Source organism: Macaca fascicularis, chromosome 1 (assembly GCF_037993035.2).
Source record: "Macaca fascicularis isolate 582-1 chromosome 1, T2T-MFA8v1.1".
Classification (NCBI taxonomy): Eukaryota; Metazoa; Chordata; class Mammalia; order Primates; family Cercopithecidae; genus Macaca; species Macaca fascicularis.
Window position 1 is genome coordinate 139,811,679 of NC_088375.1, and position 72,089 is coordinate 139,883,767.

The window sequence follows — 72,089 nt, forward strand, 5'->3', positions numbered from 1 at the left end:
AAGGATTTGCTCTATGAAGCCAGAAAAAACAAAATTCTTACATACAAGTTTCCATTAGCAGTTCCATATCAGTATCTATCTTCTCATATGATATGCTTTCAAGACTACAGACTTCTCAAAATAATCAAAAGACTCTAGTGTACACAAAAGGCTGACAAGGCTCTGATCTAAAATAATATTTTGGTCTTATCATTTGGAGGGCGTTTTGTGACATTTTGACTCTAAATTTCACATGTACAAAATTACACAGAAAAAAAAATTTAATTCTTAGACATTCTGAAATTGTTTTAAAAACCCAAACTATTTATTATGGTCAAACATGCCAAAGGTAACTCGCCCTAAACACATTTTCTTCAACTGCAAAAGAAATGAATAAATTATGGAAGAATAGCAGATTTTATAATTTTAACAAGATTCTGCGTTTTCTGAACATTGATGTATATATATACACCTAAAGACACCCTATTCTATGTTCCAGAGTGAATTCTTATGCTGTGAGTTCTACCTTCAACAGCACTAGTGCTAAGTAGGATAAGAGTTACGCAGATCTCTCTGCTAACTCCTCCTCCCCAACCCCATATGTCTGTTCCATGGCTCAGTTCCATTCCTCTGCATTCCTTTCCTTGCATATGTTACAGGAAAGTGGTCCCGATCCAGACCCCAAGAGAGGGTTCTTGGATCTCACACAAGAAATAATTCAGGGTGAGTCTGCAGTGCAAAATGAAAGCAAGTCTGTTACAAAAGTAAAGGAATAAAAGAATGGCTACTCCATAGACAGAGCAGCCCCAAGGGCTGCTGGTTGCCCATTTTTATGGTTATTTTTTGATGATATGCTAAACAAGGGATGGATTATTTACACCTCCCCTTTTTAGACCATATAGGAGTACCCTCCTGATGTTGCCATGGCATTTGCAAACTGTCATGGTGCTGGTGGGAGAACAGCAGTGAGGACAACCAGAGGTCACTCTCATCACCATTTCGGTTTTGATGGGTTTTGGCCGGCTCCTTTACCGTGACCTGTTTTAACAGCAAGGTCTTTATGACCTCTATTTTGCGCTGACCTCCTATCTCATCCTGTGACTTAAAATGCCTTAACCATCTGGGAATGCAATCCAGTAGGTTTCAGCCTCATTTTACCCAGCTCCTATTTAAGATAGAGTTGCTCTGGTTCACATGCCTCTGACACGTAGACTACTGAAACTTGACCTTTCACCTCTCACCTTTATCTAGGTTGTCTAAAACTGCATTTTCATTTCTGACCTCTCAACACATGCCTAGAGTCACATTTAATATTGCCTAATGTGCATTTCACATGCAGGTTATGTCTCCCTTCCAACAGTGTCCCCAAACACCACCTCTCCCCTCTTCTTCCTAATTCTTTCAGTTTCTCCGGCTGTCTCACACCCTTTCAAATGAAAGCAAAATTGAGAAGACAGGGAAAGTGAAAGTGGATTTCAACTTTAGCTCATAATACCTTGTGTTAGCAGCAACCCACTCCACCATTCTATGACAAAATAAGAAACATCTCTGGGGCTAGATGCTTCTTGTATCCCCAGAATCCACAATTCATATATGGCTAAGAAGGTTGGGAAGGATGAAACTATAAACTAAAAATAAAATCCTAAGCTCCCCAGCTGATGGAATGGACTCCCTCTTGTCCAAGGAGGCCTCAGAAAATGTTAAAAACCGAGCCTTGACAGGAGATCAGATACGCCTCATTATGCCCCCTCCCTTTTATGGGTTAGAAGGAATCGAGCAGCATTAATGTTAAAATTGAGCTCATAAGACTGACAGAACAGACTCTTCATGGCAATAAAATATCAAATTACAAACAGGACCTAGGGCCATGCCAGACAAGGGTTGAGTCACTCACCTCTACACTTAAAGAATAAACTGTGTTCTCTGCCACAAGGTTTACCTTTTTCTCTAGCAGCTAAACAAGCACTGGCCTCGAGATAAACAATAGTAAAATAATTTGCAGCCATTGCCATGCACTAACTGACCTCCCGTTCCACAAGCCATCACTACAGCTTTGATTGGACAAGAGACTGATTTCAGTAACTTTCTCCTGATAAGAAGACCACCAACCATGGACTGACTCTGGCCAGTTTACAGAGGATGCACACTTGAGTGCCTTCACATTCTAAAAAGACCTTTTGACATTTAGGGCCTAATTGTAACACATTTAAATGTTAAGTCTTCACCCCTAGGTGAACACAGGTTGTATGTTACATGCGTGTTTGTTCAATATGCATGTGTCAGGACCACCTTCGTGAATATTCACAGTTCCTCTTACAACCTGTTGAATATGTGTACTTGACCAACCCATTCAGCGTAAATTCCTGCCCAGACCCTCCTCCTTCAAAGTGCCTGTCTTTGGTCTTTGCCAGAGGCTACGCTTCCCAGCCTGCAGATGGCCACTTTGCAGGCTGTAACCCTTTATAAGAAATAAAGTCTCCTTTCCAAATTTATACATTTGTGATGTTTTAGTTAAGAAAAACAGTGATCTCAACCAAATTTCCTTTGCCGGTAGAGGGCAATAATTTGAATAGCATATAACAAAGTGACAGAAATTCAACTCTAACCAGCTTAAACAAAGGCAAATTTTCTTAGTTTAATGAACTAAGAAGTCCAGGAGAGCCTGGACTTGGAGCACTGCTGGATTTGGGTGCCAGACAATGTCATCGGGGACCTGTCTCCTCCCTCTCTTTAGCTCAGCTCTCCTCTGGATTACCTCCATTCTCAGACTGGCTCTCCCCAAGTTAGGCAAAGACAATGACCAGCACTTCCTGCCAGCTTTGCACCACCACCAGGAGGAAAGCTCCATGTCCTATTGTTTCTGCAAAAGGTTGGGGGCTGATGCTCATTTCCTCTGATTGGTCAACATGGCCATGCTCACCCCTAAACCAATCAGAGATCAGTGCCCTCGCTGGCCAGGTTTGGGTCTAGACTCCTAGAGCCAGTCACTGGGATCAGCCCTAGGCAAGTCACATGGACTGAGGATGGAGGAAGAGTGATCCTCTAAGGGTGGTGATCTGTTGGTGCCAGAAGAAAAGGAAGTGGATGCTGGGCTGGTAAAAATAGCAGATGCTCCCTGTAATCCCTAATAATGATACCTACACTGTAGGATTGTGGTAAGAAATAAATAATATGGATTCAAGAAGTTTGAAAACCATAATGCAATTTTATCTAAAAGGTATTTTATTGTTAAGCAGATATTTCTACTTTTCCACAGAAAAACTTAGATAGATTGGGCCAGGCATGGTGGCTCACACCTGTAATCCCAGCACTTTGGGAGGCTGAGGTGGGCAGATCACGAGGTCAGGAGTTTGACACCAGCCTGGTCAACATGGTGAAACTTCGTCTCCACTAAAAAATAGAAAAAAAAATTAGCTGGATGTGGTGGCACACAACTGTAGTCCCAGCTTCTGCAGAGGCTGAGGCAGGAAAATTTCTTGAACCTGGGAGGTGGAGGTTGCAGTGAGCCAAGATCGCACCACTGCACTCCAGCCTGGGCAACAGAGTGAGACTCTGTCTCAAAAACAAACAAACAAACAAACAAACAGACTTAGATATATTGCATTGATGCTATAACCAAAAGCAATAGCCATTGCCTGTGCTGCTGGTTGGTCCAGCGGACTCCAGTGGCAGAGGAAGGCATCCTGGTTTTGTGGTGGGAAGAACCTTGGCTTTGAAGTCCTGCAAATGTGGCTTCTGGTCCTGACTGCGTTTTTTTATTGGCTGTGTGAACTTGCACATGCCACTTAGCTGCATTTCCTTCAGCTGAAATGTGAGTAAATCACACTTTCTTGACACCCCATTTCTAGGTGGATTAAGATGTCATGTGCAAAGCACTCATGAGGCCCGGCAGCGCAGATGAATGGTCAACAAACATTAGAGATATTAGCCCTTTCTCACTCCCGTGCCTCCAGGACTTATTTTATTGCTTTATTACCATTGAAATTTCAATAACTTAAGGCATCTTAATACTGAAATGTGAAACCTGGATAATACTATTTTTTAAAATAAAGAAACAGAAGTAAATCGAGTTAATCATTGCTGTGTTGCCATTTAAATATTTCCTAAATATCCTAATTGGTGGGGGAGGGCGATCTGAAAATGGAACTGGGGCCTTTGCCCTAAATATCCATTAACCCGGGCCATGAACTTTGGCTTCAAATGTTGTTGGTATCTCTGTCATAGACACACCAATTCAAACAGCACACAGGCCAGACCTAGACAGCAGGTAGAGGGTTACAAAATTATCTTCCCAAGGTGCAAAAACTACAGTTTTTGAGACAAACCTGTGAGTCAGCAATGGGAGTGAAATGTGAGCAAGGAGACCGTCAGCGATAAGGAAGGGGTGACTAAACGAATCGGCCTTCCTGGCGGGATTTGATTTTCGGTGTGTATTTTGGGCCAGGTCAGATGGGAGCAAAGACAGGAGTCAACAAGACTGTAAGATGAGAGCTTGCCTCCTGAAGGAACTTGGGAGATGCCCAGTACGCACTCCCACGCCCCTTTCTGCTAATCGCTTCCTTCCTCCCTCAAATCCTTTTTCGCTCCAAGAATCATCCTCTGGGGAGAACATTTACTCAGTTTACTCATTACTGCCACCTCCCCCACCACATTTATAAATGAGCCAAGAAAATATGCATTCCCTTCTCTGCCCCCCCAGAGTCATAGCACCACAAAGAGCCACCTTAGGGCCATACGACGCTCCCAGCTTTTCCCAGGAAGTTTCAGGCCCCTCTGTTTATAAAAGCAGCAACTAAAGGAATGCCAAGTGCCCTTCAGCTCTGTGTCAGTATAAACAAGTTTCACACTGGATGGATTGCCATCAGCCCGGAGTTTCCACAACCAGCACGAAGTCACTCCCCTCTGTTTTCTGCTCTCAGCTCAACTTGGCCGCCCACCCCCCAGCGTGTCTCAGAGCTGTACTTCCTTGTGGGCAACTTTTTGAGCCTGCAGAGGACAAGGCATCAGCCATACTGCAGGGTTTATTCATCACGATTTTCAGACAGTTTCCTAGTATCTCAATCAATTCAGCGGATAGCTATTGAGAAACTAGAGAGTTCACTCCAGATGCACTGAGATGCAGTCTCCACGTGAAGAAACTCAGAGCAGGCCTGCCGCTGCAGGACGCAACTGCTGGTGCCCCTCGGTGCAGCCACGCCTGGCTGCCCAGCTCATCAGCTCTAACTCTGTGTTCTGAGGAAATCTCCATTCACTGAGTCCTGCACCTTAACTCAGTCTGATGATGGGATGAGAAGGACACAGTGTGGGGCCTTGATAAGAGAGGAGCCCCCTGAGGCAAGCTTGGGGCACAGTGGCCGAAGGAGTTACCGACAGGACACTGCAACTCACTGATCCTCACTTCTTGCTTTCCTGTCTGCGGTCGAACCCCTGATCCCTGCTTCATCATTCACACATAGACCACTTGTCTCAAAGTTCCAAAGTTAGCAATGGCCAATCCTTTCCAGACCCCATTGGTTTACACAGCCTACACCCCGAATTCTACCTGTCTTTGTTCTCTGTTTCCTGTAGGACTGTGTGTGGGCCTCACATCCTTGGCTAACTAGACTGGAAGCTCCTGGAAGGCAGGGGCCTCACCTGGGTTCTGTTTTCCTTCTCAGCACTCAGCAATCTGCTTGGAGCAAGGCTTATAGATCACTTTGTTGATTGTTACCAAAACATGGACTTGGCCAGTTCTGGGTAAATCTTTAACTTTCAAGCAGCCTGTGAGCAGACGAATGTCCGAAGCTGCTAAAGTTGTATGACTCAACAGACACAAACACAGACGTGGTTGGGTCATTCCTTATTCCACAGCTGGTGCTCTGTCACCTGGGTCCATATCCTCCCAATAAACAATCTGGCTGAAAAGTAGGAGCTGAAGGGCTACGAGAGAACAGTAGGCCCAACGCCCAAGGAGGAGAGAGGGGAAAGCAAGAAGGGAGGGATTAAGAAAGAGATCCACAAAGAGGAAGACAGAGAGAGATTAGAGCAAAAGAGACAGAGAGGGGCATGGAGAAAGAGGGAGAGAAACAGTAGAGAGCAAGAAAGGTCAGAGGTGCCGAGGGAGGGTGGTAGAAAGCTCAGATGGTCTGGGATCAGGTCACCGAGCCATGATTTGTCCTAATAATTGACGACCTGCTACGTGCCAGGAGTTGTGCTGGGCCCTGGACATACAGTGGTCAGGAAGACAAGCCTGTTTCTCAGGGAGTTTATATTCTAATGGAGGACTGATGATAACTAATATGCAATAAGATATGTTGAAGAAAAATAAAGCAGAGGCTAAGGATGTTGGGGGTCACACCTGTAATCCCAGCACTTTGGGAGGATAAGACGGGCAAATTGCTTGAGCCCAAGAGTTCAAGATCAGCCTGGGCAACATAGCGAGACCCTGTCTCTATGAAAATTTTTTAAAAAAAATTATTAGCCAGGCATGGTGGTACGTGCCTGTAGTCCCAGCTACTCAGGAGGCTGAGGTGGGAGGATCACCTGAGCCTGAGGCTTCAGTGAGTCATGATCACGAAACTGCACTCCAGCCTGGGTGACAGAGCAAGACCTTGTCCCAAAAAGAACAAAGCTAAATAAAGCAAGGTGGAAGTCTACTCTCAAGTAGAAGCAGAGCTTCACTTAGAAGATTTGACTCCTCATCCAGTGCTCATGTGAAAGACAAAATGCACCAGGCCATCAAGGAGATGGTTTTGTTCAGGGTATTGCAATAGGGAGAATGTTCATGAAAGGGGAATGTCTCAAAGAAAATGAAGGGGCCCTGGGGCTTTATACAGGCAGGTAAACCAGGGAGTCTCACAGGAATCTCTAGAAAGGATGGAGGCAGGTCTTACTTGACATATTGGAGGGCAGGATGGTCCTTTGCGATTTTGCCATGGAACAAAAAAGGATGGGGGTGTTTTGGAAAACAAAAAGGTAGGGGACTTCTTAAGCTCAGGTAAAGTTTAGCCTTGTCCCTAATATCCTGCCACCTCCATTTTTCTAAACACTGAGTATGGTCACTTTGCTATGTTCGTTTGCTTCTTACCTGCACTGTAATATGGAGTTCCTTCAGGCAGCACACAAGCCCTTTGTGATCTGATTTCTATCTGTTCCCAATTACCTGAGGTAGGGAAGCACATGGAGAACACATGAGAGGATCCTGTGGGCCAGAACACCCAGCATCTCTGCACACCTCCCATTGGCCAGAACGCAGTCTCGTAGCATCCTCAACCGAAAGGGAGGTTGGGAGGTATCATCTAGCTATTTGACCAGGAAGGAGGAAATGGATGTTAGTGGTAACAGCTAGCCAGCTTTGTTGCATGTGCTGTTCCTTCTCTCTTTAGAAATGTCCCTCTGCTTCCTTCCTCGCCCTTCTCTGATTAGAGGGTGCTGGTGCATCCTTTGGGTCATGTAAGTGTGTTTTCCTTTAGGAAATCTTTCTTGACCACCAGTGTGATCAGTACTCCTTGAATCCCTCTGTAGCTCCCACAATATTTTATAGCACTAATCAAACTACTCACATTGTTCATTTTCTCATCAGTCCCCTACACGACACCTTGAGGTCACTGACACTAGGAGCTGTGCCTTTTGTCTCTCTGTCCTCAATACCTAGTGCTGTTTAGCACTAGGTGGACGATCAATAATGTCTGTCAAATAAATGAATAGCTCCTGCATGGCTTCTAAATGGCCAGGATCTCCAGATGTACTCCAGAAGGATAATTTCAACCAAGAAAAAGACACAGAAGCTCCCACAGTCACCCTAATAGCTTTTGTTTGCCATCTGGGCCTGGGTCAGTTCTCACACTGGGACCCCCAGGAAGAAGCTTAGTGATATGGATGTTAGAGATGCAAAGCGAGCTCAGGTGCCCTATTTTGAGCTCAGCCCACTAACCATCTTTACAGCTTGATTAGCCTTTAGAGAGAAAAGAGAACTTTGGCCTCAACTTCCTGGCAGGTAAGGAAAGAGATTAGCAGATACCCATTGTGAGAACCGGCCTAAGAATACAGCCAACTCGGAAGGAAGGCGATGGGCTGGAATGGCTCCTGTCTACATGGTATTTGGGTAAGTTAAGAAAAGTTACATAGTGACACACTCTGGTACAACTTTATTGCTCTCAGCCAGTTTGTGTCAGGACCAAAGACAGTAAAATCTTATTAACATAGGAGAGAAAGACTGAGTCATTTCCATAATGACTGGTTCACAGCAGGAATCATTACCAAGCCTGAGGCTGAGAAAATGGCGCTCTCTTTTTATGTGGAGTTATTTGCTGGAGTCTCACCTTCACGACTTTTGAAGAAGGAATTATATGACTCATACATCCAAGAACAAATAAAACAGGGATGCTACCTCGTGGTGTTGTGAGTAGTCAGACAGCAATGTGACCAGTACCTATGGCTTCGGGGGGGCAGAGCAGAGAGGGGTGGTGTTGAGGAAGGCCTGGGAGGAGTTGGGTGTCTGCATCTCTTGGGCCTGCCAGGGTCCCCTTACCACCTCCAGTACTCGTGTTTGAGGTTCATTAGGGCCAAGCGAGTAAGGAAAAGGAACAGAACATAAATTTCATAACTTTAAATGGTTGACTTGGGCTCTATATGTGGTAAACCCAATGAAATAAAGGTGAATCATGCCTTTTAAATCTTATGCCTTCATTTAGGTTCCAGTGCTTCTCTTCCTGGTTGGGCTCGTTCTTATCCAAGCCTTTTGAGGGCCATGGAGGGTGTCTGAGGGCACAACAATGGGCCTCCTTAGGGACACTGTGGCCTCAGGACCTTCATTCCCAAATGCTTCTGTTCTCTTTAGCTCTCCTCACAAGGGGAAACTGCTGCGATCTCTCTTCTGTGGAGTTGTAGGTATGTGCCTGCATTAAGCAGAAATGTTGAGCTGCTCAGATGATGATGATGATGATAGCTAACTGTCACTGAAACTTATGACGTCCTAGGCACTAAGTAGGGTGTTTACATGTAAGATCTTGTTTAACTCTCATAATCACTCTATAACATATGTACTACATACATCCACTCATCGTTTTAGGTGGAAAACATCCTGGTAAGGAAGATTCTGAGAAATTCAGCTCCAAAATAGAATCATACTAGGAAACCCACCTAGAAGTCCTGGCAAGGATGTGTTTCTGAGTTCGTGGTTGCGCCCTGGGAAGCAGCACAAGCTCCTTCAAATTTCATTTCAAATTTTATCAGTTTTCACCACCCCCACTGTAACAATTTTAATCCACTTACCATCATCTCTCACCTCAGCTACAAACAATAACAAATATTTTTGAGCTATTCTTGGGTACCAGGCATTGTTCTAAACACTTTACATGTGTGTTATGCCTTAATCTTCACGGTAACACAAGGTAGGGCTCATGATGGAGACCGCTGCATTGCACAGCTCTGAGTGGCACTGTTCATGCTGTACTCGTTGGACTGCAGGGGGAGATTCTGGAGTTGTACAGTGTGGTAACCCTGTTATCATCTCCATTTTATAGATGAGAGAAGTAAAGTGCAGGGGAGTTATTTAACTTGTCCATGCTCATGCTGCTCATCAATGGCAGAGACATGCTTCAAACCCTGGCAGTCTGGCCCTGGAGCCTTCCCCACTGTTACACTGCTTCTCCATCGCTATACTAGCCTTCTGGTTGGGGCCTCTGCTCTTGCCCTTCTGTATTCTCCAGTGGCTAAAGTGATCCTTTCAAAGCACATAAACAATGTAATGACTCAAAACCCTCCAATAGCTTCCCATCAATCCTAGAATACAATCTGAACAAATTTCACAGCATGCCCCATGAGGCTCTATGTGATCTTCCCCGACCCCATGCCTCCAGGCTCCTGTGTGATAACCTTCTCCCAGCTCAGTATCTTTTTGTTTTCCTGAGACCATACCCTCCTGATCTTTTTGTTTTCCTGAGACCATACCCTCCTGATCTTTTTGTTTTCCTGAGACCACACCCTCCTGATCTTTTTGTTTTCCTGAGACCATGCCAAGCTTGCGCTCACCTCAGGGCCTTTGCACATGCTGTTTCCTCTGTTCCTGCCCCATCCTCTGCCTGAATCCTCCCGTGGGCCTCCTCCTCACCTCATACAGGACTCTGCCCAAATGCCACCTTCTCCAGAGAGGCTTTCTTGATGTTTCCATATGAAATAGCCTCCAACTCACTCCCACCATTCTCCATCCCTTTAGGCTTCTTTGTCTTTCTTTGAAGCACTTAATAGTACTCAAAGTTACACTATGGATTGATTAATGTATTGGTGTATTAACCCTTGGATGTAAACAGGGAGTTTTTCATCCTCATCACTGAGTCTTCAAGGCTGGAAGACAGTCTGGTACAAGTTGGAGTTCAATAAATACTGGTTGAGTAAGTGAATAAGCAAAGCTCCTGGAGAGCCAGGCCACCTCTGCGCCAGTCCAGGGGACACAGTCAGTTCTCAGTAAACACCAAGAAAGCAGGCAAGGATGGGGAAAGGATAAGGAAGACAGGGAGAAGAAGAAAAGCATTATTCAGATTTTAACTTGACACTACTTATTTAGTGTTTCTTTGGTGCTAAACACAGTGACACATATCTCATTTAATTCTCACATCCTGTGAAGTAGGTAATTTTAGCAAGAAAGGGGAAATATAAGGATGGTGGGCAGAAATGTGTTTGCATTAATTCCTTGACACAGTCTTTACTTATGACAGAAAAAAGGCTATCATTAAAGATATGGACTTTGAATTGCTTATCTTTATGCAACTCAAGCCACAAGAATTTTGTGTTTATTTTTTATGATTCAAAAGCATTAATCTTACAGGCTATATAATTTGTATTTACTTTTGCTATATCTTCAAGATAAAGGATTCATTCTACCATCCGCTGTTCCCTCAATCCAGCTTTTAAAAATCCCCCACGTAGTGATTCAGTTCATGAAACACCTGTGACTGCCCTCTACAAATTGCTGTGTCAGTTTTTCTGCGGAAGGAGTCTGAGTTTTTCTAAGAATGTGTCCAAACTAAAATACCGTTTTATAATAGCATTAAAACAGCATTTTAATCACTTGATCATTTTAATCACACAGCTTGCAAGACTCAAAATCTTCAAAGTGTCCTCGTCTGAAATTTTGGGCACTCCGAAAAACAATTTTTTTGAAGTTGTCTCTCCTTATTGAAAGAAAGTACTCTTCAGTGGTCTAAGCTCCTCCTCATCTAACAAGGCATACGCTGGTTGTTCTGTGGTTAAACCTGAATTTACACAGTAAGGATGTGGCTACTACCACAGGGCGGTGCAAAACAGGGGAATCTTGCAAAGTCTCGACTTTGGGCAGGGTCCCAGTCGATGCGACAAACCCCAATCCAACAGCTCCTTATACCACTGGGCCAGCTGACGAACCTGACTGGCCCCTCCGGTCCTCCCTCTGCGTGCCAGCAGGACCTCATAAATTCAGGTTGAGGTTAGAATTAGGATTAGCGGTCACCCTCTTGTAGCTCAGACCTACTCGGCGCTGAAGCAGCTCCATGGGCTGCTTTCCAGAGGTGTCGGGGCTCTTAAAGGGCTAGTAATACTCAAATAATAACATGCCCCAGCCAGAGACATTTAACCCCTGAAAAATGTCAAGGATAATGGAAATGATAAACCTGTGTTTATCACTTCTGAGAGATATTTTGGGGGCTCATTTCTTTCTTTGTGTCCTGATGAAGAGAAAGGCAATTTGCGTATTCTGCTGAACCCTGATTCTCAACCGCCACAGTGTCCTGGGCACCAAGTTTCATAATAGGACATTTAGGGGAGACCCTTTCCCCTTAGAGCCTGGCTGCTGCATCTGCCACAGTCATCCCTTCACATAAACAGCCCCCTCCGTGTCATTTAAAACTTAGAAGTGCTCTCCACAACTCACTCCTGATCAACTATATGCCTAAGGTGAGGCTGGGCACGAGCAGGTATTTTGCAGTGAAATGAACTACCATTTGTATAACACATTGTATTTATGGTACGGCTTCATCCTCAGCCCTGGGCTAGGCATTATTATGACCATGTTGGTTAGTGGGCAAACCCAGGTACAGAGGAGCTGATAACTTGTCCAAGATCATACAAGGAGAAGAGAAAGAAATGGAACTTGAATTCTGATCTTTGGACTTCACATTACAAGCAAGCAAGACTCATGAAAGCAAGCCTAAGCAAACCCAGCTCTCAGTGGGATGGAGGCCCTCTAATGCCAACACCAGACAGAAATACCACACTTTACAGAACATTCTTGCCCAGGAAAATATACCGGAGTTCTTACGGCTAACAGAATTATAGGATGATGACAAATGGGTCCGCTGAGGACAGGGGTAAACACCCGACAAGCTTTGGGAGCCTCAGAGGGCAGTGCGTCGGCATGATCTGATAACTGGCTTTCATAAAAATGCTCTTACATCAGCAGGGCGAATGGGATCTGATACGGCATTCTTGTTTCACAAGGCAGTGAGTTAGCTGGAGATTTGGGAAACTCTTACATCAAAGAATGTATGACACAAACATTAAGACCCTCAAGAGATATGATTTAAATACTGGAATATTTTATTTCTCTGAAATGCCTCATGCCCTCATGATCCCTGACAAATGGGATGCTACTGTATGGATCTGCTCATCTCTCAAATCTAAGTTTCAGCACAATGTTTAAAGTCCCAGCTTTAAACAATGGAAAAAATTTATAGTTAAACTTCTCACAACCCTACATTGTTTCAGTCTAAGAAAATGAAAATAAAGTCTTCTTTTACCCAGTGAGCCTCTAAAATTCCTAAATCCTTGGTAACAGACGAAATAACTGACATAACTTGCTGCTTTCATGTGCATAAAACATCACTTTCTTTTTTTCAGTCTCCCATGCACCAGGTTTTCAGTGAGTACCAAAAAACTAAACGTATTTTCCAGAGTAAAATGTAGCATATTCCCAATTCTTAAGGCTCCTCAGAGGATTAAATGTGATTTAATGGACAGGAGAACTTGTTCTGGTAAGTTTCTCAGATACTGGAACAGTGTAGGTGGAAATGGCAGAGAACATGAGGGATGCAGTTGTCCGCCACCCAGGGCCACCCTCTCGCCTCTCAACCTCCTCATTTCCTCCAGGAGAGGAGGCTGGTTTTCCACTGCCCTGGGCTTGGGCAAAGGAAGCTCTTGTCCCTCCCTGCTCACTGCCCTGCTCAGCTACCATTCAGGTGAGGCTGCCCTGCTCCTGGGGAGCCAGGCTAAGTCTAACCCACAGAGAGAGAAGCTGTATCTGGACAAGTCTCTAGAGACTCCTCCCCAGTGACCTTGGCTGGTGACAACCTATTCAGACGGGAACAGAACTGTGCTCATTCCACACTTTGAGCTTTTCCCATGGAAATTTGTCATCATCTAACTATAGAATGTCTGTAAATGGAAAACTGAAAATGCTAATAGTAAGCCCTCTCTATTGTGACTTGTATTGGTATTGGTGTTCGGCCCTCTTAGAGAATGCCTGCTGCTTTATATATATATATATATATATATATACACACACACACATATGGGACAGAAAGGGAAGCCTATTATGTCACCTCCTTCTAAAATTTTTTGATGACTTTCTCCTTTCTACATAATAAAGCCTGGGGTTCTTATTCTAATAGGTAAAGCCTGCTGCGAGCTACTTCAAACTACTTTCCCAGTTTTTTCTCTCATCTCATTCCACTCCATCTCCATGCCCACGTCCATCCTAAAGACATGCACATACACACCACACACACACACCACACAGCCTCCAGAAACTCCAATGGTTCTACATTAATTACTTTTTCTCAGGCCCTTTCTGCTCTTCTTTTCTTTCTTTGGGGTACCCTTTGACCATTTCCCTAAGTTACTCTAAGCACTGTTCCAACTGCTCCTCCAAGCCAAGCTCAAATGCCTTCTGTTTCCTGAATGTTCCCTCAACCCCCTATGCTGAATGCCCACCTCAGTTTACCTTTTCCAGGGCCTTGCCTTAGAGTTATCTGTGTACACATCTGTGCTGCGGAAAGGTAGGACCCTGTCCACTCAAGTCTGTATCCCCCGGGCCTGTCTGGGGTCTTCCATGAAGTAGATACACACTAAATAGCTGAACTTGCACAAGTCCACCATTCTCAAAGAGAAACTGGGGTCAGGGACCCGGGAAGAAACAAAAATGGCTCTACTTTTTACTCCTCCTGATGATTTCAACACTGACTTTGAAATTCTTCCTCTCTGCTCTGGCTTGCAGGCTGCGACAGGCTTCACTACCAGTGACCACTGGCTAAAGCCAGGTGGCAGTGAAGATTCAGACAGTTAGCTGAGTCCTCCAGGCTCCTGGCAAAGTAACTGGAATTGCGGTAAAGCCAGCAGGGAACCCTAGAGCCGCCTCCCAAATTTGAGGGTGGACGTTCTGCTGAGATCCCACCCTTCCGGCCCACCACCCTGTGCTTACTGCTTCCCTCGGGGGTAGGCAGTGCCTTCTGCAGACAGGGCACAACTGAGAAACTCTGGGCACACTATTTCACGCCTAAAGCAGAAAGTGCTGGTTGTGGCCGGGCGCGGTGGCTCAAGCCTGTAATCCCAGCACTTTGGGAGGCCGAGAAGGGCGGATCACGAGGTCAGGAGATCGAGACCATCCTGGCCGACACGGTGAAACCCCGTCTCTACTAAAAAATACAGAAAACTAGCCGGGCGAGGTGGCGGGCGCCTGTAGTCCCAGCTACTCGGGAGGCTGAGGCAGGAGAATGGCGTAAACCCGGGAGGCGGAGCTTGCAGTGAGCCGAGATCCGGCCACTGCACTCCAGCCCGGGCGACAGAGCGAGACTCCGTCTCAAAAAAAAAATAAAAAAAAAAGAAAGTGCTGGTTGTTTGGTCCCAAAGCCATTCTTTACTTCCTTGATATCAAAAGCCCTGATTTTTAGTGGGGTAAATGGCCTCCCACAATAAACACTACATTTTCCAACCTCCCTTGCAACTAGGTCTAGCCATGTGACTAAGTTTTAGCTGATGAGTTATAAGTGAAAGCAATGTATGTGACTTTCAGGAATTGTTCTTGAAAAAAGCGAGTGCACTCTTTTTTGCCCCTTCCTCTTGCCGGCTGGCTGGAACGTGGAGGGGATTGCAGAAATTGGACCATAAAGTAGAAGCTAAAGGCCGGGCATGGTGGCTCACGCTTGTAATCCCAGCACTTTGGGAGGCTGAGGCTGGCGGATCACGAGGTCAGGAGATCAAGACCATCCTGGCCAACATGGTGAAATCCCATCTCTACTAAAATTACAAAAAAATTAGCTGGGTGTAGTGGCATGTGCCTGTAGTACCAGCTACTCAGGAGGCTGAGGCAGGAGAATCGCTTGAACCTGAGAGGCAGAAGTTGCAGTGAGCCGAGATCATGCCACTGCACTCCAGCCTGGTGACAGAGCACGACCCAGTCTCAAAAAAAAAAAAAAAAAAAAAAAAAAAAAAAAAAAAAAGATAGAAGCTAAAGCTGAGATCGACAAAGCAAAAAGGGCTCGGGTCCTTCCACTACATAAAATTGTGTAAGCTCTGAATTGTTTATTCATAAACTTCTTTCACATGAAAGAGAAATATAGTTCTATCCTATTTTAGTTATTATTACCTTAGGTTTTTCTGCCATAGGCATCCAAACCTAAACCAAACGGAAACATTCCTGTGCTCTGATTTCTTCCTGTGAAATTTCCAGTGTCATAGAGTTACTCCAAATGTTAAATGAAAAATCTCTTTTAAAGTGCTCTTTAAACAGACTCCTAAAATTTTAGCTTGACACACAGGCATGGTGGCTCAAGCCTGTAATTCCAGCACTTTGGGAGGGCAAAGTGGGTGAATCACTTGAGCCTAGGAGTTTGAGACCAGCCTGGGCAACGTGGAAAAACCATACAAAAAATACAATAATTAGCCAGGCATGGTGGCACACACCTGTGGTTCCAGCTTCTCAAGATGCTGAAGTGGGAAGATCACCGGAGCCTGGGAATTCGAGGCTGCAGTGAGCCAAGACTGCCACTGTACTCCAGCCTGGGTGACAGAGTGAGAACTTGTCTCAATAAAAAATAAAAGCAAACATAAATAAATAAATAAATAAATAAATAAATAAATAAATAAATAAAAGACTTGTAAAGTTGCAGCTTGACACCTGGGATGTGATCAGTAAGTATCTTTTATCTAACTCTTTTCTTTTCCAGCTCAGGCTTGAGAGATTTTGCTGTGACTTTTTCCAGGGGGGTTTAACATGCATGTTCTCTCCAAAATTCTTCTCCTGGTTGACTATAAGACACAGCATCTGGTGGAGCTGAAATAGCAACAGCCGTTACTCACGGAGAGCTTGCCACACGCTGGACCATACAGTCACTTTACACGGAAGATCTTACCTCGTTACTGTGACTGCGCAGTGTGAGGTGAACAACACCGTCATTTTGCTGAAGCAGAACCTGAGATTCCAGGGAGTGAAATACTTGCCCAAGGTTACACAGCTCATCATCAGCAGTGCTGGGATTCAAATCTAGGTCTGGTCAGCCCTGGAATCCATGCCTTTGACCACATGGCTGCCTCTGCTGAAGGGCAGAAGACTTGGGGAAGCAGGAAGATTTCCCTGCTGCTCACCCCGCTTCCACCTCTGCAATCACCTAAACTGACCTCAGGACCCTCTTCCAGCCCCTCCTTCTCCCCCTTTCTCCACAGAGGGCAGAGGTGTGTTCATGAATCTGCTCTCCTCAGGCCCTTGAATTTTGTAAGAAGTGTTGCAGAAAAATGCTTTCACTCGTGGCTGAGTCTGAGGCTTTGTCCTTTTCCTAGTGATTTTGATGCCACTGCGCCACTGCGTGAACATACCTGTGAGATGTGTTAATTTTGTTATAAATAATTTGAAATTATTGGAATGTAAGAATCAGCATTTGGATATAGCCGTTTGAGGGAAGAAGGAGGAAAATTACCCGGTATTGTTAGAGCTGCACCAAAATTGCATTGAGTCAAACTTGCCACCAAGAGCCCAACAGTCACCATGATGCTGAGCACGGAAGGCAGGGAGGGGTTCGTGGTGAAGGTCAGTGCCCTACCCTGGTCCTGCTCAGCCGATGAAGTGATGCGCTTCTTCTCTGATCGCAAGATCCAAAATGGCACATCAGGTATTCGTTTCATCTACGCCAGAGGAGGCAGACCGAGTGGTGAAGCATTTGTTGAACTTGAATCTGAAGAGGAAGTGAACTTGGCTTTGAAGAAGGACAGAGAAACCATGGGACACAGATACGCTGAAGTATTCAAGTCTAACAGTGTTGAAATGGACTAGGTGTTAAAGCATACAGGTCTGAATAGCCCTGATATTGCCAACAATGGCTTCGTCCGGCTTAGAGGACTCCCATTTGGCTGTAGCAATGAAGAGATTGTTCAGTTCTTTTCAGGGTTGGAAATTGTGCCAAATGGGATGACACTGCCAGTGGACTTTCAGGGGCGAAGCACAGGGGAAGCCTTTGTGCAGTTTGCTTCGCAGGAGATAGCTGAGAAGGCCTTAAAGAAACACAAGGAAAGAATAGGGCACAGGTACATTGAGATCTTCAAGAGTAGCCGAGCTGAAGTTCAAACCCACTATGATCCCCCTCGAAAGTTCATGGCTATGCAGCGGCCAGGTCCCTATGATAGGCCGGGGGCTGGCAGAGGGTATAATAGCATTGGCAGGGGAGCTGGTTTTGAAAGATGAGGTGTGGTGCCTATGGTGGAGGGCGTGGAGGCTATGATGACTATGGTGGCTATAATTATGGATATGGCTTTGGGTCTGATAGATTTGGAAGAGACCTCAATTTTTTTTTGAGGAATGTCTGATCATAGATATGGAGATGGTGGGTCCAGTTTCCAGAGCACCACAGGGCACTGTGTACACATGAGGGGGTTACCTTACAGAGCCACTGAGAATGATATTTATAATTTCTTCTCACCTCTTCATCCCATGAGAGTACATATTGAAATTGGACCCGATGGCAGAGTTACTGGTGAGGCAGATGTTGAATTTGCTACTCATGAAGATGCTGTGGCAGCTATGGCAAAAGACAAAGCTAATATGCAACATAGATATGTGGAACTCTTCTTAAATTCTACTGCAGGAACAAGTGGGGGTGCTTACGATCACAGCTATGTAGAACTTGTTTTAAATTCTACAGCAGAGGCAAGTGGTAGAGCTTATGGTAGCCAAATGATGGGAGGGATGCGCTTATCCAACCAGTCTAGTTATGGAGGTCCTGCTAGCCAGCAGTTGAGTGGTGGTTATGGAGGTGGTTATGGTGGTCAGAGCAGTATGAGTGGAAATGACCAAGTTCTGCAGGAAAACTCCAGTGACTATCAGTCAAACCTTGCTTAGGTAGAGAAGGAGCACCAAACAGCTACTCCATATATAAAAGCTGTACATTTGTGGGAGCTGAATAGAATGGGAGGGATGTCTAGTATATCCAGTATGATTGGTAAATGGGAAAGATAATTGATTCTGATCACTCTTGGTCAGCTTCTCTTTCTTTATCTTTCTCCTTTTTTTAAGAAAACAAGAGTTAAGTTTAACAGTTTTGCATTACAGGCTTATGATTCATGCTTAATGTAAAGTGGAAGTTGAGATTATTGTAAAACTTCAAGCTCAGCAATTTTGAACACTGAAACATTCATCTGGGACATAATAACAAAGTTCAGTATTGACCATAACTGTTAAAACAATTTTTAGCTTTCCTCAAGTTAGTTATGTTGTAGGAGTGTACCTAAGCAGTAAGCATATTTAGGTTAATGCAGTTTCACTTATGTTAAATGTTGCTGTTATACCCCAAATACACTGAAAACTTCAGATGCATGTTGAGAAACATGCTTTTCTGTAAAACTCAAATATAGGAGCTGTGTCTACGATTCAAAGTGAAAACATTTGGCATGTTTGTTAATTCTAGCTTTTTGGTTTAATATCCTGTAAGGCACGTGAGTGTACACTTTTTTTTTCTTTTTTTTTTAAGGATATGGGACAATTTTAAGATGTAATACCAATACTTCAGAAGTGTGGTCATGTAGTTTATATGAAATTCTGAGGCTTTGGTTTAAATCTTTCCTTGTATTGTGATTTCCATTTAGATGCGTTGTACTAAGTGAAACTTGTTAAATAAATCTTCCTTTTAAAAACTGGAAAAAAATAAAGAATCAGCATTTGGAAAGTTTATGTAACAGGATATTAAATTGAAGCTTTGATGAGGCACAAAACACAGTATGTTTATAATCCCAGACTAAGGAGTCAAATCTCCATGTTTGCTTCAAAGGAAAATTCAGACAACCTGCTCCATAACTGTTCAATCTTCTCACCACTCAGAGAATAAAAAAGGGCCAAGAGCGCCAGGTGTGGTGGCTCACACCTGTAATCCCAGCAATTTGGGTGGCCAGGGTGGGTGGATCACTTGAGGTCAGGAGTTCGAGACCAGCTGGGCCAACATGGCAAAGTCCTAGCTCTACTAAAAACACAAAAATTAGCTGGGCATCGTCGCATATGCCAGTAATCCCAACTACTTGGGAGGCTGAGGCACAAGAATCACTTGAACCCAGGAGGCAGAGGTTGCAGTGAGCTGAGCTCACACCACTGCACTCCAGCCTGCGTGATGAAGTGAGACTCTGTCTCAAAAAAAAAAAAAAAAAAAAAAAAGGCCAAGAGGGTGGCAAGGAGAGAGGATTCCATGAAGAGGATTTATCTGGAGAACGCTGTGCTATGGGCCCATCCCCTCTATTCCCTGAGGCACAGAAGATTGCCTGCTTCCTTGGCCCCCAAAGAGCTTCATATACTACCCCTATAATGGGGGAGAAAGGCCTGACTCCCACCTGGGATCCCACAGGATGAGAGCTGGACCGACCTCCCGCTTTGGAAGCCGGGTCAGCAGATTGCTGTTTTGGCAGGGCCAGCCAGCACCCCTGGTTTGTTGGGGTGAGGGCTGTGCAGTGTTGTAAAGATGGACTATAAGGAAAGATACCCTGGCTTGGGTCATCATAGATGTTGTCCTAAGGGCCTCCTGCAGTGGCTGAGAGATCCCCACAGCAAGAAGTTGGAGGTAAATGCTTGGGACTAAAGAAGGAATGCCAGCAACCCCTCAAAACAGAGATGCCCTGACTTGGGTCCAACAGCGCTGCTGAGGGCGGTTCTGTTCCCCTGGTGGGGAACCTGAGAATTGCTCATGAAAGTGCCCCAAGAGATGGAGGACCAGAGGCAGTAAAAGGTGAGGCCAGCTAATGACAATCCCCGTTGAAGTGAGACTTTTCCCCTCTTCCCTCCCCACAGTCCAGCCCCACTTGGGAGAAGCCAATCAGACCACCACCCAGTCCTCCACAGTCAGCTCCCAGCCCTCTGCAGGCCCTCTGCAGGGTTTGACATCTTATCGGGATCCGAGTTTTGATTGCTCTCTTAGGCTGGACTTTCTAATTGCTGAATTAAGTCAGTATTTGCTGCTTTAAAAAGCCCTGGAATTGTCCCTTACCTAAGAGTAAGCAAAACATCTTGGGGCCTGCTTGGAGTTCTCATCCAACAGCAGGGAGAGATCACCAATAGTAAACACGACATTAAGGAACATGAAGGCATGGTGGGAGACTGCAAATAAAGACAGGAGTTGATGACTTTAGGACTCTGCTTGTGCAACATGCCGGCAACTCTTGTTTATATGTGGATTCTTGCACAAACACAGCAGCATGGCAGTAAATCAGGAGAGCCTCCAGTGTCACATCAGAGGGAGCCACTTTGAGTTTGAGATGACAGGAGGAATGTGCCTGCCCAAGTCAGGAGAGGAGGTAGATCCTCTGTAAGGGGAGAGTATCCTCTTTTGTCCATTTTTCCTTTGGGCCAAGTTTGTTCCAAGACACAAGGAGGTCCGGCAAGGAGCCTCTGTAGCTGCTGGTGGCTATACCCAGGCTCCTTCAGAAGCAGACCTGGGGGCGGAGGTTCACACCTTGTAATCCCAGCACTTTGGGAGGCAGAGGCGGGTGGATCAGTAGAGATCAGGAGTTTGAGACCAGCCTGGCCAACATGGTGAAACCCCGTCTCTACCCAAAACATAAAACATTAGCCAGGCAAGGTGGCACTCACCGGTAATCCCAGCTACTCGGAGGCTGAGGCAGGATAATCGCTTGAACCCAGAATCCAGAGGTTGCAGTGAGCCGAGATTGCACCACTGCACTCCAGCCTGGGCGACGCAGCGAGAGTCTGTCTCAAAAAAAGAAAAAAGAAGCAGACCTGGGCCAATAATCTTGAAGTCACTGACATAATAGTCCTGAGAGCATTCGAGGTTATGACCTGGGAACTTCAAAGTGTTCACTGAGGTCCCTCCTGTAGCGCTTACCAGAGTTTCCCCCCTTGGAGGACTGCATATTCCTTCTTTCTCTGTCGGGGATAAATCCATCCTTTCCTTGGAGAGAGGAACCCTATGCCTCTGAATTGCATTCAGGGAAGGATCATAAAAGGAATCATTGTTCTTCCCAAATGCCTTGACTTGTAGCTGTCTCGCTGTCTCTGTTATACATGAAACACTTCCATCTGGGCTGCCACTATGACTCCCACCATCAGGTGGCTCCTGGGACTCATTTGGACAGGGCATCTGGACAGGTGTGAGCAACACATTTATCTCACCTGAAACAGAGAATCTTCTAAATGTTAGGTTAAAATAAAATGGAAATAAACTGGGAGAAAACAATCTACCCACGGAAGGAGCTTCAGAGCACAGGGCTGCTATGCGGCAATCACCAGCCTCTGGTCATACATTGACTGCACTGCAGCCACAGCTCCTGGACCTGGCTCCTCACTGTATTTCAATAATCCTGAAGGACCCCACCCCAAGCCCAGTTTTTAGTCCAGCAGGACAGAGTTTGGGAAAGGAGGAACGAGTCCACGCTCCTCCCAGTTTAGATAATAGAGTTGCTTGCATACTCTTCTGGGAAGGCAGTATTTTTAAAGTAGAGAAAAGACTCTAACTGAGATGTCCATCCACAAGTATCAGTCTTTCAGTCTGTCTCATCATTTTAAGTGACTACGTTTATTCATTCAACAGACATCTACCGAGCACCTGCTGGCCAGGCTGGGTTAGGCACTGTAGGTCTGGAAATAAATAAGGCACAGCTTTTGCCTCTAAGGCAGTGGTCCCCAAACTTTTTGGCACCAGGGACGGGTTTTGTGAAAGATAATTTTCCAAATTTTTTCACGGATAGCAAGGTGGGATGGGGGGATGTTTTGGGATGAAAACTGTTCCACCTCAGATCATTACGCGTGAGTTAGATTCTCACAAGGAGCGGGCAACCCAGATCCCCCGCATGCGCAGTTCACAGTAGGGTTTGCTCCTGTGAGAATCTACTGTCACTGTTGATTTGACAGAAGGTGGAGCTCAGGTGGTAATGCTTGCTGTCTTGCCTGCCACTCACTGCCTGCTGTGTGTTCCAGTTCCTAACAGGCCACGGACCGGACCCCTGCACTGAGTTGCTCACAATCTAATGGGCTAGACGGTTGTGTACAGAGAAGGTCTGCAAGAGAATGTAGCACACTGGACTCCCCAGAAAACTGTCTCTGAGACAGAATTGGGCATCCAGCCTGCCCTTGGGGTCAACATCTGTGGAAGGAAGGAGGAGGAAGCAGGGTGGGTAGAAATGCTAAGCTGTGATACAGGCTTGATGAAGGCAACCCCACAGGAGCTCCGTCCCTTCAGGATTGTGCTGGGTTAGACACAGATAGCCTTCTCATGCTACACTGATTCATCACTGGACGTGTGCCACCGGACAGGAGCCTGACGTGGGCAGCTGGGGGCATCCTTGAGGAGCTGACAGCCAAAGGCCATCTACCAACAGCACTTCTAGCAACGGGGGCAACAAGTTCTGCAATGAAGGAGGATTCAGGTGGTGCAGTGCAGGGCCCACCTGCCAGGCGAAGTGCCCTAGAGAAGGAGGAGCAATCAGCTGCTGCGAAGACTCATGAAGCATCTTAGAGGATGAGAAGAGCTTTCCAGGCAGGAAAAGAGGGAAGTAAATTTGAGCTAAGGTGCATATGGACTACCGTCGCCTGGTGGGCGAAGAGTGGCATCCTGAGGGGCAAGTAAAAGAACACAATTCATTCCTCACCCCGCCATACACTGGCTGCACTGCAGACACAGCGGTGTCCACCATGAAGACTTGACTCCATCCCCTTTCCTGAATCCAGGAAGCCTCGGCATGTTCCCGAAATACTCGATGAGCATAACGGTGTGGATAAACATTTAGTCAACTGATGTGGCCAGAAAGAAATCCAATCATGATCAGCTGGTGAGCAACTCAATAGGAGTTTTAAATTGGCAAATATTTAGTTGTTAATAAACACCAGCACCTGCCTGTCTGGCTCCCTGACTTCCTTCCCAGAAGTCTGGAGGCTGCAGTGCGTGTGGAGGAAAGGGCAAGTGCTTTAAATTAAACAGACCCAGAACCCAGGCCTGACTCAGCTGCTCATTTTCTGTGTGATCTTGGCCCAGTCACTTCAGCTGTCTTCAAACTTCAGTCTCTCAAACGTAAAACAGCTGACACTTCCCAGGGTGCTTGTGAGACTCAAATGAAAGAGCATATATACAACTCCACTGTATATACTGGGTCCCTGCTACCAATTTGCTGCCTTGGGCAACTCACTAGAACTGTAGGAAATGACTTCAACCTGCTTTAAGGTCACTGTTGCTCTCTGCCACTCTTTCTTGAAATATATCATTACAGTCAGTGTGAGCCTGAGGACACTTTTCTGTTCTCATAGTCTTTCCAGACAAAGCCATGAGCCAGTAATGAGCGGAGACTGGGAAATAAGTGGCCTCATTCTTTCTCTTCTTGCTAGCTCTAGACTGGGGTTAGAGATGGTTGCTTAGCGACAGTATTCATTCATCTGAGGGATGGACAGGCCCAGGACTGCCCCTTCCCATCAGGGAGGAAATGCTACCAAGCCAATCAGAGCTCTTGTTTCTGAAGAGTATTTGGGTCATTTTTCCTGAAAGGGATTTTATTCTAAAGGAGGTAAATTGGAGACCTTTCTCGGATGGTAATTTTTGCCGAGATGAAAGAAGAGCTATGAGACGTGGGGCTGGGGGCGGGGTGGATGGGAGCTACAATCTGGGGCTCCTGCCCAATCTTTTCATGAAGCTGATTATTCAGAACAGAGGCAGGATGACCAAAGAGGGGCTGCACAAATGGGGCCTCTGTTTTATGCTTGGCAGGGAGAGCTGTGACCTCTTTTCTCCTTTTAAGTCTTTCTAAGCCCAAGCCATTGTACTGACACCATAATGGGAACTAGGCTCCCGAGCCTCTCAGAACTGAAGGTGAAAGAGGTGAGTCAGAGCACCCTAAATTACAATGGCATTGCAGTGCCCTGGGAGGTCGGAATTTCTGGACTGTTCCCAGTGAGCTGGCTGCTCTGGCCTCCCAAAGATGGATGGGCTCCCGCACTCTCCGAAGGGGACATACTGCTTATTTCTTCAGCCTACAACCTAGATTCCAATTGCTTTTGCAGGTGGAAAGCACTGAGCAGTGAGGCCCTGATGGTCAGATTTTCCATTAAAAGATGGAAAGGCATGAGCTATGACATTTCAAGAAAATATTATTTCCTCACTAAGCAGCTTCACATGCTTTTCAAGGTGGAAAACAATGAAAGAAGCAGAGCTAGTCACATGAGTCTGCTCCTTTCAAATTCATCTCACAGCACAGGGTTCCAGTAAGAGGAGAACTCTTTTTAAGATTGACGAACAGAAGAAAGCAACTTTCCGTGAACTCATTAAAAAACAACAACCATAAATTGTTCAGACCGGGTGCGGGTGGTTCACACCTATAATCCCAGCACTTGGGGAGACCAAGGCAGGCGAATTGCTTGAGCCCAGGGGTTCAAGACCAGCCTGGTCAACATGGCGAAACCCACCTCTACAAAAAATTCAAAACTTAGCCAGGCTTGGTGGCACATGCCTGAAGTCCCAGCTACTCGGAAGGCTGAGACAGGAAAATTGTTTGAGCCTGGGAGCCAGAGATTGCAGTGAACCAAGATAGCATCACTGCATTCCAGCCTGGGCAACAGAGTGAAAAGCATTCAATTGTGCAGTGAAATCCTGCTTTGAAGATAGATGGAAAGAGCACTGGGAGACGTTCCGGTGGTGGTTCTGGCCACAACAGTGCTGCCCTCCAGCAAGCCTGGATCAGGCACCTCTGCCTCCTCCCATGCAGGAACAGAATTTACACTCAGCCCTGGTAGCCAGTCTATCGGTCAGTACCACGTGAGGTGAACTCTCCTGAAGTCACAGCTGCTGTGTAAGCCCTTTGTTGTTGTTGTTGTTGTTGTTGTTGTTGTTGTTGTTAAATGCTCAATGGTGTTGTTGTTGTTGTTGTTAAATGCTCAATGGCTAGCCATGCAAAAATCAAAGAATAATTTGTAGGAGTGTTGAGCCTTTTCTAGTTTCCTTCTCCTACTATCCAGAAATCTAAAATGCCTTCTTGAGGAATTCCCCTCTACTCCATTCTTACAAATGCCAGGGAGAAAAACAGCGTCAGGGAGAAATAAGATCGCTGCCAGGTGTCAATGACCTCGACAGCCCACAGCAAGAAAGGAAAGCCCTCTTCTACAAACTGTGGGCCAGAGTCGGAAATGAGGAGAGTGAGTCATTACTTCAGTCCGGTAGTTTAGAGACCTGAGGCCTGCTATGTTTGTAGTATTATTGATCTGTTAGGGAACCCCATTAGCATGGACCATCCACAACTCCAGTCGTCTGAGATTCTCCCTCCACGGGCTTGAATCCCTCTGTGGAAGCAAGGGAAGACCGCATGCGTCTAACTGTTCTGGTTTTGCTCTTTTGGGTGCAACACACAGATCACAGTGACTCAAAAAGTATGGAGGTTTATTATGAGGACTGCACAGAAACCCAGGAAAAGAAACTAAAATTCAGAAAACATTCTCAGCTATTCTTTTTCTGCCCTTCTACCTTTTGCCGTGTTCTTTCCCTCTGCTCAGTCTTATTTGTGCCTCTTCGCTGATGCTTGCTTAGGGTTTCACTTCCCTGTAACTTTTGATGCCAGGAACATGGACCTGGCATGGTCCCAGCTTTATCTGCTTCTGAATGTCCCCTCTTTTGAGTTGGTTCCTAGTAATTTTATCCTCTTGATATTTTTAGTTGCATTCCTAGACAAGTTTATCATTTTGAACTAGGTCATGTCATAAGTTACTGGATGGCCTATATATCACCCTAGGTCAACAGCACATCCCAGGTCATTTCTTATGGCTGGAGAAGGGCCCTGGGGAGGGAGGGAGGGCGGAAAAGAGGATCCATGTAGCAGAGATGCTGAAAGGGGGACCCTTCAGCAGAAGTGCCTGAGGTATGGTGTTTAGTGTAGGGTCACTCCTTGGCTCTGGCTGACCGAGACAGCCCCAGTGTTTGGCAATCTCTATTGGAGAGGCAGACTTACTGAGAAACTCTTTTATTAATATTTTGCGTGAAATCTGTTTCATACTCAAGGTGACAGACATAGATGAACTGTGAAGTACTTTCAATAATCAGTGAATTTCAGGTGTTTGTGAAGGACCAGATCTAAGCAAGGTGCTGGGTATGTGAAATCACACAGAAATTAATAGGCTTAGCAGGGTGTTTAGCTTTTGACCCAAAAGTCCTGGTCCTACAGGGTGGAACTCTTTATGTCTGCTTTAAATACAAGGAAATTCAGGGTACTAAGAAGATCTCTGGGTCAGGATCCAGGGAGAGGGACTGTAGCCTTGTCAAAGCCAAGCGTCTGACTATAGGAGAACTTCTCCCTGTCTCCATCACTCTGCTGTGCTGGAGAGCTGTGGACTGGCTGAGACACGGGCTTGAGGCCCCTCCACCTCACCACTCTTCCCACTCATGCAGGCCATGCACCTTCCTCAGATTATTTCATCTGTTCCTGAAAAAAGGGAGGTTTGACTACGATCGTTTGTTCTGGCAGAAAAATCACATTTGGGCACTTTAAGTCTCCACTTCCTTGTAACAGTTATGCTCTCAAGAACCTCAGCCCAAACCAGGAAGGAGGATCTTTGTGTTTCCTAGGAGAAGAGAAAGATCTTTGTAATAGGCCATCACTGATGGGGGACTGAGAGTTCCAGAAACTGCAGTGACCATCCTGCATGGGATGAAAGCAGTGGTGTCAGGTTCAAGCTTGCTTGAGAGAGGAAAGTGATTCTTTGCTGGGGAAAACTAATTAACTAGATGCCTTGAAAAGTCAACTCGTTTGAAACTGAAGGGCCTTCCATTTAGGAATAGTTCCTACCTATTTTATTATTCTTTGTCACTTTTTTTTTTTTTTTTTTTTTTTTTGGTGATGGAAATCTCGCTCTGTCACCCAGGCTGGAGTGCAGTGGTGTGATCTCGGCTCACTGCAACCTCTGCCTTCCAGGTTCAAGCAATTATCCTACCTCAGCCACCTGAGGATCGCTGGGATTACAGGTGCCAGCCACCACACCCAGCTAGTTTTTGTATTTTCAGTAGAGACAGGGTTCACCAGGTTGGCCAGGCTAGTCGCGAACTCCTGACCCCTCAGGTGATCCATCCACCTCGGTCTCCCAAGGTGCTGGGATTACAGGCATGAGTCACTGCGCTGAGCCTCTTTGTTACATTATTTTAAATAATCAGTGACAACTTTTAAACCCAGTGTTTAAAAAATAATAGTCAGGGCCTGGCACAGTGACTCAAGCCTGTTATCCCAGCACTTTGGGAGGCTTATGCAGGAGGATCACTTGAGGCCAGGAGTTCGAGACCAGCTTAGCAAGACAGTGAGACCCCATCTCTATAAAATAAAATTAAATTAAAAAGTAATGATCCCAGTGTAGTGGCACATGCCTGTAGTCTTAGTTGCTCAGGAGGCTGAGGCAGGAGGATTGCTTGAGCCCAAGAGTTCAAGGCTGCAGTGAGCTATGATCTCACTACATTTGACATTTATTTTCAGGACCCAAGCATTTAAAAATTATCTTAAGATATTCCTTCTGATGAGCTTAAGGTACCTGCAGATTTCCACATCTTTACTGGCATAAAACACCTTTTTTAAAACCAAATTTTGGTTCTTCTGTTAAATATAAAGGTGAATTAATTAATTTGACTGCTTTCCTTTCTTGCTTATTAATAATATCTGGGAAAACTCTAATATCAACCAATCAATATAAAAATAAAGAACAAATAGAACACTTTGAAAACTGCTAGCATTTCTCAACTTAAAAGTTCTTGTTATCTATCCAAGCACTATCGCATAGTCAGTAAGTCATATTTTACAGCTTTCGACTTTCCAAAATAATTCTGGATATAGCTATTTTATGGGTACTTTTAGTGTCTTTGTGGTATGTGATGTGATAGTGTTTATATAATTAACAATATCTTCACTTTTCAAGGGAACCTTGGAAGTCTGTCACTCTAAATGAGTCTATCACTCTAAATAAATATGTGCTCAAGTATGACCAGCTCAGTTTAAGACACAAAACAGCAACTTGAAGGAGGAAAACTGAAGAGAGTTTATAGGTAATGGGTTAAATTTTTGCCGTTGCAATATTAAGTGTGGTTTTCTTATAATATTTCTAAATGAAAAATCATACGTATTTGTTACCATGTATGATGATTACTTTGTTAAAAGCAAAAGTAGTCATGTGGTATATTAAATGTTAATTGTTGTTTTCATGTTTAAATCATGCCAAACAAATCATGTCTGTGCCATCCAGGGTTTATTGTTAATCTTTTACTGAGTACTTCGATTGGGATAAAAGGTTTATACTGTGCACTTTTTATTAATGAATAAATCGAAAACATTAGTAACGCTCAGAAAAAAAAAATGTCTTTTTGTAGGCTGTGTTCCATCATCCTTGCATCTGAGTTATTCCAGTTGCCCTCTATCATCAGGTGACTGTGAGAAATCACTCAATAAAATACACAAACCCATGCCAGCTCGTAATCACCACTGTGATCTTGCCATAAAAGAACATGTAGTTTCCTGAAATCTTTGCAAACAAAAGGAATAGTTTAGTTGACAGCTCATATGACCCCAACAAGAACAACCTGAGAAGTTCATAACAACATGTTAGACAACACTGTACAAAATCCCTCATAGAGAAATCTGGAAATCATTAGGCCGCCCAAAATCATAAATGCTTGATTATGTTTACTAGGGATGCCATCATGGAAAATTTTGAAAAGTCTTAAAGGATTTTCTTCCAAGGTAAATTATAAAATGCAGAAAGGGCGAAAAGATAAGTGAGGGATATCAGACTGAAGTCAGAAAAGGTTTTGGCCAATGGCTTGAGGATCACTTGCTTTCGTAAATCATTTTTTAAAAAGTTTTTTAATGAAGTGAAACATACAGAAAGGTTATATATGATGAGTGTACAATCTAAGGAATTTTTGCAAACAACACAGCTGTGTAACCAGCACTCAGCACAAAAAACAATGTCACAAACACCCCAGAAGACACACTGACACCTCCTCCCACAAAGGACAATCCCTATCCCAATTAGTTTTCCTGTTTCTATATTTCACATAAAATAAATCACATAGTGTGCACCCTTTGTGTCTGGCTTCTTTCACTCAACATTCTGCTTATGAGAGTCACTGGTATTGTTGCATTCGTAGCAGGTTGTTAATTCTAATTGTTATAATGTATTCCACTGTGGTGATTATGCCCTCAAGTTACCCATTCTATTAGGCATTTGGTCCAAGTACGGAGAACCAAAATTTATTGTCTGGATTTGGAAGCTTTTTTAAAAAGTCACATATTTGAAAGAGACACACAGGGAATTTTTATGCTGACATAGAGAAAGAAAATAGAAGGACCATTTCATTTGTTCAGGCCTCTAACTTTATTCTGTTTTGCTTTTATCCCCCAGCCTCAGGAAAACTTTAGAGTAATGCTTGCAGGAGCACTAACTGTTACAAGGAGGGTGAGATCGAGAGTTCCAGAAAAATAAGAGAGTCTTGCATCTGGAGCATAAATGATCTTCAAGAAATACACACAGGAAGCTGAACAGGTATAGAAACTTCAGAGAAGCTCTCTGGTCTCTCAAAAATCCCTGTAAATATCTCAGAGCAGCTGGGATGCCTCATTATCCCCAGATGCCTAATTCATTCTCATCATTGTGACTTCAATCTTTAGTATCTCAACAAATATGGATATCCAGCCACTTCTCAACCTCAAATCCTCAAGAAAAAAGTGAGATCATGGGCTGCGTATTTGATCCAATTAAGCTTCATCAAGTCCTGGGAGTGTCATCTTCCTATTTTAGATATAACTGTGGCCAAAATATTTATCTACCACACAGCTCATGTTTTCCTTCTCTAAGAATACAACAATTGCCCTGATTAAGGTCTCTTTCGAAAAACTCTAAAATACCAACTACTCACTGTTTCCAATTACTCGAGGGAAAGCTAACTTCCAGACAGTCTATCTGGGTGCAATTATTTCAAATATTTCTAAGTACTTGGGAGGAAGAGCTCTTGAAACTTTAGTCTCTGATGACCAGTATATGAATTCAGGTGCCTTTGAGACCTAAAGAAAACAAGAGAGTTCATTTGAAGGAGGGAGGGTGGGAAAAATAGGAGGAAGTGTAGTGTTTAGATTCATCAGTTTGGAAAGACTTTAAAAATATTTATATCAGTATTGAGGATTTGTGTATGTTTTATTTCTTGTCGTGGCTTTGAAGCAGTTACATGTATATCCTCAAAGATTTTAAGTATTATTTCATAGAGAATATCTATTTATAAACACAAATGTATGAGATGACTTTCAATTTTGTTTTATTTTTGCTGCATCTCTTGGCCTGCATTTTTTTTTAACTTGATTTCTTCTAAACTTTGTGAGCCCAGGACAGTGGTTTATGGGAATTTTCTGAAAGGACATCTGGAAAACCAGTTAATGACATCTCAGGTTGAGCAAGTACCCATGCTATGGTTCAGATGTGTCCTAGTCTCCTGATAAAGTTAATATATAGGTTTAGAGTACAATAATCACAATAATAATAATATAGCTATGCTATATGGATCCCGAAAAAAATAAAAGAAATAGAAAGCTCTCCTTCCTCCCCATGACTATGAGTTCTTCAAACTGTCAGTTCTTCAAAAAGCTCACGTTTTCTGTGCCTTTAAATTTTATGCCAGTCACTGTATAGTTTAATGCATTTTGAAAATTATTCTTCACAATGACTCTATAAGGTAGGTAATAGTATCATCCTCATTTCATAGACTTGGAAACTGGACTTAGAGAGGTTAGCACCTTGCCAAAGTTACAAGGTTGTGAGTGGCAGAGTCAGAACTCAAATCTAGCCCTGGCCTGAAGCCCAAGCCTTATCCACTGTGATTTACCACCTTTCCTGTATCATCCAAGCTGCCCTTGAAGGCTGACACTGAGACCCAGTTAGCCTGAACATAGAGGTACCACTGGGCCCTGGAGAGGCAAAGGCTTAAATTGCTAATTCCAAAGGTATGGACAACTTCTATTGAATTTGTTGAAAATAATGAAATCTAGTTCTTCAACAATTTAGGGAACACTGTCAGTATTGAAATTTGATTTTGGTTTTGTCTCTCTTTTTAAGCAGGTGACATGAAGAAAATTTCATTTGGAGAACAAGGACTATTATGTCCACTGAGTTTCTACATGTCCATTTAGTTTCTACTCTGTGTTGCTAGGTATGAGGAACAGAGAAGTTAACAAAACATGGTCCTTGCACCAAAACACATAAACATGTGACTAAAGCATCTATTTCACTGGGCAAATGATAGTTTTGTCCCTTAAGTCTACATTTACTATTAACACCTGGCTAATCTCCTTAGGGTTAATAACCCACAGTGGACACCTTCTTGGTCTACACTACTAAAATGAGCTTGGTTCCCTTAAGGGTTCCTTTCCAAGTTTTCTGAGTGAACTGTGGGGTTAATTCCACCACCTCCAAACGTTTGCCACTTGTACACTTCTCTCCTTCCATCTTCTTTGCAGAGCAGCCTTATGCAGAAAACAAGCTCAAAAATACAGATTTTTCTTTGGGCGGGATTCACACCCAACTCCCAATGAAACAGAATTCTAGGAGGTGAGAGCCAAAGTGGTAGAATTGACCATAAAAACACTTGATCCATCCCTTCTTTTTAAAATGGAATAACCAAAACTTTGAAGAGATAAGTGGCTTGCCTGTTGTCCCGGAGAAATAAACAACAAATTCGAAACTTGAACTCAGGTCGTTTTTCATTTTCTACAACTATAGTTCATGCCAAGTACAAATCCTATGGTCAGAGATACCCCTGATGTGAGCTGTGGTTCATCACTTTGCACAATGCTTGGAAAAAGTAGATTCCTAGCAAAAGTTGATAGAGCAAATATACTTGAATGAGTTCCCAGCTTCTACTCTACCCCTACTTACCTCCCGTACCAGCCCTTTCTCTCACTGCATGTTCCCTTCCTGAGCTTAACTACCCAGCAATGCTAATGCAACTCTTACCTGAGCAGCAGCAACAGGGACAGTATTTCCAGAAATACGTCTGGGCAGAGACGAAGACTACTCTGGAGAGCTATTTAGTCAGTGCATTATCAGGATATATTTTGCTAGTTGACCCCTAGATATGCTACACAGAGGATGAAGCAAGGATGTTTTAGTAGTAGGGGTTGGTGACAAATCAAGAGCCTAGGGAATAGAGAGCAGTGAGATAATTGGGCCAAACCACTCAAAAATGCAAAAACTAGAGAAAATTGGTGGATTAACTGATTTGCCCAAGGCAATACAGCTCTTTGACACCAGAGGGGGAATTTGAACTCTCGTGTCAGGATTCCTAGTCTGGCAACTCTACATAATGCTGCTCTCACAGCAGACCAGAAGCCATAGTGCCTAGTTTGGGAGGTGCTTGTAGCGGGATAAGGATGGTGCAGAAATGGGCTGGGTGTGATGGCTCACGCCTGTAATCCCAGCACGTTGGGAGGCTGAGGTGGGTGGATCACCTGAGGTCGGGAGTTCGAGACCAGCGTGATCAACATGGTGAAACCCCATCTACTACAAAAAAATACAAAAATTAGCTGGGCATGGTGGCATGCACCTGTAATTCCAGCTACTCAAGAGGCTGAAGCAGGAGAATTGCTTGAACCCAGGAGGCAGAGGATGCAGTGAGTGGATATCACGCCATTGCATGCCAGCCTGGGTGACAGAGCAAGCCTCTATCTCAAAAAAAAAAAGAAAAAAGAAAAAAAAGAAAAAAGGATGGTGCAGAAATGTAAAGGTCAAGGAGCCAAAGAGGATGCATATGATCAATGAGTGTTTATGGAGAACTTACTCGCTATGTATTAGACATTTCTTATGAATTAAATTGTGTCCCTCCCCACAAATTCATATGTCGAAGCTCTAACCCCCAAAGTGACTGTATTTGGAAATTGGGCCTTTAAGGAGGTAATTAACATTACATGAGTTCAGGCCGGGCGTGGTAGCTCACACCTGTAATCCCAGCACTTTCGGGGACTGAGGTGGGTGGATCACGAGGTCAAAAGATTGAGGCCAACATCGTGAAACCCTGTCTCTACTAAAAATACAAAAATTAGCTGGGCGTGGTGGTGTGCGCCTGTAGTCCCAGCTACTAGGGAGGTTGAGGTAGGAGAATCACTTGAACCAGGGAGGAGAAGGTTGCAGTGAGCCGAGAACGTGCCACTTCACTCCAGCCTGGCAACAGAGCGAGACTCTGTCTCAAAAAAAAAAAAAAAAAACTTACATGAGTTCATAAGGGTGGGGCTATAATCCAATAGAACTGTTGTCCTTATAAGAAGAGGAAGAGACACCAGGAGCATGCACACACAGAAGAAAGGTTTTGTGAGGAAACAGGAAGAAAGAAGCCACCAACAACAAAAGAGGGGAGCCTCAGGAGAAACCAAGCCTGCCAGCAAGTTGATCTCAGAATTCCAGAACTGTGAGAAAATAAATTTCTGTCGTTTAAGCCACCCTGTCTGTGGCAATCTGTGATGGCAGCTCAAGCTGATTATTACAGCACTGACGGCCAACAGCGAAGGGGCTGCTGAAGACCAGCTCTACCTCAGTCTCTTTCTCTTCCAGGATTGCTCAGGCCCAGGCAGATGAGGAGCTAACCCACACAGTCAAAATCTAACCAGGAATTTTCAGGTTCACCAGGTCTGCACTAAGACACACAAGAAAAAAGACATCAACAAATGATGAAAGTTGAAGACAGTCACAAACAATTTATCTTTTTCTGTGGCTTGTCTGTTTGTACATCCATTAATGGCCTTGTTTTACTGGTGGTTTTTATAAGAAGAAACATTTACCTCAGAAAACTCACTTCTTGAAAACACAGCACATATAAACTATTTGGGGCTTTCGATTTTTCAATGTTTGGAAAAATAAGAGTTGATGTCAAGGAAAAGATAAATGCCATTGAAAGAATCTGTGGAGGGATACCAGTGAAAAGGATAAGTGAGGATTGTGGAAAATCATCTCTATACAAGCAGTGAGAACACTGACAAAAATTGTCAGAGTCAACTTTTTCAGAACATTGGAAATTAAGCAAAGGCTTGCAGCAATACAAGGAAAGTTTATTCAAGGAAAAATGGCTCAGTCTCAGTAAGGGTAGCAATATTTGTGACATTTTAACTTCCTCTATCCCCATTTTCCCCTCCACAACTCAACAATAGCCTCGAAAACCAACAGCCCCCAAGTACAGTGAAAATCAGCATCCAGAAGACACTGGAGGGGTTAAGTGGGATTAGATCTGCTTCAAAGCCCCATTCCTAGAGAACTGTCATTATTTTATCTGTCTGGTGGTTCCTGGGAGGCTCCACTTGCAAGGATGTCTTTATTTGAACCGACTTGGAAAGTACCTACCTACCGTGGAGAGTCGTTTCCTAGAAGCATTGGTTGAAAACAATACAGCTGCCCAAAGTGGTAGATAGCAGATGGGCCAAACAACAAGATAATCAAAAATCTTAAAAAGAAAATCAGGGAAGTGAAATGTCCATAGGGAGCTTTGGAAAGCTTTGATATATTCCTGGTAATCTAGAAGATTACCTGCATGCCCAGGCCTATGCTCATGCTCAGGAAAGAACTAAGAAGGCCTACACTCTCACCTCTGATTGATATTGAGGTTCTGCCCAAGCAGGAAGTGAAGGCTAAGGTGGAGTTGGAAACTGTCTGGCTGAATTTTGAAGATGTTTCTCAAACATTCACACAGACCCCCTGACCAAACACTGTGACACCTATTGGTCCTAGACATTTGATAAATTTCTGTGTAATCATTACCTGACCACTAAGATAACTGAGCAGAGACATCAATAACTGCATATGAAAAAGAATGCAAATTTTACAGAATTAGTTCAGAAACAAACCAGCAACAACAAATCCTGGGGATGGGAATCTGATTTCCAAAGTTGCCATATTATATTTTTAAAAGTCTAGTTTTTAGAAATGTCTGTAAAAATTATGAAACATGCAAAGAAACAAGAATATATGGCCTATGCTCAGGGGGAAAAAGCAGCCAATAAAAACTATCCCTGGAAAGCCAGATCCTGTACTACTAGACAATGTCAGCTATTTTAAATATGTTCAAAGAACTAAAGAAAACTATGTCTAAACTAAAGGAAAGTATGATAAGAATGTCTCACCAGATAAAGAGATTAAAATTATTTTTAAGAAAACAAATAGAAATTCTGGAGTTGAAAAGTACAATAAAGGGGCCAAGATGGCTGATGAGAGGCAGCTGCAGTCTGTGGCATTCACAGAGAGGAATGAAAGGGATGAGTGAATACAGCACCTTTAACTGAAATATCCAGGTGCTCGCATTGGGACTGATCAGGGAAACAACTCAACCCATGGAGAATAAAGAAAAGTAGGGCGGGGTGACAGCCCACCTAGGAGCGATACAGAGTCAAGGGAGCCCCCACCTCCAGCCAAGGGAAGTGGTGAGTGAATGTGCAACGCTGGGAAACCATGCTTTTCCCACAGATCTTTGCAACCCACAGATTAGGGGATCCTTTTGCAAGCCCACACCATCAAAGCCTTAGGTTCAACACACAGAGCTGTATGGAGTCTTGACAGAGCACCTGCTCAGGCATACACAGAGACCCAGGAGCTTTGCATATTCTGGCCTCAGGATCTCTAATAAAGGTGTATGCAACTGAGGCAAATCAGGAGGTCTGTGCATACCCCAAGGAAGGGGGCTGAATCTAGGGGGCTGAGCAGCATCAGTCTGTGGGCCCCACTTTCACGGAACCTCACAAGAGAAAACCTGCTGGCTTGGAATTCCAGCAAGCCACCAGCAACAGGGTGGAGCCTGCCTGATACAAGATTGGACCCCTAGGGGGAAGGGCGGGTGCCATCTTTGCTGTTTGGTCTACTTGGCCATTCCAAACTGTGGGCTTTGGAGAGAACAGACAGTCCAGATGAGGAGGGGTCTCCCCAGCATAGCTCCTTTGCCAGAACCTGGCTGGAATGCTTCTTTAAGCAGGACCCTGATCTCTCCCAGGGATGGAGTGCCTGAGGAGGAAGGGTGGGCCACTACCTTGGTTACTTGGATGACTCAGTCATTCTAGCCTGCAGGCTTTGGACAGTCCAAGTCTACAGGGGCAGAGGCAGCTTCCCAGCACAACATGGCTGTTCTGTTGAGGCATGGCTTCTTCAAGCAGGACCCTGATCCACTTCTCCTAAGGCATTGGTCCTCCCAGCAGGGGCCTCGGTCATTCCTGCCCATGTTCTATGGCTGACGGAGTTCTAATTTCTCCCTGGGATGAAGCGTCTGGGGGGTGGGGCAGGCCAACACCTTGGCTGTTTGACATCTCAGCTGGTCCAGCCTGAGGGTATTACAGAACCCAAACCAACTGGGGGCTGAAGGGATCCCCAACACAGCACATCTGCTGTATCAAAAAGCAGCCAAACTGCTACTTTAAGCAGATCCCTGATGCCATTTCTCCTGACTGAGAGACGGGGATCTCCAGCCACTTCCTACAGGTACATTCGGGCTGACAACAGGTCACTATCCTCTGGGATGGAGGAGCTTCCAGGGGAAGGGGCAGGCTGCCATCTTTGCTTTTTTGCAGCCTTCACTGGTGATACCTCCAGGTAGGGGAAAAACCAAGGTGACTAGGGTCCGGAGCGGACCCCCAGAAAACTGCAGCAGCCTATGAAAGAGTGGCTAGATTGTTGAAAGGGAAACAAACAAACAAACAAACAACAAAAGCAAAAAGGCCCACGAAAACCCCATCAAAAGGTCAGCAACTCCAAAGATCAAAAGTAGATAAGCCCACAAAGATAAGAAAGAATCAACACCAAAATGCTGAAAACTCAAAAAGCCAGAGTGTCCCTTTTCCTCCAAATGAGTGCAGCACCTCAGCAAGGAGTCAGAACTGGGCTGAGGCTGGTATGGCTGAAATGACAGAAGTAGGCTTTAGAATGTAGATAAAAATGAACCTCACTGAGCTAAAGAAGCATGTTGTAACTCAATGCAAAGGAGCTAAGAATCATGATAAAACAATGCAGGAGCTGACCTGTTGCCAGCCTGAATGTGCCTGTAGGAAGTGGCAGGAGCCAAAATATCCAGTATATAGAGAAACATAACTGACCGGATGGAGTTGAAAAACACACTATAAAAACTTAACAATGCAATCACAAGTATTAATAGATAACAGACTAAGTGGAGGAAAGAATCTCAGAGCTTAAAGACTATCTTTCTGAAATAAGACAAGCAGACAAGAATAGATAAAAAAAAGAATGAAAGGAGAAAACCTCCGAGAAGTATGGATTATGTAAAGAGACCTAATCTACGACTGACTGGGGTACCTGAAAGAGGGAGAATGGAATCAACTTGAAAAGCATACTTCAGGATATCATCCAGGAGAACTTCCCCAACTGAGCAAGACAGGCCAAAATTCACGTTCAGGAAATGCAGAGAACCCCAGGAAAATTCTCCACAAGAAGATCATCCCTAAGACTCATAATCATCAAATTCTCCAAGGTTGAAATGAAATAAAAAATGTTAAGGGCAGCCAGAGAGAAGGGCCAGGTCACCTACAAAGGGAAGACCATCAGACTAACAGTAGACCTCTCAGCAGAAACCCTACAAGCCAGAAGAGATTGGGGGGTAATATTCAACATTCTTAACATAAAGAATTTCCAACACAGAATTTCATATGTAGCCAAACTAAGCTTCATAAGTGAAGGAGAAATAAGATATTTTTCAGACAAGCAAATGCTGTGGGAATTTGTTACCAACAGACCTGCCTTACAAGAGCTCCTGAAGAAAGCACTGAATATGGAAAGGAAAAACCGTTATCAGCCCCTACAAAAACACACTGAGGTACACAGACCAGTGACACTCTGAAGCAATTACATAAACAAGTCTGCAAAGCATTATGATGTCAGGATTAAAGCCACACATAACAATACTAGTCTTAAATGTAAGTGGACTAAATATCCTAATTAAAAGACACAGAATGCCAAGCAGGATGAAGAACCAAGATTCACTGGTATGCTATTTTCAAGAGACCCATACCACATGCAAAGACACATATAGGCTCAAAATAAAAGGATGGAGGAAAATTTACCAAGCAAATGGAAAACAGAAAAAAAGTAGGGATCGCAATTCTAGTTTCTAATAAAACAGACTTTAAAACAACAAAGATCAAAAAAGACAAAGAAGGGCATTACATATGGTAAACAGTTCAATTCAACAAGAAGAGCTAATAAATATACACATATATACATATACATATACATATACATATATATACATGTGTGTGTGTGGGGGTGTGTATATATATATCTCCAATAGAAGCACCCAGATTCATAAAGCAAGTTCTTAGAGATCTTCAAAGAGACTTAGACTCTCACAAAATAATAGTGGGAGAATTCAACAACCCATTGACAATACTAGACAGATCATCAGGAGAGAAAACTGACAAAGATATTCAGGAACTGAACTCAGCTCCAGATCAAGTGGACCTCATAGATATCTATAGAACTCTCCACCCAAAACCAACAGAATATGCATTCTCTTTATTGCCACATGGCACTTACTCTAAAATTGATCACATAATCAGAAGTAAAACACTCCTCAGCTAAGGCAAAAGTACTGAAATCATAACAAACAGTCTCTCAGATGACAGCACAATCAAATTAGAACTCAAGATTATGAAATTCACAGGCTGGGCATGGCGGCTCATGCCTGTAATCCCAGCACTTTGGGAGGCCAATGCGGGTGGATCAGCTGAGGCTGGGAGTTCAAGGCCAGCCTGTCCAACATGGAGAAATCCCGTCTCTACTAAAAATACAAAATTAGATGGGCGTGGTGGCACATGCCTGTAATTCCAGTTACTTAGAGAGGCTGAGGCAGGCAAAACACTTGAACCTGGGAGGCGGAGGTTGCAGTGAGCCAAGATTGCACCATTGCACTCCAGCCTGGGCAACAAGAGCGAAACTCCATCTCAAAAAAAAAAAAAGAAAGAAAAAAAAAGAAATTCACTCAAAACTATACAACTACATGGAAATTGAACAACCTGCTCCTGAGGGACATTTGGGTAAATAATGAAATTAAGGCAGAAATTTTTTTGAAACTAATGAGAACAAAGATACAATGTACCAGCATCTTTGGGACACAGCTAAAGCAGCATTAAGAGGGAAATTTATAGCACTAAATGCCCACATCAAAAAGCTAGAAAGATCTCAAATTAACAACCTAATATCACAATTAAAAAGCTAGAGAACAAAGAGCAAACAAACCCCAAAGCTAGCAGAAGACAAGAAATAACCAATATCAGAGCTGAACTGAAGGAAATGGAGACAAAAAAACCCTTCAAAAAAAATCAGTGAATCCAGGAGCTGGTTTTTTGAAAAAATTAATAAAATAGACTACTAGCTAGACTAATAAAGAAGAAAAGAGAGAAGATTCAAATAAAAACAATCATAAATGATAAGGGGAATATTAGCAGTGACCCCACAGAAATACAAACAACCATCAGACAGTACTATAAAAACCTCTATGCACAGAAACTAGAAAATCAAGAAGAAATGGATAAATTCCTGGATACATACACCCTCCCAAGACTGAACCAGGAAGAAATTAAATCCCTAAATAGACCAATAATGAATTCCAAAATTGAAACAGTAATAAATAGCCTACCAACAAATGAAAGCCCAGGACCAGATGGATTCACAGCTGAATTCTACCAGAGGTACAAAGAAGAGCTCATACCATTCCTACTGAAACTATTCAAAAAAATTGAAAAGGAGGGACTCCTCCCTAACTCATGCTGAGGCCAGCATCATCCTGATACCAAAATGTAGCAGAGATACAACAACAAAAAAAGAAAACTTCCAACTAATATCCTTGAGGAATATCGATGCAAAAATCCTCAACAAAATACTGGCAAACTGAATCCAACAGCACATCAAAAAGCTTATCCACCACAATGAAGTAGGCTTCATGCCTGGGATGCAAGCCTGGTTCAACATACACAAATCAATAAATGTAACTCATCACATAAACAGAACTAAGACAAAAACCACATGATTATCTCCATAGATGCAGAAAAGACCTTCAATAAAATTCAACATCGCTTCATGTTAAAAACATATTAGGTATTGAAGGAACATACATCAAAATAAGAGCTATATATGACAAACCCACAGCCAATATCATGCTGAATGGACAAAAGCCAGAAGCAGTCCATTTGAAAACCAGCACAAGGTAAGTTTGCCCTCTCTCACCACTCCTATTCAACAAAGTATTGGAAGTTCTGGCCAGGGCAATTAAGTGAGAGAAAGAAATAAAGTGTATTCATATAGGAAGACAGGAAGTCTAGCTATCTTTGTTTGCAGATGGCATGATCTTATATCTAGAAAACACCTCATCTCAGCCCACAAGCTTCTTAAGCTGATAAGCAACTTCAGCAAAATCTCAGAATACAAAATCAATGTGCAAAAATTGCTAGCATTCCTATATGCCAAGAGTCAAATCACGAATGAACTCCCATTCACAATTGCCACAAAAAGAATAAAAAACCTAGGAATACAGCCAACAAGGGAAGTGAAGGACTTCTTCAAGGAGAACTATAAATCACTGCTCAAAGAAATCAGAGATGACACAAATAAATGGAAAAACATTCCATGCCCATGGATAGGAAGAATCAATATCGTGAAAATGAGCACACTGCCCAAAGCAATTTATAAATTCAATGCTATTCACATTAAACTACCATTTCACATTCCTCACAGAATTAGAAAAAACTATTTAAAAAACTTATATGGAAACAAAAATGAGCCCAAATAGCCAAGGCAATCCTAAGCAAAAGAACACAGCTGGAGGCATCACGTTACCTGACTTCAAACTATACTACAAGGCTACAGTAACCAAAGCAACAGATACCAGTACAAAAACAGATGCATAGACCAATGGAACAGAATAGAGAACACAGAAATAAGACTGCACACCTACAATCATCTGATCTTTGACAAGCCTGACAAAAACAAGCAATGGAGAAAGGAGTCCCTATTTAATAAATGGTGCTGGGAGAATTAGTTGGCTATTTGCAGAAAATTGAAATTGGATACCTCTCTTAGACCATATACAAAAATCCATGCAGGATAGACTGAAGACTTAAATATAAAACCCAAAACTATAAAAACCCTAGAAGAAAACCTAGGCAATACCATTCAGGACATAAGCACAGACAAAGATTTCATGATGAAGGCACCAAAAGCAATTGCAACAAAAGCAAAAATTGACAAACGGAATCTGTTTAAACTAAAAAGCTTCTGCACAGCAAAAGAAACTATCAACAGAATAAACAGGTAACATACAGAGTGGGAGAAAAATTCTGCAATCTGTCTATCTGGCAAAGGTCTCATATCCAGCATCTATAAAGAATTTAAACAAATTTACAAGAAAAAACCCCATTAAAAAGTGTGCAAAGGACATGAACACTTTTCAAAAGAAGGCATACATGCAGCCAACAAACATATGAAAAAAAGCTCAACATCATTGATCATTAGAGAAATGCAAATCAAAATCACAGTGAGATATCATCTCACACCAGTCAGAATGGATATTATTAAAAAGTCAAAAAGCAACAGATGCTGGCAACGTGTGGAGAAAAAGGAACATTTTTACACTGTTGGTGGGAGTGTAAATCAGTTCATTGTGGAAGACAGCGTGACAATTCCTCAAAGATCTAGAGCCAGAAATATCATTTGACCCAGCAATCTCATTACGGGGTATATATCTAAAGGACTGTAAATTGTCCTATTGTAAAGATACATGGACATGTATGTTCACTGCAGCACTATTCACAATAGCAAAGACATGGAATGCACCTAAATGGCCATCAATGATAGGCTGGATTAAAAAAAACATGGTACATATACACCATGGAAACTATGCAAACGTAAAAAGGAATGAGATCATGTCCTTTGCAGGAACATAGTTGGAGTTGAAGGCCATTATCCTGAGCAAACTAATGCAGGAACAGAAACCCAAATACGGTTCTCACTTTTAAGTGGGAGCTGAATGATGAGAAAACATGGACACATGGATGTGGAATAACACACATTGGGGCCTGTCAGAGGATGTGGGATGGGAGGCGGGAGAGGATCAGGAAGAATAGCAAATGAATGCTGAGCTTAATACTTGGGCAATGGGATGATCTGTGCAGCAAACCATCATGGCACACATGTACCTATGTAACAAACTTGCACATCTGCACCTGTACCCCTGAACTTAAAAGTCGGAAATTTTTTAAGAAGAAAAGTACAATAATTAAAATTTAAAAATCACTAGAGTAGTTCAACAACATATATGGTCAGGCAGAAGACAGAATTGGTGGACTGTAAGATAGGTCCATTGAGAGTATCCAGTCCGAGAAAAACAAAGAAACAAAAAAATAAAGAATATGAACAGAGCCTCAGAGACCTGTGAGACACCATCAAGCATCCCATAATATACATAATGAGGGTTTCAGAAGGAGAGGAGAAAAAGGAACAGAAAGAATATATGAAGAAATAATGGCTGAAAACTTCCCAAGTTTGACAAAAACTTTAATGTACACATCCCAGGAGCCAAAAACAAAACAAAAACAGGATAAATAGCTTGTTCTTTCAAGTAGGATAAGCTAAAAATGATTCACGCCTAGACAGATCATAATTAAATTGCTGGAAGCTGAGACAAAGACAGAATCTTGAAAGCAGCAAGAGATAAATGACTAATCATGTATAAGGGAGTCTCAATTAGATTAACAGCTGATTTCTTATGAGGAACCATGGGGGCCAAAAAGCAGTAGGATGCCATACTCAAAGTTCTGAAAGAAAGACTGCCAACCAAGAATTAAACATCCTTCAAAAGTGGAGAAATTAAGATATTCCCAGATTTTAAAAACTGAAAGAATTCGTCACTAGTGTCAGACCTCTGAGCCCAAGCCAAGCCACCATATCCCCTCTGACCTGCACATATACATCCAGATGGCCTGAAGTAACTAAAGAATCACAAAAGAAGTGAAAATGGCCTGTTCCTGACTTAACTGATGACATTACCTTGTGAAATTCCTTCTCCTGGCTCATCCTGGCTCAAAAACTCCCCCACTGAGAACCTTGTGACTCCTGCCCCTGCCCACCAAAGAACAACCCCCTTTGACTAATTTTTCTTTACCTACCCAAATAATATAAAACAGCCCCACCCCTATCTCCCTTCGTTGACTCTTTTTTCAGCCTGCACCCAGGTGAAATAAACAGCCTTGTTGCTCACACAGAGCCTGTTTGGTGGTCTCTTCACACAGACGCGAGTAAAATTTGGTGCTGTGACTTGGATCGGGGGACCTCCCTTGGGAGATCAATCCCCTGTCCTTCTGCTCTTTGCTCCATGAGAAAGATCCACCTATGATGTCTGGTCCTCAGACTAACCAGCCCAAGGAACATCTCACCAATTTTAAATCAGGTAAGAGGCATCTTTTTACTCTCTTCTCCAACCTCTCTCACTATCCCTCAACCTTTCTCCCTTCAGTCTTGGCACCACACTTCAATCTCTCCCTTCTCTTAATTTCAGTTCCTTTCCATTTCTGGTAGAGACAGAGGAGACGCGTTTTATCTGTAGACCCAAAACTCTGGCGCCGGTTGTGGACTCAGGAAGCCAGTCTTCCCTTGTTGTTTAATCACACGGGGACGCCTGCCTGATTATTCGCCCACATTTCATTGGTGTATGATCACCACAGGGATGCCTGCCTTGGTCATTCATCCACATTCCCTTGGTGGCAAGTTAATTGAAGGGATGCCTGCTTTGGCTGCTCACCCACATTGCAGCCCAGGGCTGCTCATCCCACCCCTTCTCTCCATATCTCTACCCCTTCTCCACTTTCCTGGGGGGCAAGCACCTCCCACCCCTTCTCCACTTTCCTGGGGGGCAAGCACCTCCCACCTCTTCTCCACTTTCCTGGGGGGAAAGCACCCCCCACCGCTTCTCTCCGTGTCTCTATCCTTCTCTTTAAACTTGCCTCCTTCATTATGGGCAACCTTCCACCCTCCATTTCTCCTTCTCCCTTAGCCTGTGTTCTCAAGAACTTAAAACCTCTTTGACTCTTGCCTGACCTAAAATCTAAGCATCTTATTTTTTCTGCAATACCGCTTGGCCCCAATACAAACTCAACAGTAGTTTCAAGTAGCCAGAGAACGGCACTTTCGATTTTTCCATCCTACAAGATCTAGATAATTCTTGTTGTAAAATGGGTAAACGGTCTGAGGTTCCTGACATCAGGCATTCTTTTACACATTGTTCCCTCCCTAGTCTCTGTTCCCAATGCAACTTGTCCCAAATCTTCCTTCTTTCCCTCCTGTCTGTCCCCTCAGTCCCAACCCCAAATGTTGCTGAGTCTTTCTGATCTTCCTTTTCTACAGACACATCTGACCTCTCTCCTCCTCCCCAGGCTGCTTTTCGCCAGGCCAAGCCAGGTCCCAATTTTTCCTTAGCCTCCGCTCCCCCACCCTATAATCCTTTTATAACCTCCTCTCCTCGTGCGGGGTCCAGCTTATAGTTTTGTTCCGCAACTAGCCCTCCCTGACCTGCCCAGCAATTTACTCTTAAAAAGGTGGCTGGAGCTGGCTGGGCGCAGTGGGTCACATCTGTAATCCCAGCACTTTGGAAGGCCAAGGCGAGCAGATCACGAGGTCAGGAGATCGAGACCATCCTGACTAACATGGCGAAACTCCGTCTCTACTAAAAAGACAAAAACAGCCAGGCGTGGTGGCAGGCGCCTGTAGTCCCAGCTACTCAGGAGGCTGAGGCAGAAGAATGGTGTGAACCCAGGAGGTGGAGCTTGCAGTGAGCCGAGATCGTACCACTGCACTTCAGCCAGAATGGCAGAGCGAGACTCGGTCTCAAAAAAAAAAAAATGGTGGCTGGAGCTGAAGGCATAGTCAAGGTTAATGCTTTTTTTTCTTTATCCGACCTCTCCCAAATCAGATAGCGTTTAGGCTCTTTTTCATCAAATATAAAAGCCCAGCCCAGTCCATGGCCCATTTGGCAACAACCCTTAGATGCTTTACCGCCCTAGACCCAGAAGGACCAGAAGGCTGTCTTATTCTCAACATGCATTTTATTACCCAACCCACTCCTGACATTAGAAAAAGCTCCAAAAATTAGATTCCAGCCCTCAAACCCCACAACAGGACTTAATTAACCTCGCCTTCAAGGTGTACAATAATAAAGTAGAGGCAGCTGAGTAGCAACGTATTTCTGAGTTGCAATTCCTTGCCTCCACTGTGAGACAAACCCCAGCCACATCTCCAGCACACAAGAACTCCAAACGCCTGAACCGCAGTTACCAGAGGTTCCTCCAGAACCTCCTCCCCTAGAAGTTTCTACAAGTGCTGGAACTCTGGTCACTGGGCCAAGGAATGTCCACAGCCTGGGATTCCTCCTAAGCCATGTCCCATTTGTGCGGGACCCCACTGAAAATCGGACTGTTCAACTCACCTGGCAGCCACTCCCAGAGCCCTTGGAACTCTGACCCAAGGCTCTCTGACTGACTCTTTCCCAGATCTTCTCGGCTTTGCAGCTGAAGACTGACGCTGCCCAATCGCCTCGGAAGCCAACAGGACCATCACAGATGCTTTGGGTAACTTTTACAGTGGAGGGTAAGTCCGTCCCCTTCTTAATCAATATGGAGGCTACCAACTTCACATTACCTTCTTTTCAAGGGCCTGTTTCCCTTGCCCCCATAACTGTTGTGGGTATTGATGGCCAGGTTTCTAAACCTCTTAAAACTCCCCAACTCTGGTGCCAACTTAGACAACATTCTTTTATGTACTCCTTTTTATTTATCCCCACCTGCCCAGTTCCCTGATTCAGCCAAGACCTTTTAACCAAATTATCTGCTTCCCTGATTATTCCTGAACTACAGCCACAGCTCATTGTGACCCTTCTTCCTAACCCAAAGCCTCCTTCGCATCCTCCTCTTGTATCCCCCAACCTTAACCCACAAGTATAGGGCACCTCTACTCCTCCTTGGCAACAGGTGATGCACCCCTTACCATCCCATTAAAACCTAATCACCCTTACCCTGTTCAATGCCAATATCCCATCCCACAGCACGCTTTAAAAGGATTAAAGCCTGTTATCACTCACCTGTTACAGCATGGCCTTTTAAAGCCTATAAACTCTCCTATAAACTGTAGAGTGAGTTGAGCACAGTTTGTGATTTTTAGGGCCTCTAAAAGTATTAAAGCAGTGGCAGCCACTGCACGTAGACATGAGGGCTAGGCTAAAACAGTAAGGTCAAGTTGTTTGGACAGAAAGGCTACAGGACGCAGTCCTGGCTCTTGTGTAAGAATTCTGACCACACTAACCATGCCTAGGAAGGAAAGGAGTTGTTGTTTTGTAGAAGGGATTGGGGTTTGGGAGATTAGCCAGACACAATCAGCAGGGAGAGCACGTGTGTTTTTATGAGAATTATGCTGAGATAGGTAACAGATGAGGAAGAAATTTGGGCTTGACTGAATGGGGGCTCTCTGTGAAGCCTTGCAGCAGTATATATATATATATCCTCAATACCTCCCTCCACAACCCATTATTCTGTTCTAGATCTCAAACATGCTTTCTTTACTATTCCTTTGCACCCTTCATCCCAGCCTCTCTTCACTTTCACCTGGACTGACCCTGACACCCATCAGGCTCAGCAAATTACCTGGGCTGAACTGCTGCAAGGCTTCACAGACAGCCCCCATTACTTCAGTCAAGCCTAAATTTCTTCCTCATCTGTTACCTATCTCGGCATAATTCTCATAAAAACACACGTGCTCTCGCTGCTGATTGTGTCTGGCTAATCTCCCAAACCCCAATCCCTTCTACAAAACAACTCCTTTCCTTCCTAGGCATGGTTAGTGGGGTCAGAATTCTTACACAAGAGCCAGGACTGTGTCCTGTAGCCTTTCTGTCCAAACAACTTGACCTTACTGTTTTAGCCTAGGTCTCATGTCTGCGTGCAGTGGCTGCTGCTGCTTTAATACTTTTAGAGGCCCTAAAAATCACAAACTGTGCTCAACTCACTCTCTACAGTTCTCATAACTTCCAAAATCTATTTTCTTCCTCCCACTTGACACATATACTTTCTGTTCCCCAGCTCCTTCAGCTATACTCACTCTTTGTTGAGTCTCCCACAATTACCATTGTTCCTGGCCCAGACTTCAATCCTGCCTCCCACATTTTTCCTGATACCACACCTGACCCCCATGACTGTATCTCTCTGATCCATCTGACATTCACTCCATTTCCCCATATTCTTTCCTGTTCCTCACCCTTAACATACTTGGTTTATTGATGGCAGTTCCACCAGGCCTAATCGCCACTCACCAGCAAAGGCAGGCTACGCTATAGTATCTTCCACATCTATCATTGAGGCTACCACTCTGCCTCCCTCCACTACCTCTCAGCAAGCTCAACTCATTGCCTTAACTTGGGCCCTCACTCTTGCAAAGGTACTATACATCAATATTTATACTGACTCTAGATACACCTTCCATATCCTGCACCACCATGCTGTTATATGGGCTGAAAGAGGTTTCCTCACTACGTAAGGGTCCTCCATCATTAATGCCTCTTTAATGAAAACGCTTCTCAAAGCCGCTTTACTTCCAAAGGAAGCTGGAGTCATTCACTGCAAAGGCCATCAAAAGGCATCAGATCCATCACTCAGGACAGGACGCTTATGCTCTTAAGGTAGCTAAAAAAGCAGCCATCAAAAGGCATCAGATCCCACTGCTCAGGACAATGTTTATGCTAATAAGGTAGCTAAAAGAGCAGCTAGCGTCAAAACTTCTATCCCTCAAGGCACGTTTTCTCCTTCTCATCTGGCCACTCCCACCTACTCCCCCACTAAAACTTCCACCTATCAATCTCTTCCCACCCAACACACATGGTTCTTAGACCAAGGAAAATACCTCCTTCCAGCCTCACAGGACCATTCTATTCTGTCATCATTTCATAACCTCTTCCTTGTGGGTTACAAGCCGCTAGCCTGGGTCTTAGAACCTCTCATTTCCTTTCCATTGTGGAAATCTATCCTCAAGGAAATCACTTCTTAGTATTCCAGCTGCTATACTATTACTCCTCAGGAATTTCTCAGGCCCCCCTCCCTTTCCTACACGTCAAGCTCGGGATTTGCCCCCACCCAGGACTGGCAAATTGGCTTTACTCACATGCCTTGGGTCAGGAAACTAAAATACCTCTTGGTCTAGGTAGACACTTTCACTGGATGGATAGAGGTCTTTCCCACAGGGTCTGAGAAGGCCACAGTAGTCATTTCTTCCCTTCTGTCAGACATAATTCCTTGGTTTGGCCTTCCCACCTCTATACAGTCCAATAATGGACCAGCTTCTATTAGTCAAATCACCCAAACAGTTTCTCAGGCTCTTGGTATTCAGTGAACTAATGGTCTTTTTAAAAAACACCTCACCAAGCTCAGCCACCAACTTAAAAAGGACTGGACAATACTTTTACCACTTTCCCTTCTCAGAATTCGAACCTGTCCTCGGAATGCTACAGGTTACAGCCCATTTGAGCTCCTGTGTGGACACTCCTCTTTATTAGGCCCCAGTCTCATTCCAGACACTGGCCCAACTTGAACTGCACCCCAAAAACTTGGATAGGGCCCAAAAACTCACCAACCAAGCAAGTAATTAAGCTGAACCCCCTTGGGCACTCTCTAACTGGATGTCCTGGGTCCTCCCAATTCTTAGTCCTTTAATACCTGTTTTTCTCCTTCTTTTAATTCGGACCTTGTGTCTTCTGTTTAGTTTCTCAATTCATCCAAAACCATATCCAGGCCATCATCAATCATTCTATATGACAAATGCTCCTTCTAACAACCCCACAATATCACCCCTTACCACAAATCCTCTTTCACCTTGACATCTCCCACTCTAGGTTCCCATGCCGCCCCTAATCCCATTCAAAGAAGCCCTGAGAAACATCACCCATTATCTCTCCATGCCACCCCCCCAAAATTTTTGCCACCCCAGCACTTTACCACTATTTTATTTTATTTTTCTTATTAATATAAGAAGACAGGAATGTCAGGCCTCTGAGCCCACGCTAAGCCATCATATCCCCTGTGACTTGCACATATACATCCAGATGGCCTGAAGTAACTGAAGATCCACAAAAGAAGTGAAAATGACCTGTTCCTGCCTTAACTGATGACATTACCTTGTGAAATTCCTTCTCCTGGCTCATCCTGGCTCAAAAGCCCCCCCACTGAGCACCTTGTGACCCCCACCCCTGCCCACCAAAGAACAACCCCCTTTGACTAATTTTCCTTTACCTACCCAAATCCTATAAAACAGCCCCACCCCTATCTCCCTTTGCTGACTCTCTTTTTGGACTCAACCCACCTGCACCCAGGTGAAATAAACAGCCTTGTTGCTCACACAAAGCCTGTTTGGTGGTCTCTTCACATGGACGCGAGTGAAAACTAGCAAATATGTCATACAGAAAATAAATCCTGAATGAAGTCCTTCAGACTGAAACGGAAGGACGCTGGACAGTAACTCAAATCTACATAAATAGAGTGCACTGGTAAAGATAAGCACATAGTGAATATGAAAGATAGTATTTTATGGTTGTAACTCCTTTTTCTCCTATCTGATTTAAAAGACAACTGCAAAAAACAATAATTAAAATCTATGTGATGGGCATACAATATATAAGATGTAATTTGCATGGCAATAACAGCACAAAAGAGAATGAGGGAATGACACTCCAGAGAAGCAAAGCTTTTATGTACTATTGAAATCAGGGCATTATTAATCCAAACTAGATTGTTACAAGTTAAGATGCTAATTGTATTCCCCAAGGAAACCCTAAAGGAAGTAGTTTAAAAGAATCTGTGGTACAGATGGCTTAGTTAAATCTAGCAAAGCCTCACTAGTAAAACCAATATGCATTAGTAAAACATCCGAAGAAGGAAAATTACTCACTGAGGATGTAATTTTTATTAATTTCCCAACATACAGTAATTGGAAGGGCAAATAAGGTATTATTTTATTTACTTTAGATTAATTGAGAGCCTGCTATGTTTCAGACACTGATGCTGCAAAATAGAGGCTTAGCTGAATCTGTCCTAAGGAAGAGCTTTTCTCATGGACCTATAATTCCTACCAAGCTCCCTATTTCTGTTACTTTAATTTCCTAATGACCCGAGGTCTCCCTTGAGAGTTTCTCTTATTAACCATATTTATGTCTAATCTAATTTGTGTATTATTTAGTTCAACAAATATGTGTTGAGCTTCTGTTATATCCCATTCATTGAAAATAGAGTGGTAAACAAGATAGAATGAGTTTTTGCCCTCCTGGCTTCAGGGAGCTTACATGTAATGTATAATATAATGCAGTGTAAACAATGTAATGGCAGGAGGTGAATGTGCCAGGAAGAAAAGCAAAATCAGGGCATGGGTGGGGGAGGACACTTTTAACATAAGGTGGTCAGGAAAAAACTTTTTAATAAGGTGACACATGAGCAGAGATTTAAATAAATGCAAAGATCTGGGGAAAAAGGGTCCAGGAAGAAGGAACAACTATAAAAGCTGAGAAGGACAGGGCTAGGCCTGCCTTAGGATTCATAAGAAGGCCAGTGTGAGTGCAGTTTCTTCTTTCAACTTACGTCTTGAATTCAGCCTGCCTCTTCATGCTTCCTACCGCAACTCATATCCTTACTTGTATCACTCACATCTAAGTTACTACAGGTATCTTCTAAATGTTTCTCTTACCCCAGTTCTGTGTCTCCCCATTCATTGGCTGTCTCCCCATTCAATCCTGGCAAACCTCATTGCCAGGATGATTTTTCCAAAGCAATTCTATCATATCATTTTGCAATCGAGAAGTTCCAATGACTCCCTATTGCTGTGAGCCCCTTGGTAACTCTATAGGCATCTCCGTTTCCTACCATGTCTCAGTCACATTTCTAGGCACCATGCATAAGCCCCTAATGCACAAAGACCAGGTCTCTGCTCTCACAGAGCTTATGATCTTGAGGGATAAGACAGACAATAAACAAGTAAACAGGTAAATATCTAGATAATTGCAGATAATGGTAAGTGCCAAGAAGAAACCAGATAGATAAATAGTGATGGAGGAGGTAACCTGAAGTGTTATGAGGTGATCTGGAAAATCTGGGGCCAAAATATGTTTTAGGAGCGGGAACAGCAGGTGCCAAGGCCCTAAAGTGGAATTCATATCATTTGGCAAGTCTTCCTCAGCATATCAGGGAAGCAAGCTGCCTCTCTTCTGAGTGACAAAATCACGGTGTCCATGCTTCTATTCGAGTGATTATAAAAATTGTCAAGTTTGTCTCTCTCTGATAGACTGAGTTTGCTGACTATAGAACCCTATTTAATTCATGTCATCTGGAGTCACTGATAAAATTTTGTGGAACTGAATTGAAGCTTGGTGTCCTAATCTGGCAGGTAGAGTCATTCATTAATTGACCTCTAATCTAACATTAGCTCACACTCCTGGATCTAGTTAAGCCAATATCCTCACTGCTCTCGTCCTCTCTGGGTAAAACTTGGCAAAGTTTACAAACTTTAATAAATCAGTATTACATGAATGTAAAATTCTAGAACACAAATTATTATTTGCCCAGTTAAAATAACTGACCTTTCAAGAATTAACCTATTTTAACTCCTAGATTGCACTAGTCAACTGCCTCTTTCAAAATAATTTAGACTTTGAAACTGATATTGACAACAGTGATATCAACTTCACTGTTGATAATGGTGATACTTTATCTTGAGTTAGCCGTTTTTGTTTAAGGAGGTTTGTTGAAAGACTGTCACTAAATCATTCATTCAATTAATATTTTAAGGTACTTCATGGGCCAAGTATAGAACCTGTTCCTGAGTATATAAGGGTGAATAAAATAAAAATGTTCTGTTGCCTCTGTGGAGTTTCTAATCTTGTCAGGAACACAGGTAAGAAACCAGAAAACAAATGAATAGTTATAGCTTACAATACATGCTATTAAAGACAAACGGTGTACAGGACAGAAAATAACAGGGAAGACCTTTGTCTAGGATGGTGAGGGAAAGCCTCTCTGAAGAAGTGACATTTAAGCCTAGACTCTGCCATGCAAAAAAAAAAAAAAAAAAAAGTCACACAGCCTTTAATAAATACTAAATAATTTGCGTAATTCTGACAGATAGTTCACAACGACCATTATACTTTTCTATGTTCATATAAACAAGACTTTTTAGCTTTATCTTACAACTAATCAGAATTCATGATACTTATAGTACATTATATTTAGAATACTTACCAAGGAGATGCTCTGTTCTTTATCCTCCTGGAGCATGTTCTTTGTTATTCGTTCAAGCTGGGTTGAATGACAGCATTTATAGTTGTGTCTCCTAATGACATTGATCTCACCGAGTGGTTCCAAGTATGCAGGCTTCTGTGAGCTCATATTGGTCCAGTCCCACAGCCACATATCATAAACCCTTTAGATTAGGCAGATTATTCTGGTTAGAATGTGGTATCTGTGGAATATCTGGGAGATATTGGGATTAGAGTCTGGTGACAGCACCAGTTGCATTCCACCCCTGACCAGCACCTTCACAGCTTTGTGCTGCAGATCTTATAAGGAATTACAGGGACGTGGAGGTTCATCAGGGCAAGTCCTTCACAACCTCACAGAGGTAATACAGGAGGGCACCTAGCGATTGTATTAATTGGTTCATTCTGAAGTGGCTCCACTGATCTCAGAAGCAGGTCAAAGGTAACTTAGAAGCATGAAAGGCATGCAGCCACTGCTGACCTCAGAGGGCTCTGCTGAGAGCAGATGTTTACTTAACAACTCCTCAAGGCTGTGAGCACCCAACCTGGACAGGGAAATTCGTGTGAATTCCAATGCCCAAACACAAATGCCAGGGATCCTCCCTGAGTTTCTGAAGGGAATGTGTGCATACTATTAAAGAGAAGGACAACCAGAGAGTCACGAGGTTGGACTTCTTTAACAGAGATTATTGATCTAGTCTTAAGCAACTCAAGGTGTTGTAAGCAGGAGCCATGAGCAAAGCAACACATGTAGGATTGTTAGAACAGGGTCCCCCACCCCTGGACCATGAACTGATTCCAGTCCATGGCCTGTTAGGAACTGGGCTACACAGCAGGAGGAGAGTGGTGGGTGAGCGAGCAAAGCTTCTGTGTTTACAGCCACTTCCCATCACTTGCATTACTGCATGAGCGCCGCCTCCTGTCAGATCAGTTGCCACATTAGATTCTCATGGAGCGCGAACCTTGTTGTGAACTGTGCATGCACAGGATCTAGGTTGTCCACTCCTTATGAGAATCTAACGCCTGATGATCTGTCACTGTCTCCCATCACCCCCAGATGGGACTGGGGTACCACTGATGCTACATTATGGTGAGTTGTATAATTATTTCATTATATATTACAATGTAATAATAATAGAAATAAAGTGCACAATAAACCCAATGAACTTGAATCATCCTGAAAACATCGCCCCACCAACCCCAGTCTGTGGAAAAGTTGTCTTACATGAAACCAGTCCCTGGTGCCAAAAAGGTTGGGAACTGCTGTGTGAGATGACTATCGATTTACAATTCATCAAATAAAAGAAAGCATGTCTAATCTAGCCTGCAAAAGGTGAGATAATGGCTGCACTAATAAGAAGTGCAATAAGGGGGGTCAGGAAGCAAGACACCAAGCAGGGCTGAATGACCTGGATGAATGCATATAGCCATTGCGTTTCTGCTCAGGGGAGTATTTACCACTGGGGAAACAGTTGCTTGGCTTGAGAACTAAGCTCAAATAAGGATCTTAGACATAAATCTATTATTGTTGTGGGAACCCATAATGCCCAGAAGCATCTCTCACCAAAATTGGATTCATTCCTTTATTCTTTCACTTACCAATATTTGTTGAGCACCTACTGTGTTCTAGATACTATTGCTGGGTCCCCAGTGCCTCCAAATGAAACAGAGGAAGTCCCTCCTTTCATGGAGCTCACCTTCTGTGGTGTGGGGCTGAGGGAGGTAGAAAATAAACTAGCTAACCAGCAAGTGCTATGAAAAGCAATAAAACAGGTAAGAAGACGGTGAAACTGTAGGGTCATGAGAAGGGGCCTTAAGAGAAGCACTCTTTGAGGGCTATTTCATATAGAGTGCTCCAGGGACGCCTCTCTGAGAAGTGACATTGTGCAGGAAGTCCAAGGTAAACCATGGGAAGATGCTGGGGAAAGAGCTCTAGCACAAGGGGAGAAACGAATGGGGCAGGAGTGTGCTTGGCACAGTCAAGGAGCAGCAACAGCACCATGTGGCTGAGATGAGTAAGTGGAGCAAATGAGGGAGAGAATTGTAGGAAATGAGACCAACGCTGTAGGCAGGGATCAGACTGTGGAGCCTTGTAAGCCACGGTAATGACTGGGATGTAAAGCCACGGAAAAGTTTTGAGCAGAGAAGTGATGGTATCTAACTTCAACTTTATAGGGATCATCCTAATTGTGTATACAAAACACAGTGGAAGCAGGAATAGCCCAGAAGGAGACTAGGGTGGCAGATTATTAGCACATTAACATGAACTTTGCCATCCATACTGAGAACCTCAGGTCAAGTTGCGTTAATGATGAGTTCCTTGCATTAGAATTCAAAACTGCAGAAAATCCATGGTATAGAAAAGTCTTAGGACTACACTCCTTTCTAATATAGTAGCCACCCCCTTGCTACCTGTGGCTACTGAGAACTTGAAGCACAGCTAGTTCTAATTGAGATGCTCCTTAAAAATGATACACTGGGCCAGGCGTGGTGGCTCACGTCTGTAACCCCAGCACTTTGGGAGGCCGAGGCGGGTGGATCATGAGGTCAGGAGATTGAGACCGTCCCGGCTAACACAGTGAAACCCCGTCTCTATTGAAAATACAAAAACAAAATTAGTCGGGTGTGGTGGCGGGCACCTGTAGTCCCAGCTACTCGGGAGGCTGAGGCAGGAGAATGGCATGAACCCGGGAGGTGGAGCTTGCAGTGAGCCGAGATCACGCCACTGCACTCCAGCCTGGGGGACAGAGCAAGACTCCATTTCAAAAAAGAAAAAACAAAAAAAGATACATTGAGTTTTGACTTAGTATCCCCCCCCCCACAAAAAAAAACCAGAATGCAAAATAGCTCATTAATAATTTTTATACTGATTACATGTTGAAATGATAATGCTTGGGATATACTGGGATCAGTAAAACAAGCTCAAAACTCGTTTTACCTGTTTCTATTTTTAAAAACATGGCTACTAAAAACTTTAAGTCACATATGTGGCTCACATATTTCTGTTGGATAGCACTGGTATTACAAACTGAGTTAAACAAAGAAATCCTTTGTTATTTCAAGACTTACTGAAAAATTTTCTAAAACACATTGCTCATGTCTGGGTTTTAATAAACAAAGTGGTACAAAGCATAGCTAATGTAATTGAGTTTCCTTTTATTAATGTGCTGGAAGTGTGAATGATTCTGCATCACCAAAGCTTTGCTCTAAACATTTCTCAGTGGCCCCGTTGTCTTGAAGATAGTAACAGTGGCTTTTCCATGCTGATCCTGTCCTCGAAGGAGCCCCTGACCTGGGATCTTCTGCCCCACATGTTCAGAGCATGGGCTTTGTAAGTTTCCTGGCTGAAATCTTAGAGACACATTTCTCGAGAGTTAACATGAGAACAATGGCTTTCCATAAAGACAGGCTTGCCTGTGTCATTCTGTCTGGCCTCTATCTAATTCAGCTTTTCGCCTCCCAAAGGTATCTATGTCATGGGTTGGGCCCCAAACCCAGGCAGGGCAATCAAAGCTACTGAGTGGAGAGCACAAGAGGCCAAGAGACTCTAAAGGTCAATGACCTCACACAAGAGCAGCTGTGGTGTTTGGAATGGCCTGAGGGGCCCTCACAGAGATGCAGAGTAAATCTATCTTAGGTGGCATCTCTCTCAATCCCGTAGTGACTTTCCCACTTCTCCTTACCCACAATAAGCAAGCTGTAGAGGGACAAGTTGAATGGTTCAAGTTCATTAAAGATGGTCATACACATTCCAAAGGCAATTCACTAATTTCACTAATTTAGAGGAGGAAACAAATTGCTAGAGATCGGAGCGTTTGGATCAAAAAACAACTTTACTCATCTCTCTGTGGGAGAGGCTGCTTAGGAGAGCAAATCCATTCACATAAGGAGACTGCTTGACAGGCAAAGGCGGTGGATGGGGAAGATAGAATGGTATTCCAAACATTTCTCTTTTTTTCTTTAAAATATTTTTATTGAAACATAATTGGCATATTTAAAGTGGACATTTAAAGGCATAATTATTTATTTTTAATTTTTTTATTATACTTTAAGTTCTAGGGTACATGTGCACAATGTGCAGGTTTGTTACAAAGGTATACATGTGCCATGTTGGTTTGCTGTACCCATCAACTCATCATTTACATTAAGTATTTCTCCTAATGCTATCCCTTCCCTAGCTCCCTCCCCCAATAGGCCCCAGTGTGTGATGTTCCCCACCCTGTGTCCAAGTGTTCTCATTGTGCACCCACCTATAAGTGAGAACATGCAGTGTTTGGTTTTCTATCCCTGTGATAGTTTGCTTAGAATGATTGTTTCCAGCTTCATCCATGTCCCTGCAAAGGACATGAACTCATCCTTTTTTATGGCAGCATAGTATTCCATGGTGTATATGTGCAACATTTTTTAAATATATTTTTATAATTTCAACTTTTATTTTAGATTCAGGGGATACATGTGCAGGTTTTTTTTACATGAGTATATTGTGTGACACAGGTCTGGAGTACAAATGATCCCATCACACAGGTAGTAAGCATAGTACCCAATAGGTAGTTTTTCAACCCTTATCCACTCCCTCTCTCCTGGCTCTAATATTCCCCACAGTCTGTGATTCCCATCTTTATGTTCATGTCTACCCAATGTTTAGCTCCCATTTATAAATGAGAACATGCAGTATTTGGTTTTCTGTTCCTGCATTTGTTCAACTGGGATAATGGCCTCCGGCTGCATCTATGCTGTTGCGAAGGAAACAATTTTATTCTCCTTTATGGCTGTGTAGTATTTCATGGTGTATATGTACCTCATTTTCTTTATCCAATCCACTATTGATGAACACCTAGGTTGATTCCATGTATCTGCTATTGTGAATAGTGCTTCGATGAACATATGAGTGCATGTGTCTTTTTGATATAACGATTTATTTTCCTTTGAGTATATACTCATTCATGGGCTTACTGGACTTAATAGTAGTTCTAAGTCCTTTGAGAAATCTCCATACTGCTTTCCACAGTAGCTGAACTAATTTACATTCCCACCAACAGTGTATAAGCATTCCCTTTTCTTCACGGCCTTGCTGCCCTTGTTATTTTTTTTTGACTTTTTAGTAGCCATTTTGACTGGTGTGAGGTGATACCTCATTGTGATTTTGATTTTCATGTCTTTGATGGTCAGTGATGTTAAGCATTTTTTCATGTTTGTCGGCTACTTCTATGTCTTCAAAAAGCGCTTTAAAATGCATTGTTGGTCCTTTCAGTAATTCGACCACCAGCAACTTCTTAATGGCTGTAGCCACCAAAACCCCTTAACATCTCATGATTTTTCTTTTTTTCTTTTTTTTTTTTTTTTTTATTATACTTTAAGTTCTAGGGTACATGTGCACAACATGCAGGTTTATAACATAGGTATACATGTGTCATGTTGGTTTGCTGCATCCATTAACCCGTCATTTACATTAGATATTTCTCCTAATGCTATTCCTCCTCCAGCCCCCACCCTACGACAGGCCCCAGTATGTGATGTTCCCCGCCCTGTGCCCAAGTGTTCTCGTTGTTCAATTCCCATCTATGAGTGACAACATGTGGTGTTTGGTTTTCTGTCCTTGCGATAATTTGCTCAGAATGATGGTTTTCAGCTTTATCCATGTCCCTACAAAGGACATGAACTCATCTTTTATATGGCTGCATAGTATCCCATGGTGTAGATGTGTCACATTTTCTTAATCCAGTCTATCATTGATGGACATTTGGGTTGATTCCAAGTCTTTGCTATTGTGAATAGTGCCACAATAAACATATGTGTGCATGTGTCTTTATGGTAGCATGAGTTATAATCCTTTGGGTATATACCCAGTAATGGGATGGCTGGGTCAAATGGTATTTCTAGTTCCAGATCCTTGAGGAATGACCACACTGTCTTCCACAATGGTTGAACTAATTTACACTCCCACCAAAATGTAAAAGTGATCCTATTTCTCCACATCCCCTCCAGCATCTGTTGTTTCCTGACTTTTTAATGATCGCCATTCTAACTGGTATGAGATGGCATCTCATTGTGGTTTTGATTTGCATTTCTCTGATGACCAGTGATGATGAGCATTTTTTCATGTGTCTGTTGGCTGCATAAATGTCTTCTTTAAAGAAGTGTCTGTTCATATGCTTTGCCCACTTTTTGATGGGGTTGTTTTTTTCTTGTAAATTTGTTTAAGTTCTTTGTAGATTCTGGATATTAGTCCTTTGTCAGATGGGTAGATTGCAAAAATTTTCTCCCATTCTGTAGGTTGTCTGTTCAATCCGATGGTAGTTTCTTTTGCTGTGCAGAAACTCTTTAGTTTAATTAGATCCCATTTCTCAATTTTGGCTTTTGTTGCCATTGCTTTTGGTGTTTTAGTCATGTAGTCTTTTCCTATGCCTATGTCCTGAATGGTATTGCCTAGGTTTTCTTCTAGGGTTTTTATGGTTTTAGGTCTAATGTTTAAGTCTTTAATCCATCTTGAATTAATTTTTGTATAAGGCATAAGGAAGGGATCCAGTTTCAGCTTTCTACATATGCAGTTTTCCCAGCACCATTTATTAAATAGGGAATCATTTCCCCATTTCTTGTCTTTGTCAGGTTTGTCAAAGATCAGATGGTTGTAGATGTGTGGTATTATTTCTGAAGCCTCTGTTCTGTTCTATTGGTCTATATATCTATTTTGGTACCAGTACCATGCTGTTTTGGTTACTGTAGCCTTGTGGTGCAGTTTGAAGTCAGGTAGCGTGATGCCTCCAGCTTTGTTCTTTTGGCTTAGGATTGTCTTGGCAATGAGGGCTCTTTTTTGGTTCCATATGAACTTTAAAGTAGTTTTTTCCAATTCTGTGAAGAAAGTCATTGGTAGCTTGATGGGGATGGCACTGAATCTATAAATTACCTTAGGCAGTATGGCCATTTTCACAATATTGATTCTTCCTATCCATGAGCATGGAATGTTCTTCCATTTGTTTGTGTCCTCTTTTATTTCCTTGAGCAGTGGTTTGTAGTTCTCCTTAAAGAGGTCCTTCACATCCCTTGTAAGTTGGATTCCCAAGTATTTTATTCTCTTTGTAGCAATTGTGAATGGGAGTTCACTCATGATTTGGCTCTCTGTTTATCTGTTATTGGTGTATAGGAATGCTTGTGATTTTGCATATTGATTTTGTATCCTGAGACTGCTGAAGTTGCTTATTAGCTTAAGGAGATTTTGGGCCGAGACGATGGGGTTTTCTAAATATACAATAATGTCATCTACAAACAGGGACAATTTGACTTCCTCTTTTCCTAATTGGTTATCCTTTATTTCTTTCTCTTGCCTGATTGCCCTGGCAAGAACTTCCAAAACTATGTTGAATAGGAGTGGTGAGAGAGGACATCCTTGTCTTGCACCAGTTTTCAAAGGGCATTCCAAACATTTCAAAGAGAAATGGGCACCTTCTGAAGAGTTACACTATAAAGTCAAGTCACCCAGTGGGTCAGAGAAGAGCCATTTGTGTTCGTTAACTTGGAGAGAATACTCAAGAACTATCTATTGCCTTGATGCATCTCTAATCTAAGAGTCAGTAGACAAAACGATTCCCAGGCCAGAGCAAGACTTGACTGAAGTATTAACATATTTCATGGACTGTATTCATCACCCACAGAAGCATAAACAAGGGGGAGTTTCAGACACAAATTTTGGCCATTTGCTCCATCCCAAGAGACTAGGGGGTGTCCTGCCTAGAGGCAGGTGTCCCAGAGCAGCCTCTGGAGGCCAATATGAGCATAAGGATCCCAGCTGTGGAGGACACATCCAGCTGTCAGAGCCTGGGCTATCCAGCATCTAAGTCCTAGAACTATATTCCCTGGTTCCAATTCCAGCATTACTAAGCTGGTAACTGGGTTTTCTGTGCAGCTTTTCAATGGGAGAAACTATACTAGAGAGCTCAGTTTAATCCAGTCTGCCTAAGAGTTACATCTTTCCATTGTGCCATACTAATTGGATTTCTGGTTGAAGACAGCAGTCTCTTATGACTGTTTAAGCCTGGAGTTCATTCACATAATGAAGCACATGAATGAATTGCATTTCCAAGTCCACAAGACTTACTCAGGTGGCACATTCACTAAGTTGAGCCACTGTATCCCTTCTTTTGAAATCCCCCCTGTGTTACTAAATCCCACTGCCTTTCAGTAAAGTCTTCAGCAGTGAGCACAATGAGTCATGTTCCAGTCTGGCTACTATGCCCTGCTTGGAATCTGCCTGTCCAGTCAGCTGACCGCAACCCTATACTTTGCACAGCTGTGTAGACTATAGATATGGAGGGAGGAAAGATGTTGAGGTGAATTTTTGCTTTCCCAAAGACAGCTCTGAAAATTTTTAAAAAATATGTCTATTATCAGCCTTTTGGCATATAAAAATATAAAACCAGGATTGTGGTTTGTTCATTCATGCATTCAAGAAATGTTTATTGAACATCTGCTATATTTTAAGCCCTGTTCTAAGTGCTGGGGACAAATGTAACTGAATAAAATACCCAAAGATATCTACTCTCAAGGAATTTATAGTCCGGGAGGTAGGCAAGGAAGAGAAAATCAACATGATTTTCTTAAAAACTACTATATAGCATTTTGGTAAGAGGTGTTACTTAAAATAAAAACAAAATTGAGTAAAGAGAATTGGAGGTGCTTGACAAGCAGATTGCAGAACTAAAAGGCTGCAGTGGGCTCTGTCTGGCTTATTTCCACTTTCAGCACAGGCACAGGAAAGCAAACAGGTAACTGCACGTGCTTTTTAAGGGCTAATATAAAAAACCTAGAGACCAGGGAGAAAAACTGAAAAGAGAAGTATGCTAATGACATCTATTCTAAATAAGGACCATTTCACCGGGCCCTCATTACGTTCTCTTTAGGAGCCGCTTTAGGCAAATCCCACCCCACCACGTGCTGCTTACTGAATTGCTGTGTTTTTAAAATTTTTTTTTATTTTGCTTTTTAGAGGCAATGTCTCACTCTATTGCCCAGGCTAGAAGAGAGTGGCAAAATTGTAGCTCATTGCAGCCTCTAATTCCTGTGCTCAAGAGATCCTCCTGCCTCAGTTTCCTGAGTAGCTGAGAGTACAGGTGTCTGCCACCATGCTTGGCTATATATCTTTTAAAAAATTTGTAGAGATAGGGTTTCACTATGTTGCCCAGGCTGGTTTCAAATTTCTGGCCTCAAGGGATCCTCCTGCTTTGGCCTCCCAGAGTACTAGGATTGTAAGTGTGAGCCACCACATCCAGCCCTGAACTGTTGTTTAAGAGTCAGAAGTACTAAGTCTGACATGTTTATCAATTCTGACCAGCCAGCAAGGCTCCCCAAACCTATCGCCCACTCTTTTCCCCTTCCTCTTCTCAAAGGGCAGGAAGGGAGAAAGGCTCCCTTCAGCCTCCAAACAAGTCCCTTGATCACCTTCCATAGCAAAAGTCCCTCTGTTTGATGAGGGTTGAAGTGCTGGCACTTACTCTCAGCACATCTCAGTCTTTGGACCTTGGAGTGCTCATTGACAAAGCTATGCTGCAGACTATTCTCACCCCCTGCTTTTGAAATCAGTGCCAGTCAGAATTTAATAGGATGGTTTGGGGTGCAAGGTTCTTCCTTCTTCCCGTCTCCTATCAATCTACCTGGGTGTTTTATTTTTTACTTCTTAAAAGATCATAATGTAAGCTATCACTGGCTTTTTCCTTTTGAGTAAAAAAAAAGCAATGGCTCAAAACATTCAACAGAGTTATTGAATAAAATTAACCGCGCAGTTTACCTAGTTTCTGAACAGCATCAATCAGTCCCTTTCAAAGGAGCTCAAATCAAAAGCAAAACCTTGGTATCATGCCCTCCAGCTTAGAGTTTGGTGAAGCCAGCATTTAGCCGATGTCTCATAAGGAAAGACACCTGTCTGGCCCTACAAGGTCATATATTCAGGACCTGCATGTTTATCAACACCATCCAGTATTTACCAGGGCTATACAAAGTTAAACATTCTGAATCTCTTCATTTTTTAATCCTGCTCACAAAGACTAAGCAAACATGTGTTTAATAAACAGGCAGGATTAATAAACACAGAAAAGAAATCAACTAAGGAAGCCAATTTTTTAGTAGAAACAAAGGTATTGAGTTCTTTAAAAGGCCTTAGGTCTGGGTTACCTCTGAGCATATCTGGAAACAGATAGCAGCTGACTTCAGGTATGGGGCATGAGCTGACCTTATATACTGTGTCGATGGTAAAGGAGCAGAACCAGCTCTCAGAAACCAAGTCTTAGAGTTACAGTTGCTGACTGTGGCCTTACTGCTCACTGGGTCTTCCTAGGAGGCAGGTCTTTGTCTCTAAGGCAACCACCCTAATGTAAAGCCAGGTAGAAAGCCCTGGTGTCTACACCTTAATATAAAGCCCATTGAAGGTAAAGCCTAAGGTGCCTCTGAACCTTGGGAGTTGCCTGGCACATCCTCCCCAAGCTCAATAGACAGGGAGTCTAACTGCCTGGGAGGAGCCACTCTGAACCTATAGCAGGGGGCCTCGAGGCTTTCTTTGAAAAAAAATAAAAATAAAAAAAAGAATAGCAATCAATGTACAGTGCCCTCCAAAACATTGTAAAAAAGAACAAAAACCCACCTGCAGAATACATTCTGTATAACCCCATTTATGGAATAAACAAAAATAGAGTATCTGCAGAGGCCCCATATATGTGTGTATATGTACATAGAAGGAGATCTTCAAAGATAGATGTCAAATTCATAACAGTCTTTTGGAGAGAAGAGTAGAACTGGAGGACGATGAGGGGGAGAGGTTCACTTTTTCTATATATTCTTTATTTACTGAAGATTATATAATAATATATTTATTGTTTTTAAAATTAAAATTAATTTAAATACACAGTATAATGGTCCATATAGCTATTGGGCCAATCTTGGGACTATTAAAACTTTGTATATTAGTATCCTATTTCACCTATCTCAGTTAACTAATTAAAGAGCTTTTATTTCCAGTAACAGATAGCATAACACTTTCGTATATGTTACTTAAATTTGACCAACACCCAAAAGAAAAGAGCAATATAGGACAGAATTCTTCTGCTAAAAAAAATAAGATACAGATGCATATTTGCCAATTTCCTTTAGTTATTGAACAGAGTAACATGATGTTATAAATAAATACCTAGGCCGGGCGCGGCGGCTCACGCTTGTAATTCTCAGCACTTTGGGAGGCCTAGCGGGGTGGATCATGAGGTCAGGAATTCAAGACCAGCCTGGCCAACATGGTGAAACCCCGTCTCTACTAAAAATAGAAAAATTAGCTGGGCTTGGTGGTGCGTGCCTGTAATCCCACCTACTCGGGAGGCAGAAACATGAGAATCACTTGAACCCAGGAGGCGGAGGTTGTAGTAAGCCGAGATCATGCCATTGTACTCCAACCTGGGCAACAAGAGCGAAACTTTGTCTCAATAAATAAATAAATAAATAAATAAATAAAATATTGAGTACTAATTAATGAATATGCCAGAAAATATTCGAATATAGCAAACACATTTCATATGCACTCTGTTAGATGCGATTCTGATTTAGAACTGCTGAAATTTAATGACTGTGCAAAGAGGAAAAAAAAACAAGACTTTTTTGCAACGGTATTTTGAAAAAAGTTAGAATAAATTGTTTATACATGCTACCAGTACATAGTTGAGCAGAATGTTCTAGTAACACTTTGTTTTACAAAGCAAACATAACTCTGTTTTCTTGGGTTTCTTCGTGACTAACAGAGAGCTAAGAACTGCCAGCCAAAGCCACACTTGCTACAACTAAGAAGTGACCACCAACTTCATATATACAGGATTATCCTAGACAGGCATCTGTTACTAATAACTGCTGTTGTAATCTTCAGAGCTCCCTTTGAGGTGCCAGCACCCACCATCTGCAATCCTCACAACCCTTCAAAACAGGCTTTCTTCTCCTCATTTGAAGAATGATATTAAAAAACAAAAAAAGACTTAAATAATTTAAGAAACTATCCCAAACTTACACAGCTTGGGAGATCCAAAGCTGGGACTCCAAAGTAGGCGTGTCTGGCTCTGATGACAACTCCTTTCCCACTGAACCTCACCAACCCAGACCTGCAGCCCTGAGTCATCTGCCGGCTTCCTTGGGACAGCTACACTGGATCTAGCTTTGGGTTGTCACTGGCATCCAAAGCACACTGGACAAATGGCTTTGGCAGAAGTGAAAGGTGGCCTGACATTGAGTGAGTGACAAGTCAGGTACCCCAGCTGTCTCCAGGCTTGGAAGGCAAGCAAAATCATTGCCGAGTTAGTGCTCTTTCTTTTCAACCAGCAATCTTTCAAATGGTTGCTCCAAAAGAAATAGAAATTAAAATTGTTTTCAGCATGCAGTGAATATTTGGATGAATGCTAATGAATGAAATAAGTACTTACTTTTAGCCATTCAAGGATTTCAGAGATTTTCCATAGAGAACTGATTATCAGGGTATCTGGTGAGGGCACCCATTCCAGTCAAAAGGAAAGTGGGGGGCTCACATGAAGTCAGCAGTGGTATTTTTGCGCTGTGTCCATTAGAGTCTTATCTGATGTCAGAAGCCACTCCATGTTTCTCACACAGAGTGGATTTGTTACACGGAATTGGTTACAAAAGCCATGGAAGAGCTGAGAAACCAGAAAGGGCACAGGAGGCAGTCTCAAGAGGAACAAGAGCTGACACCTGCTACCATCCCCAGGGACAGGGGACAACAGGAAGAGGTGGTGCTACCAGATCCCAGGTGGAGGGCTGCCCAGCTGGGTCCAAGAAAGAGGCACAGCCAGCAATGGACACGCTGACCAGCACAGGACCTGAGAGTGGGGAGAAATGCCCAGGCATCTCCCTTTCTCTTGCCCTCCAGGCTTCTGACAGCTCCTCCCAATGACTGAACTTACCTGAGGCTGGAGGGAAGAGGAGCCTGGGAAGTGGACTTCCCTGACATATAGGGCTGGACAGAAAGAGGTCAGTTATGAATCTAAGGGCGAACAGGTGAATAACTGGCACTATGCTGAAATCAACAATGTAGCGGAGAATCGGTTGCAAATATGGCAAAAGGTGGGGCGGGGCGGGGAAAGAAGGATTGGAGGTATTGCCGGAGGCCACTGATCAAGGATGAGTAGGTAATATGCAAGAACTTTCTCTGCTCATCCCTGGCAAAAAGGATGTTCTCCTCAACACATTATCAAATATATTAAAGCATTTTTAAGAAAGTGAGAAAGAGGGCCCTAAAGATGGGCTAAAATCCAGGAAATGTAAATTCCAAGGAAGTATCAAAGAATAATGAATGCATGTTCAATTTGCAAAATAAAAGATAACTATAGAACTAACTTCTTGTAGTTATAACTCATTTTAATAAAGCTATTTGAGAAAAGACAGAGCTTGACAACTGTCTGAAGAGAAGCAGCCAAACCAGAAGAGAGTCAGCCCCAGGCTCCGGGATGGCCATGGGCTGGAAGGCTGAACCTCTCGGCCTCTATGCGTCTGGGTCCAGGACTGCAGAGGGCACTGCTCATGCTGCAGCTATGTGAGGCCCTTATGTCCCCGGGGTAAGTGATCATCTGTCTCTTCATTCATTCCACAGAAAGTCATTGAACCCCTGCAATGTGTCAGGCAGTATTCTAACTAAGCACTGCAGAGAACAAAACAGACAAATAATGGGAATTCCTCTGCCCCTGGTGTGAGCCAGAGCACTGTAGTCCACCCCATCCGGAGAAGGAGGGAGAAAGCGGGTGTCCTGGCAGGGTATTATCAGAAAGGATCCTCAACCCTTCCCTCTGTCGTTATTCCTAGTTCTGGTAGACACATTTATGGCAGTAAAACATGTAATAAGGACATATCTGCTTTATTAATAGACATAAGACTATAAAGAACAACTATATTTTGCCCCAGATTCTAATTTATTCAGCTCAATTCAACAAGCACCTATTATGTGTCAATTCCATGCCTATTACTGGAACCAGAGATGAACATTTTCTTCAAAAGCATTCCCTTCAAAAGCATTGCCCTCCACATAGCAGCAGCAGTAAATCCAAGCAACTTCAAACTCAGAAATTGTTTCAGGGACCCGCATGCTTCATAGGTTCACACAGAGGGTGAAGAGTAGTTTCCCTACCAGGGCAAAGCGGTGATGATACTGTTCGGAACAATGTGAAGCTGATCCGAGCCAGCTTGGGAGCCTCCAGCCAGTACTTCTGAGGGCTGATGCTCAGCCATGGAAAGCCTTTACAGTTTATCCTCCAACCTACCCGAACAGCCAGGCAGATACAAGGCAGACCCCTGAGCAGCTCTGCAGGATTGGAGAATGTTCTTCCAGCTTCTTGGCCGGGGGGCTTCACAGCCCATCCATCCCTCCCCATCTGGAAGGGGGCAGGGAGTGGAAAAAACATATTTTATTTACTTCTAAGTCTGATTTTTCTCCTCTTAGATTAATGCTTTTCAAAAAGTGCCTAGGTAAGTAAACTAATTCAATGGTATAACTTACTTTCTGGTTGATTAATACTTAGGAAAAAAATACATCTGAATAAATTTCTTGCATAGCAAACTTTTCTTTAAAAACGGGTTTATCTGGTTGATAAGGAAAAAGAAGACTGTCTTTGTTTTTCAAGATATTCATTTCTTTCCGGCAATACGCTCAGAATTGCATTCCTGGGATGATATTGTTGTATCTTAAGAGTGCAGATATGTTTCTGTTTCATAAGAGGAAAAAAATCATGTCCAAACCTGGACATCCTTGGTGTCAAATCTCTGCTTCTTGGAATACTAAATTTTTAAACATAAGCAAGGACTTAGGTAGCCAAGTGTCTCCGTTTACTCAGCCACAGGATGTTGGGTCTCATGTGGCAATTTGTGCAGACCTCTCTATCTGTTTGTGTTTTCAAGAAAGGACAAAGTCTGCTGGAGTCTTGCTGAGACATTCCCACCCTCCATCCCCAGCGGGGCTTGCAGCCTGGGGCTCAGCAGGGCTGTTGGGCAGCCACCCTTCCACCCCCTCAGGTCTTGTTCATTCCAGCCTCCTCACCCACCGCACCCCAGAGTTTCCTGCTGCCTCACTCTGAGTGAATTTACACAGAAAAAAACAAATTCTACCTGGATCTGATCTTCAGTAGCATTTTGATCATTACACTAATCTGAAGTTTTTATTCCTTTCAACACCTAAAGACATCAGTGAAGTTTTAGGCTTTGTTTACAAGATGAAACACTGTCATTATTGTCATTGGCTTGAGCAGCCAAGTCAAAACATTACCCATCAATGAAACAACTGTCCAGGGCGTGAACTTGAGGGCTGGGTGGATGTGGGGTTTGCCTGATTATTTGACTGGTTTCATTAAGCTAGATCAGTTTAACAGGTGTGGGAGGGGCAGATCAACTTAAGGGACTGTTCTTCCTCCTCAGAGTTAATCAAAAGATTTTACATCAACATTAACACCTTGGGAAGGAATGAAGTAAACTGCTAAAAAAAAGCTAAATTCACCCTTGAAGAGAATTGACAGTAAGAGAAAAAACAAAAGTGAACAGAGAGGCATCCAAATATTCGGGGAATGCAAATGAGAAAACGACTCTCAAATTTTCTTTGAAGCCATACATCCATTTTGTGTGGGTGTAAAAGGCACTTTTTCCCCAGTTTTCAGTCTGAGTCATTGTTTTAATATATAATAATTCATGTTAGCCAGGTGAATTGAAAGAGAAAATAATTCAAACCCAGAATTGTCGACTCTTTTCTCAGGCCCCTGCAGCACTCTTGTTCTGCCTGTGTCATGGACCTGGCACTGTGTCGTCTTGTAGTGCGGATTTCTGCCTTCCCCTCCCTAGGTCCCCTCTAGGGCAAGAGGAACAGCTTGTTCTTCTGACGCCGTCACAGAATCTCACTCTGTGCCGACGTAGAGTGAGTGCTGGGTAGGGTGCGCTCACCGGCTGGGTCGTCGTCAAGTGCACACACTCTGGAGCCAAACAACCTGCTTTGGGCCCCAGCTCTACCACACCCCAATGTGTGATCTTGAGCAAATTACATTAGCCACTTTTAGCCCCAGCTTTCTCAAGGGTAAAATGGGGAAGGTTATGGCGTCTGCTTCCCAGGGTTTTCACGAGCAGTAAATTAGAGAAGCCTAGTGCATGACAAGCACTCAAAATATTCAGGATGTTATCAGTGACTAAACAATAATACCCTAGGTAGAATACTCATCAATGCTGGTAAAACAATGGTTTCTTTGTGAAGTGTTCAGGCAAAGGGAAATCTACTCATTGAGGCAGGTGCTTAGGGAAGGTGGGAGGATTAGAAAGTGGGTGCTGAGGGAAACCACCAATACTTGTCCATTATCATCAAGAAGGCTTTGAAGAATCGAGAGGTCAGAAGCTATTAGTTGAAGGGGAAATTCAGTGAGTTTGTCTGGGGGAAAATTCAGTGAGTTTGTCTGGGGGGATATTATAGGCGATAGAAGAATCCCAGAAAATTGCTTCGTGCCTTACTCTCTCACCTGTCCCTATTTAGTTGTCTCCTCCCCGAAGCCCTTCCCAGAACAGCACATGCCTGCTGAGTACGGAAAGTGATGAACGCTGATAGCAGGTGCAGAGCCTGTCATGCAACCCATTTTCACCCAGTCATCTCCTTTGGGCATCACCTACCCTGTCTGGGTGTGTGATTGCCCTACCCGTGTGCCTGGTGAGATTATCCACCCCTGAGAGCTGAGCATTCACTGGGTGCCAACTGTATGGCCGAGTCTTAGTAATGATGGACAGTGCTAAGACTGCAGTAACCATAATTACTGCATGTGTCAATGCTGAACTAAAGCAAACAGACCCACAAGCAAATGGCCTCTAATATCTGAGTCAATTCCTGTGAAAAGAAACAATCAGTCTGGTTTTGGTGTTAAACTCTCACAACCAGTTTATATCTGGAAATACTGGATGCTTTGAACGTCAGTTTGGAAAGTAGGTTCACAGAAACTATGAACTACAATTATTAGAAGCAGATAAATGTCAATTAAAACTTTAAAATAAAATTAGAAATAGTAATTATTCAATATAACTGGCATAGGTCAGCTATGATAATCAACTCTGGCCCAAATGTTCAAGTCTTTAAGTAGCAAATCATAAAATATGAGATCCAGACCACAGGCCCATTGCCCCATTTTTACAGATAGTACAGCTAAACCCCAGGAAAAACAAATGGCTAGACACATATGGGCAGCATGCATGCACATTTTCTTCCCTTCGTGGAAGGCGTGTGTGCCACTTTTCCATGCTTATATTTCATTTTAAGACGTCAGCTATTTCACATGGCCCCAAACCTCAGTGTGCTTTGCTCCTGGATTAACTGAACCATTTAACTAAAGGCTTAACTTGTTCCTAATCTTCTCTTTGAAATGCTGACTGGAGAATATTTATTTAGTGCTCTGCCCAACAGGTCACGAGCACATAAGAAAGCCAAGAGCCAGCATGCACACTTCTCAAGCAACAAAAAAGGCCTGGATCAGATATCTGGGGATCAGATTTTCAGGAGGCCCACATTGGATACAGCATACAAAAGGCAGAGACCAAAGCAGGGCCAGACATCAGATACTATCAAGAAAGAATGCAGCAGCTGGAGCTGAAACTGCAATGAAGGAAGAAGTTCTCTTTGGTAATTTAGAGTGGGTGGAATTCTCTGTGAAACAGAACCACAGAGATAGCAGCTCTGGCACACCTATTGTTATTGTAACTCATCCCTGTATGAGACTGTGAGAAACCATTCCTACCCCACTCAGCTAAAAAGTAGCTGGGACTCAGAATCTATTGGTATTGCTTGTTATCACTGGGGTAATATCTCCAGTTACAGCATGACCTTTCTGCCCTATAAAGACAGAGGCAAAATGACTTTCTCACGTATGGGTCCAAAGCTCTCCTTTACCATTCGTGGGATATTCGCAGAGAGCTGGTGGGTGTTTGTGGTTCATGCCTACACAATCAATTCCAAACCCTCTTCATTATAAAAATAAAATTATCTCCACCTTCCCCAACAGCTCCCTAACACACACACACACACCACACACACACACACACACAAGCACCGTCTCAATCAGCTACCATTGTGCCCATGGCTACCATTTTCCTTAATGGCTGCTTGTAATGATTATTATAACCTGATTGCCAAATGATAAAGATGTTTCTGATGGGAGGGAAGAAAAGGGGACAAGGTGATTTTTCCCGGGATCAGCCTCAGTCGTGGGTTCTGCAGACGCCAACATTTTTCTAGGTGACACCCAGGCACTGGTATCACCTAACCTCGTCCCAGAGGCAGGCTCTGAAGCTGGTACCAGGCAACCTAGATCAGATTTGGGGAAGTGACTGATCACAGAGGAGTCAGGTCGTAGTGGAGACCACCCTACATCCCACAGGAGGGAGCTCATCTGCAGAGGCTCCCTATGGGACTCTCAAGTAGGGAGAAATCACTGCACAAATAGTCCAGGGAAATAGAAGTGACTGCACAACGAATTCCAGCCTGAGCCTGGATGTCTGTATCACGATGATAAATACGACATTAATTCATAGGCGAACAAAGGGCCGTGGAATGGCTGATAGATAAGCGAAAGTGATTATGGACTAATCTAACTCATCAGTTCAATGATGCCGTAAGCAAGAAGTAGGTCAGAAAAGGCTTTCCTAACATTTATGAGTTGTAATCATGACCCATGTTTCTTAATAAATAATAAGATGCTGAGGAGCATTTATCTCATGTTGTCAGGGTAAATAAGCCATTTTCAGAGATAGCTTCCTTTTTCCTATTTTGGAGAGGAAAGCAATCTAGATGTGAATGAAATGAGTTGGAAACAAAGCAAAAGAAAGATCCCTTTGTTCTTGACTTGGGCCAGGTTTTGGCTTAGTTTTCTTTCGGAAAGTCCCCATATTTTGAAGCCAGGTGCGTCATAGAGGGTCAACTTCACCAGGTAGAGAATACAGGGGAAAGAGGAAAAAGGGACTTGAATCAGTGCAGTGGTTTTCACTGAACTTTCATGGGAAGTGTGCATGTGTTAGTGTCATGACTGAGGAGAGGCCACATAGCGTCACAGGTTGTGGATGTGCACCTTGCAGCTCCACTATTTGTGTTCAAATCCCAGTTCAGCCATTTCCCAGCTGTGCAACTTTGGGCAAGTTATTCAACCTCTCTGGGCTTCAGGTAGCCTATCTGTAAAATGTATAGTTCCACCTACCTCTCATAAGGCTGTTGTGAGCATTAAGTAAGTTAATACCTGTAAGATGCTAAGATGCTAGAACAATATTTTTTGGCCATTTCACTGGCAGCAAGTAATAGACTGGTACTGA

The 72,089-nt window shown here is 43.2% G+C and overlaps 1 long non-coding RNA gene and 1 pseudogene across 1 annotated transcript; both read left to right on the top strand.

The window, feature by feature from the left end:
• The first annotated feature begins 16,865 nt into the window (after nucleotides 1–16,865).
• LOC102128355 (heterogeneous nuclear ribonucleoprotein H2-like) lies at nucleotides 16,866–19,122 on the top strand (annotated as a pseudogene).
• A 5,094-nt stretch (nucleotides 19,123–24,216) lies between these two features.
• Nucleotides 24,217–32,147, top strand: LOC123567878 (uncharacterized). Its single transcript, XR_006690977.2, has 3 exons — nucleotides 24,217–25,239; nucleotides 28,334–28,460; nucleotides 29,816–32,147. It is a non-coding gene; the product is annotated as an uncharacterized lncRNA (long non-coding RNA).
• Nucleotides 32,148–72,089: the final 39,942 nt, after the last annotated feature.